The 70,403-nt window shown below is 37.7% G+C and overlaps 8 protein-coding genes across 15 annotated transcripts in view; 4 read left to right on the top strand and 4 right to left on the bottom strand.

The window, feature by feature from the left end:
• LOC131937455 (gamma-aminobutyric acid receptor subunit beta) overlaps positions 1-4,255 on the top strand; it is a 139,305-nt gene extending 135,050 nt beyond the window's left edge. The window contains exons 9-10 of the mRNA XM_059294908.1: positions 3,020-3,159; positions 3,754-4,255. Coding sequence (XP_059150891.1) covers positions 3,020-3,159; positions 3,754-4,003 — 390 coding nt within the window. The 3' untranslated portion in view covers positions 4,004-4,255. The remainder of the gene's footprint in view (positions 1-3,019; positions 3,160-3,753) is intronic.
• A 1,421-nt stretch (positions 4,256-5,676) lies between these two features.
• Positions 5,677-8,903, top strand: LOC131937617 (uncharacterized). Its single transcript, XM_059295176.1, has 2 exons — positions 5,677-6,074; positions 7,153-8,903. The coding sequence occupies exons 1-2, from the start codon at positions 5,906-5,908 to the stop codon at positions 7,701-7,703; spliced, it is 720 nt and encodes a 239-aa protein (XP_059151159.1). The 5' UTR covers positions 5,677-5,905; the 3' UTR covers positions 7,704-8,903.
• An 8,179-nt stretch (positions 8,904-17,082) lies between these two features.
• On the bottom strand, positions 17,083-23,910 carry LOC131937472 (alpha-N-acetylgalactosaminidase-like). Of its 2 annotated transcripts, none has more exons than XM_059294957.1 (8): positions 23,826-23,910; positions 21,573-21,727; positions 21,289-21,466; positions 20,983-21,157; positions 20,269-20,357; positions 19,371-19,532; positions 19,008-19,205; positions 17,083-18,682 (listed from the first exon to the last, which is right to left on the bottom strand). In XM_059294957.1, the coding sequence occupies exons 2-8, from the start codon at positions 21,725-21,727 to the stop codon at positions 18,422-18,424; spliced, it is 1,218 nt and encodes a 405-aa protein (XP_059150940.1). In that variant the 5' UTR covers positions 23,826-23,910; the 3' UTR covers positions 17,083-18,421. The 2 variants fall into 2 exon arrangements, with proteins under 2 accessions (XP_059150940.1, XP_059150931.1); XM_059294948.1 differs by having other exon boundaries at positions 23,849-23,907.
• A 1,615-nt stretch (positions 23,911-25,525) lies between these two features.
• LOC131937485 (alpha-N-acetylgalactosaminidase) lies at positions 25,526-31,669 on the bottom strand. The gene is made up of 8 exons (XM_059294970.1): positions 31,557-31,669; positions 30,211-30,371; positions 29,886-30,063; positions 28,001-28,175; positions 27,447-27,529; positions 26,902-27,063; positions 26,173-26,370; positions 25,526-26,014 (listed from the first exon to the last, which is right to left on the bottom strand). Exons 2-8 carry the CDS (start codon positions 30,369-30,371, stop codon positions 25,754-25,756), a joined length of 1,218 nt encoding a protein of 405 aa, XP_059150953.1. The 5' UTR covers positions 31,557-31,669; the 3' UTR covers positions 25,526-25,753.
• Positions 31,670-33,280: 1,611 nt separating this feature from the next.
• LOC131937575 (folate receptor gamma) lies at positions 33,281-49,854 on the bottom strand. 7 transcript variants are annotated; one of them, XM_059295163.1, is made up of 6 exons: positions 49,762-49,854; positions 44,893-44,939; positions 38,025-38,186; positions 35,456-35,644; positions 35,116-35,251; positions 33,281-34,813 (listed from the first exon to the last, which is right to left on the bottom strand). In XM_059295163.1, the coding sequence occupies exons 3-6, from the start codon at positions 38,175-38,177 to the stop codon at positions 34,521-34,523; spliced, it is 771 nt and encodes a 256-aa protein (XP_059151146.1). In that variant the 5' UTR covers positions 38,178-38,186; positions 44,893-44,939; positions 49,762-49,854; the 3' UTR covers positions 33,281-34,520. The 7 variants fall into 7 exon arrangements, with proteins under 7 accessions (XP_059151146.1, XP_059151116.1, XP_059151124.1 ...); XM_059295133.1 differs by lacking the exon at positions 49,762-49,854 and adding an exon at positions 47,406-47,433; XM_059295141.1 differs by lacking the exon at positions 49,762-49,854 and adding an exon at positions 47,374-47,389.
• Positions 49,855-50,155: 301 nt separating this feature from the next.
• On the top strand, positions 50,156-56,136 carry LOC131937252 (polyubiquitin-C-like). Its single transcript, XM_059294533.1, is given in 4 exon segments — positions 50,156-50,519; positions 52,564-55,481; positions 55,484-55,534; positions 55,536-56,136. Coding segments are annotated over 4 exon segments (3,423 nt in total). The 5' UTR covers positions 50,156-50,293; the 3' UTR covers positions 55,764-56,136.
• A 1,709-nt stretch (positions 56,137-57,845) lies between these two features.
• On the top strand, positions 57,846-65,455 carry LOC131937258 (sterol regulatory element-binding protein 1). The gene is made up of 19 exons (XM_059294545.1): positions 57,846-57,999; positions 58,988-59,406; positions 59,620-59,673; positions 59,768-59,998; positions 60,188-60,358; positions 60,639-60,806; positions 60,917-61,031; positions 61,125-61,286; positions 61,397-61,573; positions 61,755-61,939; positions 62,046-62,301; positions 62,394-62,560; positions 62,664-62,826; positions 62,973-63,164; positions 63,462-63,594; positions 63,698-63,869; positions 64,355-64,528; positions 64,682-64,802; positions 64,910-65,455. The coding sequence occupies exons 1-19, from the start codon at positions 57,891-57,893 to the stop codon at positions 65,158-65,160; spliced, it is 3,420 nt and encodes a 1,139-aa protein (XP_059150528.1). The 5' UTR covers positions 57,846-57,890; the 3' UTR covers positions 65,161-65,455.
• Positions 65,456-67,145: 1,690 nt separating this feature from the next.
• LOC131937625 (uncharacterized) lies at positions 67,146-69,614 on the bottom strand. Its single transcript, XM_059295189.1, has 3 exons — positions 69,534-69,614; positions 68,426-68,608; positions 67,146-67,851 (listed from the first exon to the last, which is right to left on the bottom strand). The coding sequence occupies exons 2-3, from the start codon at positions 68,595-68,597 to the stop codon at positions 67,328-67,330; spliced, it is 696 nt and encodes a 231-aa protein (XP_059151172.1). The 5' UTR covers positions 68,598-68,608; positions 69,534-69,614; the 3' UTR covers positions 67,146-67,327.
• Between the last annotated feature and the right edge of the window lie 789 nt (positions 69,615-70,403).

Below are 70,403 nucleotides of genomic sequence, written 5' to 3'. Positions count from 1 at the left end.
ACTTTAAATGGTACTCAAGTAATTGGCTTTCCAGAAACCGTAAAGTAGAGTTAGTACCACTTCCGGTTACCAGAAATAAATCGTATAAAATACCTACAAATGAAATTTCGTCAACATAACTGAAACGGTACCCAAGTTATCGTGTTTACAGACAAACAGACGGGCACATAGACATATAGACAAAATTGTAATGTATTTCCGATTCAGAGTGGGGATTTTTGTGCACGATTACAATACTTTCTCTATACCTCGTATACGAGAAAGTAAAAATGTAGAGTAGGTCTGTCGATATTTAAACAGCTAAAGTTTGAAACGTTTGAGCAGCGGTTAAAAATTTGACAACAGAGGTTTAAAATATGAAACTAACAGCAGTAAAGAAATGGTGACACCTTCAGTTAAAAATGTGACACCATCAGTACAAGGTGTGACACCTTCAGTTAAAAATGTGACAACAGAGGTTTAAAATATGAAACTAACAGCAGTAAAAAAAATGGTGACACCTTCAGTTAAAACTGTGACACCATCAGTTAAAAAAGTGACAACAGAGGTTTAAAATATGAAACTAACAGCAGTAAAAAAATTGTGACACGTTCAGTTAAAAATGTGACACCATCAGTACAAGGTGTGACACCTTCGGTTAAAAATGTGACAACAGAGGTTTAAAATATGAAACTAACAGCAGTAAAAAATGGTGACACCTTCAGTCAAAACTGTGACACCATCAGTTAAAAATGTGACAACAGAGGTTTAAAATATGAAACTAACAGCAGTAAAAAAATGGTGACACCTTCAGTTAAAACTGTGACACCATCAATTAAAAATAGGACAACAGAGGTTTAAAATATGAACTAACAGCAGTAAAAAAATGGTGACACCTTCAGTTAAAACTGTGACACCATCAGTACAAGGTGTGACACCTTCAGTTAAAAATGTGACAACATAGGTTTAAAATATGAAACTAACAGCAGTAAAAAAAATGGTGACACCTTCAGTTAAAACTGTGACACCATCAGTTAAAAATGTGACAACAGAGATTTAAAATATGAAACTAACAACAGTAAAAAAATTGTGACACGTTCAGTTAAAAATGTGACACCATCAGTACAAGGTGTGACACCTTCAGTTAAAAATGTGACAACAGAGGTTTAAAATATGAAAATAACAGCAGTAAAAAAAATGGTGACACCTTCAGTTAAAACTGTGACACCATCAGTTAAAAATGTGACAACAGAGGTTTAAAATATGAAACTAACAGCAGTAAAAAAATGGTGACACCTTCAGTTAAAACTGTGACACCATCAGTACAAGGTGTGACACCTTCGGTTAAAAATGTGACAACAGAGGTTTAAAATATGAAACTAACAGCAGTAAAAAATGGTGACACCTTCAGTCAAAACTGTGACACCATCAGTTAAAAATGTGACAACAGAGGTTTAAAATATGAAACTAACAGCAGTAAAAAAAATGGTGACACCTTCAGTTAAAACTGTGACACCATCAATTAAAAATAGGACAACAGAGGTTTAAAATATGAACTAACAGCAGTAAAAAAATGGTGACACCTTCAGTTAAAACTGTGACACCATCAGTACAAGGTGTGACACCTTCAGTTAAAAATGTGACAACATAGGTTTAAAATATGAAACTAACAGCAGTAAAAAAAATGGTGACACCTTCAGTTAAAACTGTGACACCATCAGTTAAAAATGTGACAACAGAGATTTAAAATATGAAACTAACAGCAGTAAAAAAATTGTGACACGTTCAGTTAAAAATGTGACACCATCAGTACAAGGTGTGACACCTTCAGTTAAAAATGTGACAACAGAGGTTTAAAATATGAAAATAACAGCAGTAAAAAAATGGTGACACCTTCAGTTAAAACTGTGACACCATCAGTTAAAAATGTGACAACAGAGGTTTAAAATATGAAACTAACAGCAGTAAAAAAATGGTGACACCTTCAGTTAAAACTGTGACACCATCAGTACAAGGTGTGACACCTTCGGTTAAAAATGTGACAACAGAGGTTTAAAATATGAAACTAACAGCAGTAAAAAATGGTGACACCTTCAGTCAAAACTGTGACACCATCAGTTAAAAATGTGACAACAGAGGTTTAAAATATGAAACTAACAGCAGTAAAAAAAATGGTGACACCTTCAGTTAAAACTGTGACACCATCAATTAAAAATAGGACAACAGAGGTTTAAAATATGAACTAACAGCAGTAAAAAAATGGTGACACCTTCAGTTAAAACTGTGACACCATCAGTACAAGGTGTGACACCTTCAGTTAAAAATGTGACAACATAGGTTTAAAATATAAAACTAACAGCAGTAAAAAAAATGGTGACACCTTCAGTTAAAACTGTGACACCATCAGTTAAAAATGTGACACTATCAGTAAAAAATGTGACACTATCAGTAAAAAATGTGACACCATCAGTAAACAATATGACACAGCTGTAAAAAAAATGTGACACCATCAGTTAAAAATATGACACTATCAGTTAAAAATGTGACACCACGAGTTAAAAATGTGACACCACGAGTTAAAAATGTGACACGAGTAGTTAAAAATGTGACACGAGTAGTTAAAAATGTGACACGAGTAGTTAAAAATGTGACACGACCAGTAAAAAATGTGACACCACGAGTTAAAAATGTGACACGACCAGTAAAAAATGTGACACGACCAGTAAAAAATGTGACACGACCAGTAAAAAATGTGACACCACGAGTTAAAAATGTGACACGACCAGTAAAAAATGTGACACGACCAGTAAAAAATGTGACACGACCAGTAAAAAATGTGACACGACCAGTAAAAAATGTGACACGACCAGTAAAAAATGTGACACCACGAGTTAAAAATGTGACACGACCAGTAAAAAATGTGACACGACCAGTAAAAAATGTGACACGACCAGTAAAAAATGTGACACCACGAGTTAAAAATGTGACACGACCAGTAAAAAATGTGACACGACCAGTAAAAAATGTGACTGTTCCCCAGAACAACACGACCATCGAGACGATGGAGCTGAAAGAGGTCCTCGGCCCCCTGGGTATCACCAACAGCCAGAGCTTCAGTCTGGAGCTGGACGACGGTCAGCAGGACCCCTCCGGCTTCAAGGTGGCGCCACCTGCCTCACGGTGAGCTCAATGACGACACTTTTGTCTCGCGCTCAAAGGTCAAGGTTGACAAAAATAGTAGTCTTTGATTTCTTGAAGTCTAGGTTTAGTCCTTGAATCGGATAGCTGACAATGAGATCTGTTATTTCAAGTAGTGTTGACTGATTTGGTTTTAGTTAAGGCTGGTGGTTCTGGGAGAGGTCAAAAAAAGTTGACCTATCGATAAAGGTCATGACCTCCACTTGAAGTTGGTTGAACCAACATTCAACATATACGTAAGTGTTCCAACTGTAGAGCGCATATTGCTGGTCTCGATTACGTAAGTTGTCCCTGAGCCAACCCAGCTGATATGCGTACCTGACCCCAGTTGGGACTGGGTGAGGAGTGGTTGAGAGTGTTGACCACACAGTTTCTTCAAATACACGTCACATAAGCAGGTGAACTCTACCTTATCTGACCTATAGCGTCAATAATTTGTTTCTCCCAACATGTTAAGGACCTATTTCTCCCACCATGTAAATGACCTATTTCTTCCAACATGTTAATGACCTATTTCTCCCAACATGTAAATTACCTATTTCTCCCAACAAGTAAATGACCTATTTCTCCCGGCAGGTCATTCGCACATTCGCACAGCACCTCCCACGGCTACATCCCCAGCACCGTCAGACGGCGCAGCAGTGCACACGTGCCACCGCGCAGGCGCAGACTGTTGTCTCACTTCCGGCAGAAGGCCAAGTCCATCAAGGTCAAGATCCCGCGCGTGCAGGACGTCAACACGATAGACAAGTACGCCAGACTGCTCTTCCCGCTCCTCTTCGTCATATTCAACGCCAGCTATTGGTCAGTCTACTTGATGACGTAAGAGGCGCGCGTGTTGCAAGTATGGCGGATGTGACGTCACTTAGCAACCACTTGCAAACAAACTATCCAATCATGTTATTGGCATGACAAGAGTGCTGCCCCTTATGTTATTGTTAAACAATGATACGTCTTGATGTATTCGTTGAGGCTATGAAATAACTTAAGCACAAATATTCTTGATATACATTAGTTTATGTGAGGTTTTTTATCTTGTTTTTGTTTTTTATTTTGTAACAAGGGAGTGAATGCCGAATGAACAAACATTGATTATTGATTGTGTTCTCGTCGACTTTATTATCTTTTTTTTTAAATTGTTGATAATCTGATTTCATCACAATTGTGGTGGGGTTTTTCATCGACCTATTCATGACATTTTTGTTTTGCCGCCAACGGCTCAGGGCAAAGTAAATCGTCTGCTCGGGTTGTTTGATTGTCTCAAGAATTTGTATTGTTTTAAACTGATCGAATTCTCTTAGTTCGATCATCATTAATCGATCATATCGATGTCGTATTTATAATCAGCTGCAAAAAAATATTACTTTTGTTTTACAAATGTTTTAAAAATTGATTTGAATATCATAAAATGTATAAACTTGTTTGGTGTTCTGTCAAGTAGACATATAATATGTTATTAGTTTCAACATATAAGTATCAATTTTACGATCTAAACAAATACACACCTACATTCACACAAACACACGAACGAAAGCAGAAAGACAACAATGCTGAAATGAGGCAATATATTTCCAAGTATTGACTATATTCATTATTTTTGGCAAGAAAATAAATTAAATAATTTAACATATAATCTTTGGAAATTAAATATAAAATCTTTTGGTTAATTAAAGTTTCAGAGTCAACTCCTTGTTGACGTATAGCTGTACAGAGATTGTTTAATGTACTTCTTAGCTCTCTGCTAGAATATAGCCCAAATTTTAAAATCTTTCGATAGCGGACATGCTCTAATTAAAATATCACGTGATCGGTTCGCAAATCATTAACCACAGTTTTAAAATAAAGTTTTGAAATCTTTAAAATAAAGTTGTTTTTTTAAGGTTTAAACTAATAAAGTGTTGTTTTTTTTTTTTATCGGTGGTTTTTTTTTTTAAAACGTTTTAAAAAATGTAAATAGTGTTTAAAAGAAAAATTTTAAAGAAAAAAATTCATTCCAATGACATGTTCTCCTGTGTCGTCACCATTAAAGTTCACTTTTCATAACTCACTTTATATTTGACTAATATGTGTTATAATCGAGTCACTTTCTTGTCATATGTGACAGATTACCATTGTTATAATTTACAACATTTTTGTCAGTTGATAACATCACCTCGCTGCTGGCACGTGTCACAAATTTTATAAGTCTTGTGTTTTTATACATAAATAGTTTTTGTCATTTTAATTACATCTTCTTCTCTTGATAAATTTAAGGAAAAGATGAATTATAAACGTGAACATTTATTAATCCCTACAAATCCTGTATTATATTATCAATGAAATATGTATTTTATTGTGAATACATTGTTTTTATTTCTCATGTTTCTAATTTTGCTCTACCGCTCTGTCTTATAATCGCAGAGCATTAAAAACAAAAATAAAATATACACCTACGTGTCGTTTGACATTCGTTGAGTCAGATGCACAGTTAAGTGAAAATATCGTTTGCATGCATTACTTAGGCTGCGTTTACACTACACGTCGGCAGACCGAATTTCTGTTTCTGGCAACAAGGCCGAACAACTGGAAAGCAAACAAAAAGTATAATCCAGTACTGTTGGTTACACTAGATCCGAACTCATCGTCCGAGTCTTCAGGCACCTGATGATGAACTTAAAATTTTGTTTCTGTTCTGACGGAAAACACATTCTGATGAAAATTTATCTGGCAGGGATAAACAAAAAAGAAAATGGAGGGCTTCAGTACAAATAACGTTGTTGTGGTACTTGACACGGAGAAGCTTATTTTACTAGTTCAAGAGAGAACGCCACTATGGGATACATCGAACCCATGCTACCAGAATAGAGACATCTCAAAAAAATTATGGTCTGAAATAGCTGATGAACTCGGATGTACAAGTTGAGTAACAAATTGAGTCATTGTTGTGATGTGATTCTATATTCTATATTCTATATTATACTTAACTGCTTAACTACTAGAATACTAGATCTAGATCTAGACCTAGATTCTAGACTCTAGCTTACTTTAGTCTAGACTCTAGCTTACTTTAGTTTAGACTTTTAGACTAGCTTTAGTTTAGACTTTAGCGGCTTAGCCCCACTTTTACTAGATTCTCTAGATCTAATCTAGATCTAGATCTACTAGTCTAGTACTAGTAGATCTACTAGATTTAGATCTAGATTTTAGATCTAGATCTAGAATCTAGTAGATCTAGAAGATCTAGTACTAAAAGATCTAGTCTAGATCTAGTGATTGATTCTTCTACTCAACTCAATTTTACCACTACTTTTGAATCTAAATCTAATATTTAATAGTTAATAATTAGTATTAGACTTTAGACTAGACTAATACTAGTAATACTAATTATAATATAGTAATTAAGTATTATTATTTACATTTAAACAAGGTAGTCTAGTAGAAAAGTCTTGATAGCTATCTATCTACTCTACTAACTTAACTGAACTTAATACTTAACTAAACTAACTAGATCTAAATGTAACTGATGTAACATGTTGCCTACTCTGTCATTGACTAATCAGTGATCACTAATGAATGATTATTTACTATTTAGTAGAGAAGAGACTAATTTACTTCAATTGATTTAATTAAATTACTAATAATCAAGTAGTAAATTACTAGTAAACTAGTAATAAGTAGTAGAATTAAAATTAAATTAAGTAGAATCTATCTATAGGTCTAGTAGGCCTAAATGTAGAATATAGATCTAGCTATTTATTAGTTAACTATTTAACTACTATAGTCTATAGTTGAACATTTTAATTTTTACTGATTAGCATAGCTACTAAATATTAAATATCAAAGATGACTGTTTTATTTAATTATTAAATTAGCCATTAGCTTATGTAAACATTTAATTATCAGCCTGTAGAAAGAATGGTGTCTGAATTCAGAAATAAATATATTAAATGGAAGTTAAAAGCATATAATCTAAATTGTTTTGTTTGTATATTTCAGTGTCACAAGCAAAAGCCAAATGGCAAAATTTACGAGACACCTTTAGGAAAGAGCACACAAAGAACATAAAAAAAGTAACTGGAAGTGCAGCAGCTAACACTAAAGTACCATGGAAATACATAAATCAATTAGCATTTTTAAATGATGTTTTTGTTTCTAGACCAATGCTAAGCAATTTTCCATCTACATCAAGTTCTGAATTTAGTGAAACTATTGTGGCTGAAATAAATTTCAACAATTCGGACTCACTGGACGAAGCTGCTGTGCGAGATCCAGAAATAGTTCTGCCAATTGAAAAACCAAAGCTACAATGCAAAAGAAAGGCAGACAAAGCTGACGCCATTAATCAGTTGATAACATTAGAGAAAAAGAAATTAGAACAAATTGAAAAGATTAATGACAAACAGGAGATCAAGAATGATGATAACTACCATTTCCTGCTGAGTTTATTACCATATTTTGAAGATATGCCTAAAAGAGTGAGCTTGTTAACAAGGATGAAGATACAACAAGTTATTTTTGACACAATTGATGATGCAGACTGTGAATGAGCAATGTGTAATGATTAAGAACTTTGTATGTTATCTGTTATTACATAGTCTTCTTTATTCTTGACTAATGTTAATTATTTGAAATTACAAACATGTTATTGGTTATTGAGTCTAATTATATAAAAGTATTTCAAGTATGCAATAATGCTACTAATTTTTTTTATTTCAACTGAATCATCAGTGTTGTTTCAAAACAGTACATTTGATCTTGTGATTTTGTTATACGGGTATTGCTAGAAACTGTATTATTTATTTTTATTCATTGACTTGTTTTTGCTATTATTTATCACTTTGAAATCATTACTTTCAAGTTTGTTTATGGTGAATTTGTGATTCTACTGATATCCAGTTTTTCACTACTAGCTTGTAGTAAGGCTGATGTTCTTTTAACTATTACTTGTAGCCTTAACCATGTAGTCAATGTAAATTATTATCTAATAGTAGTACCTGTAGACTACTAACTAATTAATAATTGCTATAGATTTAACTATGTTCTCATCATACTGTATTCTTAACTCTACTAATTTTTATGCTCATGGTAAAAATAATAGTTTCATTCAAAAGTAATAAATGTGTGGGTACATTTAATCCATCAGAAGTTTAAGACCCTATTTGTTATTTTGATAAATAATACGGGTCTGAAATCATGTATTGTTTCATTAATTATTAAAGCTTATTAAATTAATTACTTGATTTTTTGTTATGGCTGTATAAAAATTAAATGTGTTAATAAATTTCTTTTTATTTTATTTAAGACATCTTCAAATGCAGTCTTAAACTTATTTTCTTTTAATGGTAAATTGATGAATTGAAAGGTGTGTTGAAGGATGTTACCTAATAAGAATTCAATGCTAGCTAGAAGGTCTGACAAGCAAGAATATATATATATATATGGTAACTTGACCAATGGTCTCTATATTTTTATGTATGCCAAATATAAATAAAATATAAACAACAGTAGCATAACAACCAAAGAAGTTTATTTCAATTAAATACCAGTGGCATCAAAACTTAAAATTGTTTTATAATATCTTAGATAGTGTAAGTATTTAGTTTATCATATTGGAAGTGTACAGCTCCTTCAGCATTGAAATATGCTTTGAACTGATCTCTAATATTGTAAGCTTCTCTACCAGCTCTGTTATAGCGTTTTGATTTAACACACTCTGCTGCACTGGTAACAATCTCCAAATTTATATTATGCATCATAGTTTCATTAATTCCCTCTTTATCTATAATGATATTGTGCAACAAGCAAACAGCAGTGACTAGTTTGTCTATGTGTTTTGGATCAACTTGTAACTCTGTCTTTAGACATCTCCATTTAGCAACTAGTATTCCAAATGCACATTCTACTGTACGTCTGGCTCTACTATGCCTATAATTGTAAACTTCAACATCATGTGGAACTGTTGCTGGACCTGAGCTGTAGGGGCGCATTAGGTAATCCTTTAAAGGATATCCTTGATCTCCTAGTATAACATAAGGAAGATTAAAAGTGGTCCCAGGTAATTGTCTTGCTTGAGGGAAAGGAAACAAACCCATTTCTATCTGTTTATAGAGATTTGACTCTATAAAAACACCACTGTCACTTTGCCTTCCATATGCTCCAAAGTCTACACTTAAAAATTTATATCTAGCATCTACCAATCCTTGAAGGATGAGTGAGTGAAAAGTTTTATAATTAAAGTATTTTGAACCTGATAATTTAGGACATTTAATTCGAACATGCTTCCCATCAATGGAACCAACAGTTTGGGAAATTCCATAAATCTTCATAGTCCTTGGCACATTGCTCAAGCATTGCTGGTACTGGCATATGCTTTTCAGTGAAGCAGTTCCATATAGCATCACAGGTCTCATAAATAATCTTGGCAATAGTTGAGTGGGCGATTTGATATGAAAAGGCCAAAGATCTGAAGGCTAATCCAGTTGATAGGTATCTGGAAAAGAAATTAATCAAATTAAACACTAAAAGCAGGTAATGACTGTAATGATCTACTCCCCACTACTAGGACATTCCAACCTAATTTAAAGCTTAGTTATTGCTTTTTTAATGTATAGAACACATCTGTTAACTATGGTATTTAGTGTATTAACAGTACTACAGACACTTGCCTCAATGTCACCGCCAGGCGTTCCTCTGGAGAAATGCATTTCCTGAAGCTACTCTGTTTTTCTATGTACGGCCTAATATTGTTGAGTATGTACTCAAAAGTGTCCCTGTTCGGTAAACCTCCATTTCAGCGTATTTTATTCTCCGTTGCTTGTTTACCTCCAGTTGAGCGTATTTTATTCTAACAACCGAAACACACCAAAACATTAGGAAAACACGATTTACTTTTTGTATTGTATTTTTGTTTTAGCAAATGAATAAAAATGAATATTTAAAAAACACGACTTGTTTATTTGTATTGTATAAAAACAACAAAGAGACTGACTGAAGTGCTTTGTTTGTTGGTTACAAAAATAGAGATGCACATTTTGTACAATTAAGTGTTCCAATTTCAACTAAACTGAATAAAAGTATTAAAAGGCAAAATAATGCTGCTAAAAGTGGGCCGGGGGGGGGGGGGGTGGAATTTGGTGAGGGCTGGCTTGGAGTGTTAGAGAAAGTGTGACAACTCACGTTGTCATTTTAAAAAAAATAATGTTAGAGGTCTTCCATAAATGACGTCACACTCGTAGGGGGAGGGGGGGGTCAGATGGTGCTACATCATTTTGGGGGGGGGGTCTTGCTTTTTGTGACGACGCGTTTTTTTTTACGATTTTTACCTCCCCCCTCCCCTCCGTTACACGTCGTCACAAAAAGTCAGACCCCCCCTAAACTGACGTCACACCTCAGCCTACAACCCCCCCCCCCCCCCCCCCCCCTCAAAATTTCTGTTGAATTTTTCTTAAAACATCGATAATTTTTCCAAAATCTTGTCAGAACTCTGTCAACATAGAGTATTTTGATCAATTCATATTACAATTTATTAAAACCGTTTTCTAAAACGCGAAATAACGGCTAAAACTTGTTTTTCTAACATTGCTTTTTTATAATGCAAAAAAGGGACGTCACACCATCTGAAACCCCACCCCCTCCCCTCATCACACACCGTCACAAAATTGCTGACCCCCCTCTCCCTTACGAGTGTGACGTCATTTATGGACGACCCCACATCAATTTTTTTTAAAAGTCAGAAATTTACTCATACAAAAAAGGGAAGGATGGTAGATTTACTATGAATTTAAATAACATACAACTCTATAGTAAAAAAATTTTTTCAGTTTTAGCAAAACTGTCAAATTAAAAAAAAAAGAGTTTGTACATTTATTGCATAAATACAAAAATATAAAACAGAATGATTAACAGTGTATCAGTTTCACCATGAGACAAATGCCTTATTTTTTAAAAATACAATACAAATAAACAAGTCGTGTTTTTTTAAATATTCATTTTTATTCATTTGCTAAAACAAAAATACAATACAAAAAATAAATCGTGTTTTCCTAATGTTTTGGTGTGTTTCGGTTGTTAGAATAAAATACGCTCAACTGGAGGTAAACAAGCAACGGAGAATAAAATACGCTGAAATGGAGGTTTACCTCCCTGTTCATTCTAAAGTACTCGTAGAATTTCTGGGGCTGCTCCAGCAGTTTTGGAAACAAAGTGTGAAATTCGCCACATTTTTCTCTTTCAGCAAATATAGGATTAACCCATTCCTTTTCGTTTAGTAATAAAATCTTGAGAAGCATGTTTTCTGCTAAAAAATGAATCTTCATTTGGTCGTCCATTTTTGTTTTGAAAACAATGCCTGCCGGTAGTCAGACATACGTTCTGGCGGGCTACAGTGTAACCGCCGGGGCGCACCCCTCTTCGGCAGATTGGACAACACCTGACGTCGGATGAAAAAATTCGGTCTGCCGACGTATAGTGTATCCGCAGCCTAAGTCATACTTCACCGAATGACACTCATTTGATCACATTGCAGCTCAGTATTTTATACTGCTAGTCAGTAGTATAAAATCTTCCTTCAGTCTAGAAGAGGCCACAGTATAAGCCCTCACCGACAGTCCCCATTGAATGGAAGTCTAGCCAAACATACATTAACATAAATTCATTAACTAATTTGTGCATTGTTTTAATTACATCATGACAGTTACCATAAGGCTAAACATTTAGCTACTAAACATACATTAACATAAATTCATTATCTAAATATTGCAGTGTTTTAATTACATGATATTGTATTTCATAACTCTTTTGTCATCCATATTTTAATCAAGTTGGTTGAGTTGTCTTGATGTACATTTGTCTGTTGTCAAGGTGTTGAAAGTGTGTGTGTGGGGGGGTGGCTTTTACTGACAGTGTGTGGTACCTTTATTGACAGTGTGGGGGGGTGGTTTTATTGACAGTGTATGGGATGGCTTTTATTGACAGTCTGGGTACGCTTGTTAGGTTGTAAAACATTTATCAACAGTATGTGTGACGTTTTTTACGTAAGAAGGACTTACATGGACAGTGTGTGTGACGTTTTTATTGCACTAAAATTGTTAAATTAACTATATACCTTCACATGTTTCTCACTATACATGATTGTGTCCATTTATTTTGTTTAATTCTATACATTTGGTCATGAGATAAATTATGTAGCCTACTTTTATTAAAACATCTTGTGAGCGTTTGATTTGTAATATTTTTTTACCATAATGAGAATGATGCATGAATATTGTATAATTTTAGTCCATCAATAAATAATAGTATGTATGTCTACTTTTTAAAAAATAGATCTTTATTTGCCGACTTTTTTAAAGTTTGGGTTGTCTCAATCCTTGGTAGTGTTCCAAACTTTGGTGCTCCAACCTTGGTAGTGCTCCAACCTTGGTAGTGCTCCAACCTTGGTAGTGCTCCAAACTTGGTAGTGCTCCATCCTTGGTAGTGCCCCAACCCGGTGCTCCAACCTTGGTGCTCCAAACTTGGTAGTGCCCCAACCCGGTGCTCCGAACTTGGTAGTGCCCCAACCCGGTGCTCCAACCTTGGTGCTCCAACCTTGGTGCTCCAAACTTGGTAGTGCTCCAACCTTGGTAGTGCTCCAACCTTGGTAGTGCTCCAACCTTGGTAGTGATCCAACTTTGGTGCTCCAACCTTGGTAGTGCCCCAACCCGGTGCTCCAACCTTGGTGCTCCAACCTTGGTGCTCCAAACTTGGTAGTGCTCCAACCTTGGTAGTGCTCCAACCTTGGTAGTGCTCCAACCTTGGTAGTGCTCCAACCTTGGTAGTGATCCAACTTTGGTGCTCCAACCTTGGTAGTGCCCGAACCCGGTGCTCCAAACTTGGTAGTGCTCCAACCTTGGTAGTGCTCCAACCTTGGTAGTGCTCCAACCTTGGTAGTGCTCCAACCTTGGTAGTGCTCCAACCTTGGTAGTGCTCCAACCTTGGTAGTGCTCCAACCTTGGTAGTGCTCCAAACTTCGTAGTGCTCCAACCTTGGTGCTCCAACCTTGGTAGTGCTCCAACCTTGGTAGTGCTCCAACCTTGGTAGTGCTCCAACCTTGGTAGTGCTCCAACCTTGGTAGTGATCCAACTTTGGTGCTCCAACCTTGGTAGTGCTCCAACCTTGATAGTGATCCAACTTTGGTGCTCCAACCTTGGTAGTGCCCGAACCCGGTGCTCCAAACTTGGTAGTGCTCCAACCTTGGTAGTGCTCCAGCCTTGGTAGTGCTCCAACCTTGGTAGTGCCCCAACCCGGTGCTCCAAACTTGGTAGTGCTCCATCCTTGGTAGTGCCCCAACCCGGTGCTCCAAACTTGGTAGTGCTCCATCCTTGGTAGTGCCCCAACCCGGTGCTCCAAACTTGGTGCTCCAAACTTGGTGCTCCAAACTTGGTGCTCCAAACTTGGTGCTACAACCTTGGTGCTCCAAACTTGGTGCTACAACCTTGGTAGTGCTCCAACCTTGGTAGTGCTCCATCCTTGGTAGTGCCCCAACCTTGGTAGTGCCCCAACCCGGTGCTCCGAACTTGGTAGTGCCCCAACCCGGTGCTCCAACCTTGGTGCTCCAACCTTGGTGCTCCAAACTTGGTAGTGCTCCAACCTTGGTAGTGCTCCAACCTTGGTAGTGCTCCAACCTTGGTAGTGCTCCAACCTTGGTAGTGATCCAACTTTGGTGCTCCAACCTTGGTAGTGCCCCAACCCGGTGCTCCAACCTTGGTGCTCCAACCTTGGTGCTCCAAACTTGGTAGTGCTCCAACCTTGGTAGTGCTCCAACCTTGGTAGTGCTCCAACCTTGGTAGTGCTCCAACCTTGGTAGTGATCCAACTTTGGTGCTCCAACCTTGGTAGTGCCCGAACCCGGTGCTCCAAACTTGGTAGTGCTCCAACCTTGGTAGTGCTCCAACCTTGGTAGTGCTCCAACCTTGGTAGTGCTCCAACCTTGGTAGTGCTCCAACCTTGGTAGTGCTCCAACCTTGGTAGTGCTCCAACCTTGGTAGTGCTCCAAACTTCGTAGTGCTCCAACCTTGGTGCTCCAACCTTGGTAGTGCTCCAACCTTGGTAGTGCTCCAACCTTGGTAGTGCTCCAACCTTGGTAGTGCTCCAACCTTGGTAGTGATCCAACTTTGGTGCTCCAACCTTGGTAGTGCTCCAACCTTGATAGTGATCCAACTTTGGTGCTCCAACCTTGGTAGTGCCCGAACCCGGTGCTCCAAACTTGGTAGTGCTCCAACCTTGGTAGTGCTCCAGCCTTGGTAGTGCTCCAACCTTGGTAGTGCCCCAACCCGGTGCTCCAAACTTGGTAGTGCTCCATCCTTGGTAGTGCCCCAACCCGGTGCTCCAAACTTGGTAGTGCTCCATCCTTGGTAGTGCCCCAACCCGGTGCTCCAAACTTGGTGCTCCAAACTTGGTGCTCCAAACTTGGTGCTCCAAACTTGGTGCTACAACCTTGGTGCTCCAAACTTGGTGCTACAACCTTGGTAGTGCTCCAACCTTGGTAGTGCTCCATCCTTGGTAGTGCCCCAACCTTGGTAGTGCCCCAACCCGGTGCTCCAACCTTGGTAGTGATCCAACTTTGGTGCTCCAACCTTGGTAGTGCCCGAACCCGGTGCTCCAGCCTTGGTAGTGCTCCAACCTTGGTAGTGCTCCATCCTTGGTAGTGCCCCAACCTTGGTAGTGCCCCAACCCGGTGCTCCAACCTTGGTGCTCCAACCTTGGTAGTGCTCCAACCTTGGTAGTGCTCCAACCTTGGTAGTGCTCCAACCTTGGTAGTGCCGAGCCTAGCCTAATTATACTAGTGTTGGTGTCCTTAATGAACTAAAAAAAAATTAAGCATTTCAAAATGTTCAGCATGAGCACAGTTAAATATTATCTTCATTGAATTTTATAATTTTTTAAAAATTATTTTTAAAATGACGTTTAACAAAGCAGTAACTTGGGACAGTGAAAGTAAAAGGAAAATAGTGAGCGTCTGAAAGTAAAAAAAAAATGTTAACAAACAAATCCTATTGTCTTTTTTTTTTTTGTTCTCTATTCATTTTTGGTCGGTCGTTGACCTAAAGCCCCTTTTGACTCAGCTTTTTTATCTACCTGCCGCACAAAGGCAAAATAAAGATAATATAAGATCATCCTTAAAATAACTCTCTTTTATAATTTAGAGAAATCTAAAAATTAGTAAAATTTAATCAGGTAGTGTGACGTCACACTTTTGCATTTTAAAAAAAATAATGTTAGAAATAGAATTAGAAAATTGTTATTACGTTTTAGAAAGCTGTTTCAATAAACTGTTGTAGAAATTGATTGAAATACGCTAGGTCGACCGAAATCCGTCAATATATTAGGGAAAACGATGTTTAAAAAATATTTAAATGCAGTTTTGAGTGGAGGGGGGGGGGGTTGTTGGCTGTCTGACGTAACTGACGTAATTTTAGGGGGTGTGGCTTTTTGGTGACAATGTGTGGTGGAGGGGAAGGGGGTGGGGGGAGATAAAAATTGTTTTTAAAAGCTTGACGTCATTTCTGGATGACCCGAAAGCTGTAAGAAAATTATTTCTTTATTCCGGTCCTTTACTGGCGCAAATGTTCTTTAAAGAGCTGACCTTGCACAATTTCTGCCACAGGAGACAACTGAAACATCGACCTAAATAAATTATTATTTGACGAGAACTTTTTTAAACGACGCAATTCACCAGATATGCTCACTGGCGTGGTGAGCTCTGATTGGCTAGACCAGGACAAGCGGGAATTCCCTAAATAGTCATTTCATTATCTGCTGGGTGGATTACAGTCTTTTCGGCAGACACCGGCTGGAATTCTGACAATTCCAGATCTTGACGGCGACAAGGGACCACCAGAGATGTCACTATAGCTCGCCACCGGTCATCAGCCTAAATACGACCCCATAGATGTCACTGTACTCTAGCTCGACCCCATAGATGTCACTGTACTCTAGCTAGACTCCAGTCATGGCCTAAATACGAATTCAGATTTGGAAATGAAAGGGAATCCATCTGCAGTTGGTGGGGGGGGGGGGGGGGGCGCAGTGTTATCTCCCTTAGATCTGCAGTTAGGGAATTGTTATCTCACTTGGATCTCAGGGGAGGGGAGTGTATTAAACACGGTTATAATTATTGCACTTTTAGCAGAGGACAGCAATGTATTAAATGAGACGATAATTATTGCACTTTCAGCAGAAAGAATATATTGCAGAAATATATTCTTATTGCTTTAATTATCATATTTAAATACATTATAAAAAAATCAACTGGATTATTGCATCTTCCACTATATGACACAATCACATCCTCCACTAGATTATGACACAATCACATCCTCCACTAGATTATGACACAATCACATCCTCCACTAGATTATGACACAATCACATCCTCCACTAGATTATGACACAATCACATCCTCCACTAGATTATGACACAATCACATCCTCCACTAGATTATGACACAATCACATCCTCCACTAGATTATGACACAATCACATCCTCCACTAGATTATGATACAATCACATCCTCCACTAGATTATGACACATCCTCCACTAGATTATGACAGTTCTATTTGTATAAAGGTGGGGTTTTCGTGCCGGTTCTATTTGTATAAAGGTGGGGGGGTTTTCGGGACTGTTCTATTTGTGTGAAGTTGTTTCTGTAGGAGACTGATCTATCTATGTAAGGTGGTTTGTTACGGATTGTTCTAATTGTGTAAAGGTGGTTTTGTTGATGACTAATGAGTTTGGTAATGCCAGCTGCTTTTGTACAAGAATTTTGGATGTTTTTCAACTTAGTGTACCTACAGTGAACTGTTACCAGCTTTTGGAAAATATACACAAGGAAAATATACACAAGGAAAACATACACAAGGAAAATATACACAAGGAAAATATACACAAGGAAAAGAAAAAATATTTTTAATATCTTTCATTAAAACATCTCTGGAATGTGAAGTCAATTTGAGAAAACTTTTTAATCTTAAAAGTTCTAAGGGTAGTTAATTAAAGAAAGTTTATTTATGAGTGTTACTAGAAAGGTCAAGATCTTTTAACAGTTGTTGTTTAATAGTGTGGATAAGTAACAGACAAATTCTAGCAGTGATAAAGAAATGTTCAGATCTTGACTGAGAGCAGAGGAGATCAACCAGTTTCAAAAACCTGTGATTTCATTTTGAGAGTTTAGAGACACGGGGCAATTGACAACATTCGACAGAATCCATTTTAAAAAAACTATGAAGAATCAGCGAGAAGAATTTTAAAGAGTTCTGTTTTAAAATGTTCTAAAACCTGTTTACTATTTAAAAATTACATTGATATATTAATGGAATTAAATATTTACCACAAATAAAATAAAAAAACCATTGAAATATTTTAAGCAAAGACTGTCTTATATTAAAATTTCTTTTCATACGACAAATCTGAACAATTTTAAGCAAAGTGAAATTGATACAAAAGTAATACACCTACAAGTCCAAAAACAAAGTGATACTAATACATCAGTAATACACACAAGTCCAAGTTTTCATGCTTACACAAACTACTACATCAAATGTAAAATGTTAAAAAATCTGCAGCAGTTCTTCTGTTCTAGTTAACAAAACATGTTATCCCTGTATGTTGGTCACATTATGTAGATCTTTATATGTGATCATTGGTGTCAATCACATCTGACATGATTTGATCTTTTAAATATCACAATGTAAAAATACATTTTAACATTCTTTTGAGAAAACTCAATATCAGCTTTGAACAACATTAGATTAGCTGTATTACTATGCTGATTAAAGCAAAATGAAGACATAGTGTTAAAACTGACTAATGGACTGACATTTACCATCTCAACAACACACGACAGACACATTCTGGATGTATGAAACACATGAGCAGGGGTGGGCTGGCCTGATGTGGAAAGAATCCAGGTGAGTTCCCTGGAAAAAATTCCAGAGGGCCCCCAGGAACAGTGCTGAACTAGGCCTATTAGTGCTTGAATTTAAAAAAATAACAATTAGTCGCATGAATTTGCATCAAGCTGAGGATGATCATCAGGCTTTGATGGGAAAAAATGCACAAAGAAAATTGTAATCTGGGGTTGGGGGCCTATTGGACACAGCCAGTGCACCCCTGCCCGTGGGCTACAAAATTTTTTACATAGGTCATCCTGACATTGTTCTTAAAATGAAATTGTTAAAAAAACAGCCTGTTCATTACAACCAGATGGTGTATCTCCAACAGCCTGGTGATTAGGACAAGATGGTGTATTTACCAAAGAAGACACTGGACACGTCGACTTTTATAACGACTTCGTCCTTCAGGCCAAACTTTCCAATCAGATTCCCAGAGAAGACCTCCGTCAGGTTGTACACAGCATTCTCTGTGACCCCCAGGTCAGCAAGAGAGATGGACACGCGGGTGTGGGCACCCCCCTGGTACTCATTCAAGACGGCCACAGCATAGCTGCCCAAGGGGAGGACTGGACGGAGCCAAACTTGTATACCATTAATCTGTTGATATGTTAGAGAAATGTTTAGGAAAGAAATTTTATCACAGGGGAATAATACAGCCTTTTCTTTGATTACAGGTAAATTGAATAATGAGTGCTTTACACCTAGAGAAAAAAATGTGATAGCACATCATGCCTCTCTTTGTGGTAGATACACAGCCCTGCAACTTTCCCCCCCTCCCCCAAACTAACAAAAATATCCTAGCCATGTTATCACAACATGACTCTCCTTGTGGTATTTACAAAGCCCTGTACCTTCCCCCTTACAACAAAAAAGATTTAAATTTAAATGATTCCTCCCCAAAGCAAAGGGAAATAATCCCTACCTGCCAGATTCTCTTCCCTTGTATACCAAGCTTATCCTGGTTAATGGCTATTGCACCTTTATTCAGAATTAGACTTTTGGCCCGAGGTGTCACTGTACGTAGATCATTGGACAGGAACAAGGGTGCGGCCATCATAGCCCATAGGGCCATCTGAGCCTCTTCTTCAGACTCACTCAAGCCTTTGTTGCCAATAACAATCTGTTAGAAGAAAACAAAACTTACACAAAAAATTGCATTTTGTCTAGGTGTGTTAGACTTGTGAACATACGTGATGATTAAAGAAATATATCTGGTAATTTTTTAATATATTAAACCTCCATGTAATGTAGCAGTCAATGGAATAACAAACAAAATAATGAGTACCATATCGGGGTCGTTAAAGTTTCCTGGTCCAGCCACAGAGCTAAAGTTGCCATGGTCATCACCATAATACTTGATTATACTTTTAACACTGTCCCAAGCGTCATCAATATCATCAAAGTTTCGCCAGATGTTACAGTACTTGGCTATACGAGGATAGTCAGGCTGTAGAAAAAAATTCCTTGTCAGTTAATTTGTTTTAGTTACATGTTTTTTGTTAGTCTACTTGTCAGTTAATTTGTTTTAGTTACATTTTTGTTAGTCTACTTGTCAGTTAATTTGTTTAGTTATGTTTTTTGTTAGTCTACTTGTCAGTTAATTTGTTTTAGTTACATTTTTGTTAGTCTACTTGTCAGTTAATTTGTTTAGTTATGTTTTTTGTTAGTCTACTTGTCAGTTAATTTGTTTAGTTATGTTTTTTGTTAGTCTACTTGTCCGTTGATTTTGTTTTAGTTACATGTTTTTGGTTAGTCTACTTGTCAGTTAATTGTTTTATTTACATGTTTTTTGTTAGTATACTTGTCAGTTAAGTTGTTTTAGTTACATGTTTTTTGTTAGTCTACTTGTCAGTTAATTTGTTTTAGTTACATGTTTTTTGTTAGTCTACTTGTCAGTTAATTGTTTTATTTACATGTTTTTTGTTAGTCTACTTGTCAGTTGTTTTAGTTACAAGTTTTTTGTTAGTCTATGACAAGCTTTTATGCAATCAATGTTTAAATCTACTAATAAATCTTTACTGGAGTCCTCTGTAAGTGAAATGTTTTAATAAAACTTTTTCAAATCAAGTATAACAGATACAACATTAAATCATAAATAACACTAAAGAATGTGTCAAGCCAATATTAAAATTTAGGAGTACAATGGTTGACGAGCATAGACAGAGACCCAGTGAGGTACTTACAATTGTTGACTGTTCGTAAGCAGGCCAGCTACAGCTAAAAAGAATAGGCCGTCCAGTTTTATTCAAGTAGAACTCCATTATTGGGTATGCTATATGAAAATGCAATAATAAAGACGTTAGGATTAGTCTTTAATAAGGTGAAATTTAAAATGTCCAACATTGAAAAAATATATGGTTCAATACAAATTTTTAATCAATTTTTATAACTTTCCTGGTTGAGTAAGATTTAAATTCTTAAACTGATACTTCTGCTTAAAGGTTAACTCTTATGATACAATTTAAAAAGTTATAATATGAACACAATGTTTAAAGGAAATAAAAATATAGTGTTGAAATTTAAAAATTATCAACACACAAATGAATTTGGCTAATGTAGCAAAAAATGTTAATTTTATCACTCCTCATCAACAATCTTCAGAATTCAATAAATGTATTTTTTTAAGGTAGACATGATTTATTACTGTCTGAAACATGGTATTGGTCCATGCTACCATTTCTAGTCTATGTAAGAAAAAACAAAGGGAAATAACTACGTTTTTTTAAAAAATGGTTGTCCCTAAAATGTGCCAAAAAAAACAATATAAATTAATGATTTTTCTAACATTAAATTAAAAATTATTACATCCTACTTTATCTTACAATTTTTTATTTCAGTATCTTTGTGGATCAATAAGAAATTTAAGGGGCAGAGTTACATAAACTTGAAGCACATACCAACAGAAAAATCATCTGTTGTGGAATAGCATCCATCCATCTTGAAAGAGTCAATCCCCCATTCAGCAAAGGTGTTTGCATCAGTTTCCATGGTAAACTTGCTTCCAGGATAGCCACCACAGGTCAGTGTACCCATGTCACCATAGATACCAAGCTTTAGCCCCTTACTGTGGACCTAGAAACAGTGATGAAGACATAAGCTAAATCATTCCATATTCTTATTATTCAAATAGATCATTTGTATTAATGTTATCATAAGTTGCAGCAATTTCTTGAGTAAAATGAAAAAGGCAATAAATATCTTACATAATCAGCGAGAGCTTTCATCCCACTTGGAAATCGTTTGGGGTCAGGCAGCAATCTGTTGGTGACAGGGTCTCTCTGTTTAGCTGACCAGCAGTCGTCTATGTTGACATACACATAGCCAGCATCTCTGTAGCCATCTGCAGCTAGCCTGTCTGCCATGGCTTTGTACAAATCTTCACTACACAAGCACAAAAGTTGGGTATTCAATACTAATTTACTAAGGCATAATTAATTTACATTACTGCAGGAAGGGGGGGGGAGGACAAAATAAATTTCAAACCTACTTAACACATTCGTCTGGATAATTGTCGCAATCTATTTGGCAGCGAAACCTCTGCCAAGACAACCAGCCCATTGGCGGAGTCCTAGCAAGGCCATTGTCCAGCGCTGCCACTTGGCTTGCTAAAGCTATCACACAGTAGACTATATAGTGCATCATCTAGGGAAAAAGCGTATATCAGTTAGTCACACAAAAATGTAATTCCAATTCAATTTTTAAATAAACCCTTTTTTGGTTTTCAAGCAATAAATGAAAACACTGATATTGAGTTATTGGTCAGAATAAAATGCTGTTATCTTATAATGGTCTTAACTAGTGATAAGTAATGTATGAAATTGAAAATGAGGACATGACCTAGCCTCTAAATGTGTAGATAAATAAATTATGGTACAGTAGTTTTATGTAACTGAAACTCCAAGGCAAGACTTGAAATCATTATAGGACTATGGGAAAAGTATCTCTAATAACTGTAGCCTTAAATCTAAATTTAATAAGAAATAAAATCAGCTCTCAAATGTAGCCTTGAATATAATATTTTAACATAGGGCCTAAATCAATCTATTATTCAAAAACATTTGAAAGGTGTGTCAAGAAGTAGTCTGATCCTCCAAACTAACTAATGCCAAATGTTTGACTAATTAATGACTGGCAGTTTAAAAACTCTATCCAGATTAATTTAAGCTGATTACACTGAATTACGCTAAGAACTGAGTTTTAATTTTGTATTAGAAGATATGATTTATCTCAAATTTTTTCAATGCTTTTTAAATAGCCAATTATTAATAGGCTGACTAGATCTATCTCAAATTTGTCAAATGTTACTTTTATTATATACTAATTAACTTATTTACAATGGCATATTTTTTATTTATACAGATTGTACATTTCTGTAAAACTTTAGCACATGTCTTCCAGGTAGGCAGACCTCCCAGTTTGTAAACCACAGATATAAAAAATTGGGTAGATGTTTATTAGAATCCACACTTTGAATTTCTAGTGGAATGAGCCCCCAGCCAGGCTGCAACCAAACACTACACACACAACTGACAACCAACTTTCCCTTTAAGGAGCAAAAGCTTATGTGCAAAATACATTTTATGTACAAGGTACCTTAAATTTTATATACAAGTTTATCTATATTTTAAAGCTTAGGGCTTAGAGAGAACAGTGCTGACAATACTAAATAAACAGAATAAGAGCTTTCAGCTAGATATTAGTAAGGTCTACGTAAAAAATTAGTGCACCTCAGTTGTATTACTTACGATAGTAATTGTATATATTGGATAGACCTAATGATTTACTTATATCCTAACCTAAATTTATTCCTAACCTAAATTTATTCCTACAGGTAATCATTACTAGATCTAGTAATACTAGATCAAGTCCTCACTGTCTACTTCTACTCTAGTCAACTCTAGTAACAGTAAGTGAAGAGTCACTTAAGTAACTAATAGATTATCAAGTGGGAGTACACTATCAAATCAAATTAAATCAATGCAGTCAGTGAACTAGAGTGTCACAGAGTAAGTCACATAGTAATACTAATAGTAACCACAGTGATCAGTGAGTGGAGTCAGTTCTGAGTTCAGCTCCGACAGTATCAGTAGACTTAAGTAAGTAGTCAGTGTAGTTGTAGACTAGACTGAGCTACTTCCTCACTAGTTAGTTAAACTTTAAACTATTACTACTATTAGTTACTAAGTAGGCCTACTAAGTACACAGTATGAATAGTAATAGTATGATACAGTATTCATTCAGTATTCACTATATCAGCAGTGAGACAGTGACCATCAGTACTACTAATTATGCCTTCTATGCTAGTACTACTACTACTACGGACTACGGCTTGCTACGCCTACTACTACGGTAGTAGTAGTATTACTAGTACTACCAATGACACGACCCTACTCCCTACTAAGTTATTATTACTCAGTGAGTGAATCACTGAGATTTTAGGCCTACTAGACTCTAGATCTAGATCTAGATCTATTCCAATATTCCTGGAAGTGGTGAGTAGAAGAGTAAGACGTCACACTGTTGTATTGTAAGTCAAAACAGACTGAAAACAGAAGAGAGGGTCGTGTCATTCATAGTCATGCCATTGTTGTTTGTAAATTCAACCACAATAAAACAGTAGTATAGTATAGATCTAGGTCTAAAGAATAAAGAGACAAAACGTATTATACTACTTTTATACTAGCCTACATTAGTTAAATATAATAATATTTAATTAATATCCCCTTGGCTTACTACTTACTACTAGTAACTAGGTAAGCCTACCTTGTATACTATTTTTTGTTCGTTTTGTGTCATGTGACATGAGTCATGTGATTCAATCAAAAGTTCAAAATATTGTATTCGCTATGAAGAAACAAATTACGAAATATACATTTTTACTTTTAGGCCCTATCAGAGTTTCTTCCAGGCATCTCTTCGGGGGGGGGGGAAGGAGCTTTCTCCCCTCCCCCCGAAGAAAGTCTACCGCCCCCCCCCGAACAAAATGAAATTTATATAGAAAATATATACTTTTAACAGTGTCCGCCCCCCCCCGAACCGAAGAAATTCTAACCCCCCCCCCCCCCGAAAATTTCAAGGACTTTTGTAATCATGCAAGAAATCGAGATTGTGATAAATCTTAAAGCTTTACACCTTCCCGGGCCGGAAAATCATTTGCGATTTTTTTCCATCCATCTGCCTGTAACGGTAACTTGAGTACCATTTGAGTCAGTTTGACAAAATCTCGTGTAGGCTTCCCGTTTAAGTTAATACAAAAATTCATATTTAGCCTAGGTATCAAATTGTATGCGTAGGTTTCTGTAAACTTTTAAAAGATTTTCAATAAACAGAATGGGCAATTTATTTCTAGGAGAACTCGATCACTTGAGTAACATTTCAGTTGGTTAGACGAAATTTTATAAAGGTGCCTATTTTATACTTAGATTACTTTAAATGTTTGAGTGAGCTCAGATATTCGGAAGTGGTACTGTACTCTATTACCTTTTCAAAAAAAAAAACGATAACTTCAGCACTGTATTAAAAAGGTGGACAAAATGTCTTATATTCAGTGTTTCTTTCGGACTCTTTTCTCTTGGAGGGGGGCACTTGAAAAAAAATTTGGGGGGGGGGGGGGCGACACTGGTAAAAATATTTTTTCTTAATAAATTCTATAATTCTATTTCGTTGGGGAGGTGGGGGGTGGAGAGGTAGTTGGCGTTCTTGGGGATGCCTGAAAGAAACTGCTTATATTCACTGGTTTCTATCAAATTTTGATTGGTTTCCGGTGACCGGAAGTGGTATTGTAGTACACTGTTTCAGATTTCTCAAAAAAACTATCAGAATTATAATTTTAGTAATAGATCTATGTCCTATTAGCATTTTCTATACACTGATTGCATTGTTATATAAGAATATACAGTAAAGTTTAGGACCAATATTCCCCGGCTTTATTTTTCACGTGTGAATGAGGTGTGGTGTGAAGTTATCTTTGTGTGTGACTTTTGTGGGGTGAAGTTTTGTCATCTGACTGATTTTTTTTGTTTTAATGTGTGTGATTGATATTTGTGTGACTTGAATGTGTGTAAAGTTGTGTGTTTGTGACTAATGTATGATTTTTTCATCTGATCTATGAGTTGTGTGGTTTTTTTTAGAAGTTTGTATGTGTTGTGTCTGATTTTAAGCATTGCTGTGTCTGATGTGGAAGCTTTTGTCTGTGTCTGATGTGACTTGCAATGACATTTCCAGTCCTCTTAATTGTTAAAGAGGCTCAATAGATCTAACTGTAGATCTACTTTACTGGGACGTTAGTCTGTCAACAAGATCAAATTACTCAGAAGTTTCAATATGGCCATGCCAGCCAGTTTGTCTAACTATATGTACATTGGAACCAGGATTCAACCAATCAGTTCAGATCTCACCAAAGCAATTGTTTTGTTTCATGCACTTATAACATTCTGAATACTTTACGGTAGTTTTAAAAACATTTATTGTTTTAAAACATTAGCAAAACAAATGTTTAATAAATTATAATTAAATTATTAGAAATCAATTAGGCTACTATAAAATACATAAAATAAACAACAGGGAAGGAAATCAATATTTATAACCCAATAACTTTTATCAGACAAACATTTTTTTAAATTATCAGGCTAGTATATAAATATATAACATAGATTTATTTGATTGAAATTAACCGATTCTGGAATATTTTCCAAAAAATACACTGGACACATCAACTTTAATTACAACTTGATCATTTGTTGAGAAAAGTCCAATGAAGCCTCCAGTAAAGACTTCAGTGAAGTTATATCTGCCAATGTCAGTCACACCAAAAGTCGCCAGAGAAATAGTCACTGGGGTCGCTGAGCCTCCGTCATTCACATTTAAAACAGCAACTGCGTAACTTCCGATGGGTAAAACAGGACGTATCCAGCCTTGTATACCATTGGCCTGATTTTGGTGGTAATAAACCAGAAATAGATATTATTTATGGTAGAGATTTTATATAAAAAAAAATTTAAGTGGCTCAACACTTAGATACCATGGACTGGACGAATTGGACTATACTACAAACATATACATATAAAAGTTATATGTTCCATGTTTACCTGCCACGCCCTCTTGCCCATGATCCCTAGGGGGTCCTGGTTGATCGCAATGGCCCCTTTGTTTTGAATTAATCGGCGGGCTCTGTCAGACACGTTTCTGAGGTCGTTAGAGAGATAGAGTGGTGCAGCCATGATAGACCACAACGCCATTTGAACCTCTTCCTGGGAATCACTGAGACCTTTATCTCCAATTATTATCTAAGAATCACAGAAAGTTTTCAAATTTTAAAGGCTTCAAAGCTGAACAAGTTATGTTTCTAAGAGTGAAATTATGTCCTATTAGAGGAAAACTACCCATGTTTATATGGTACAACCATTTCAGAGTTTTTAAGTGGTGTTCAAAAATATGAGAAATGTTAAAATACCAGTACTACAATTTGATGGTAATTTCTTCAATGTATCCACTAAACCAGAAACACACACATATACACAAAACATGTTATAAAAAATAAGATAAAACCATCTTGGGCTGTGAAAAAATGTTTATAAAAAATAAGATGAAACTATCTGCAGCTGTGAAAAAATGTTTATAAAAAATAAGATGAAACTATCTGCAGCTGTGAAAAAATGTTTATAAAAATGTATATAAAAATAAGATAAAACTATCTGCAGCTGTGAAAAAATGTTTATAAAAAATAAGATGAAACTATCTGCAGCTGTGAAAAAATGTTTATAAAAATGTTTATAAAAATTAGATAAAACCATTAGCAGGTGTGAAAAAATGTTTACCATATCAGGATCATTAAAGTTGCCAGGGCCAGCAACTGCGCTGAAGTTGCCCTTGTTGTCCCCATAGAATTGAATTATATCTTTCACACTGTCCCATGAGTCATCGATGTCTGCGTAGTTTCTCCAAATGTTGCAGAACTCTGCTATCCTAGGATAGTCAGGCTGTTCAGATGATAAAAGTTATAATTTTTAACCAGACTGTTTAGTTGACAAAGTCACTTTTTTTTTTTTAATTTTTAGATTGTGTCTTTTATGCAAAAATTACCAAAGTAATAGCATTAATACTAATTTTGTATGTAGCCACATATTACTTTAAAGTAACGAGACAGCTTTCTTAAACAGTTTACAGTTGTTATTGTCGTAACATTTAGTCTTCTTATTAATTAACATTTTGGTCTATTATTTAAGTAACACTGTCAAAAACTCACCGTCTGCTTATTAATTAACATTTTGGTCAAATATTTAAGTAACACTGCCAAAAACTCACCGTCTGCTTATAATTAACATTTTGACCTAATCTCTAAGTAACGTTGTGAAAAACTCACAGTCTGCTGGTAAGCTGGCCAGCTACAGCTGTATAAGATTGGACGACCTGTTTTATTTAGGTAAAACTCCATGATTGGGTAAGCTGAAAAATAATTTCAACGTGTCACTTACTTGTGTGTGTGTTGAATTAACATAAATTGGCTAAAGCCTTTTTCTTAACACATTCCTTCAAGCAAAAATCAAATTCTCATAGGCCTACTTAATTAATTATCAAAAGCTAAAACATAAATTATTAATTTTTATTTCATTTTACAATTATCTCCCCTTATAATTTTTGTTAAAGCTTTAAAATATCACAAAGCAAAGGGAGAGCAAATCATTTATTATACTATATTAAATTTTAAAGCCTTCTTTAGATTAAATGTAAATTATTAGTTTTTCAGTATAAATCAACATTGTAAAAATAGACAATTTGTGAAGTCTGCCATCTTACCTACAATGAAGTCTGCCATCTTACCTACAGTGAAGTCTGCCATCTTACCTACAGTGAAGTCTGCCATCTTACCTACAGTGAAGTCTGCCATCTTACCTACAGTGAAGTCTGCCATCTTACCTACAGTGAAGTCTGTTGTTGTAGAGTAGCAACCATCCAACTTCAACGAGTCAATTCCCCATTCCGCAAATGTTGTAGCATCTGTCTCCAGGGTGAATTTGCTACCTGGGTAGCCTCCACAGGTAAATGTTCCCATATCACCATAGATACCAAGCTTCAGACCTTTGCTATGGACCTGAATAGAAAATTGTCAGTATGCATTAAATTTATTGCCTACTGCTTTGTGATTTTTTGTTGCATAATAAATGATGGTGAAAGAAATTACTAAACTATGGATTCAATACATTGTTATAATATTTAGGCCTACTTATTTACTAAAAATCAAAACATGACTAAAATAATGTAATTTAAATTTAAAAATGCACATAATCTGCTAGAGCCTACAAATGACCATAATGACGTACATAGTCTGCTACAAATTACCATAATGACTTACATAGTCTGCTAGAGCCTACAAATGACCATAATGACGTACATAGTCTGCTAGAGCCTACAAATGACCATAATGACGTACATAGTCTGCTAGAGCCTACAAATGACCATAATGACGTACATAGTCTGCTAGAGCCTACAAATGACCATAATGACGTACATAGTCTGCTAGAGCCTACAAATGACCATAATGACGTACATAGTCTGCTAGAGCCTACAAATGTCCATAATGACGTACATAGTCTTCTAGAGCCTACAAATGACCATAATGACGTACATAGTCTGCTAGAGCCTACAAATGACCATAATGACGTACATAGTCTGCTAGAGCCTACAAATGACCATAATGACGCACATAGTCTGCTAGTGCCTACAAATGACCATAATGACGTACGTAGTCTGCTAGAGCCTACAAATGACCATAATGACGTACGTAGTCTGCTAGAGCCTACAAATTACCATAATGACGTACATAGTATGCTAGAGTCTTAAATAAATTACCATAATGACGTACATAGTCTGCTAGAGCCTACAAATGACCATAATGACGTACATAGTCTGCTAGAGCCTACAAATGACCATAATGACGTACATAGTCTGCTAGAGCCTTAAACAAATGACCTTCTTCTTCTTCTTCTTCGTTCTTAATTATTAGTGTTAAAGGTGATCGAGATTTATCTGCCAGTGGGTTTGAACAAGAGACTTTGTTCGAATTTATCAACCATGAGCTTTTTGCCGACTCGACCACGCCTCCAACACAATTAAGCGGTACGTGTCAACTGGTTATGCGCCATTGAGGCCATTGACTCCGATTTCAGCCTGCTTTTCTTTTTGGATTTGCTTCCATAGCCTTTGTCCAACCAAGAACAAACTACAAGGCAGCAGTTGTTTTTATTTTTTGGAGTTGTCTCTCCTAGAAGAGTGGCTGTCCCCAGCTAACGAGCCTCATCTGCCCGAGGGTTCGAACTCGAGACTTTTCGGTTTAGCATCGGTTTAGCAACCATGAGCTTTACCAACTCGACCACGCCGACCCCAACAAATGACCATAATGACGTACATAGTCTGCTTGAGCCTACAAATGACCATAATGACGTACATAATCTGCTAGAGCCTACAAATGACCATAATGACATACATAGTCTGCTAGAGCCTTAAACAAATGACCATAATGACGTACATAGTCTGCTTGAGCCTACAAATGACCATAATGACGTACATAATCTGCTAGAGCCTACAAATGACCATAATGACATACATAGTCTGCTAGAGCCTTAAACAAATGACCATAATGACGTACATAGTCTGCTAGAGCCTACAAATAACCATAATGACGTACACAGTCTGCTAGAGCCTACAAATGACCATAAAGACGTACATCGTCTTTTAAAGCCTACAAATGACCATAATGACGTACATAGTCTGCTAGAGCCTACAAATGACCATAATGACGTACATAGTCTGCTAGAGCCTTGATGCCACTGGGGAATCGGTCAGGGTCTGGCACCAGCCGTAGCGTGACCGGGTCTCTCTGTTTGGCTGCCCAGCAGTCGTCAATGTTGACGTAGACATAGCCCGCATCCCTGTAGCCGTCTGCTGCAAGTCTGTCTGCCATGTCCTTGTACAGCCTTTCACTAGAGATAGACAGACAGTTGCGTTACTGACATACATTTGAATGAGCTGTTGTGTGATGGTCAGACAGTCGTGAGATGGGCTGTTGTGTGATCCAGCTGGATTATGGAATGGACTCACATTAGATTGGTTCATTCACACAGGCTTACCTGATACAGTTCAAGGGGTCATTGGCACAGTCCAAGTTGCAGCGAAACCTCTGCCAGGATAGCCAGCCCATGGGCGGGGTTCTGGCCAGCCCGTTGTCTACAGCCAGGGTGGGGCTGGCTAACATCAGGACCAGACACAGAAACTGGGGGGTGAGCGCCATCTGTCCAGCGAAAGGGTGGTACTAAGGTAGGTTCAGATTTTGGGGATTTTAATTAAATTTTAATTTAATACATTAAAAAATCGTGAATCCTCTGTTAACTCCACGACATAACAACAACACGCTTAATTTATAATAGCCCGGCTCAAGACTTGCTTTATTGCAATTGCCATCTCTTGGCTACCTGTGTTCGTTTTTTTTACTTCCGTGTTTTTATTTGTGTTTTTATTGATAGATGTACGAAAGACACGATCGAATTTTATTTCCTTGAGATTTTGAAAAATGTCCATGCGATCATTAATTTATTTTTACCGACCTTGAGTCAAGGTCAAATTTTGACCTATCAACGCCAAGCCGATAACGGATGATAAGATAAACAATCATACAAAAAACTAACGGCTAAGACAGGAGTGTTGAGGGTACTAGGTTAGAGCTACATCTAGACATGGCGTCTAGAATATAACTTAGCTCCCTCGTCGACAGAGTTTCTTCCAGGCATCCCGAAGAAAGTCTACCCCCCCCCCCCCCTCCGAAAATTTCAAGTGCCCCCTTCCCCCCCCCCCCCCCCCCCCCCCCCAAGAAAAAAGTGTGGAAGAAACACTGCTCGTCGACATGGGTACTAGGTTAGAGCTACATCTAGATATGGCGTCTAGAACAGAACTTTGCTCACTTGTCGACACCCTCCTGTGCTGATAAAATCAGCTTCTCCAACTTTAACAACTGGTTGTAGTCAGCTTCGCCGGCTAGGGAACCCACAAAAAATGTTAACCTGAGTTAGACCCTTGTTGGTTTGATAAATCCGGGCGCCAAAACACTAAAAAAATTATATGGTTTAGTGTGGGGGGGGGGAGACAACGATGCCGACAGAATTCCGATGAATTTGTTCGCACATATAAAAAATTATGTAAGTTTGTAGCAGACGATGTTTGAGCAGAAGGTAAATTCAAACACCCGGAAGTTAAAACTGCCGGATATTTTCTTAAAGATAGATGATTAACGCCCACTTGCAAATGGTGACGAGATAAGAAATTAATTAAGATGGTATTTTTTTTTAAAGGCTACATGGTTTAAAATGTAATAAGGCACACAATCTGAACATGTGTAATTATTAAGTGTGTATATTTAAAAAAAAAATTAAAATTGTTTAAAAAAAACAAAAAAACAAGTATACATGTTATGTCCACTTACAATTGAGTTGAAATTAGACCGCTAACAGCCGTGCAACATTCGAACAGTTTTCTAATCATAAACAATGTCATGTGACATGTCATGTGATTGGGTGATCTAGACCGGCCTTCGCCACTACAGATAAACTTGGTAAAAAACATGTCTTTGTTTAAAACATCTTGGGCTGGATAGATTAGCTAGATCAGCACCCAGATCAAAAGTAGAGCGAAAGGTGCATGCGACGCCCTAAAAACGTAACTTAAGTTATTGAAGAAAGAAAGTCAACTTTGATAACTGACAAACTGTTGTAAAAATAAAACAAGTATAAATATCTATATTAACAAAGCTTTTAAATACACTAAAAATATATAGGCCTAATGTAATTTGCTTTCTTTAATACAACATAATTTATCAATTTATTTTTTGGGGGTATTTAAAATCATTTTATTAAGGTTTTTATATTTATTTTCTACATTTTAGTAATTCGTTTTTTAGGGAGACGACACCACGTACAATCAGTAGCTCGCGATCTCCTCGACACCCGTTGTTTACGGACGTGAAAGCAACCATCCGTGACCAACAGCAAGTTGATCAAGCGATCACTAGTATTGATTCTTGTTACCTCCCCCTCAATTTATCTTTGAATTAAATTTCAAAATACTAGCACTAAATCAAAACGGAGTCACAAACCGACGTTGTGATCTATTTTCTAAGATCTCTCCCCTCCCCAAAGTCGTGGATACAGTCAGACAATTTCAACGGTAAAGAGACCAGGAAACCATTGTATTCAAAAATAAATTTATTACAAATCTGTTGATCCAAAGTGCATCCATCATTCACCAAAATGTTACAGAATAGATATAACCAATCACATCAACAATTTAAATAAACATTGCCTGAGTAATCTTTGTATCAAACCTACAATCAGACATTATCAGAAGAGATCAACTATCCCTGACTAATCCAGACAAAATTTCATCAAGACATAATGGTTCTACCAAAATGAAGTGTTCTTATAACTTCACTTCTGTAGCTGGACGTTTTGTCTCAACTCTTTAGATCAGGGGTCTCCAAACTTTTCAGTCCGAGGGCCGCATTAACTATCTAATTTCAGTTCGGGGGTCAGGTTCTTTAAGGCATGTCTTTGATTTTTCTGGGCAAAGTTCCTCAGCCATCACCAACAAACGACTTTTCCGTGGACAAAAAGACCTCCACGGGCCAGATGAAAGGACATCGCGGGCCGCATTCGGCCCGCGGGCCGTAATTTGGAGACCTCTGCTTTAGATAATCAGCTTTAATGTTAAATTTTAACTCACCCCACCCTGCAATCACAGGTAGGGAGACAATTTCAAAACAGGAAAATTTTAACAGGAAGACGAGATTTTTATATCATTATGCAAATAGATTTTGTAAAGCAAAAACGTGAAAAAGAAAATCATGTAAAATATCCCACAGCAGTCAGACTGCTGTAAAGAACAACTGGTGAACACAAGGAACAGTGCAGGCCCTGAGGCAGGTCTAGGAACAATTTCTTACAGTTGTACACACCTATATCACATCTATCAATGGAATCTGATGTTCTGGTTCTGGAATACTTGCATCTGTTTGGCTGTAGTTTGTATGGTACTAGAATGTAAACAGTAAGTTGATGTCAAGGTGATTAGTGGATGATACATGTACAACTAAAAAATTATACAAACACGCAGTAACCATACTAGGTAAACAATAGCAATAAACCTAATACATATTTTTAATTAACTTATTTAAATACCACACAGTGTAACCTATTATGACAAGCAAAGTTCATACATTACAGGAAAGTAGACAAGTGCTAAATGTATTTGTCAAAATGAACATTGTGAGTAAAAGTTCAGTTTAAAAGGGCAGAAGGCAATGTTTAAACTGTCATCCTTATAAGTCTTAAATAGCTAAAGTGGGAATCACTGTTAAGTTGGACTTAACAAGAGCTTTGACAAAAATGCAGGACACTATAAATTGATATCTTTTGATTATGTAACAGTTAAACGTCAACATGCTACAGCAGGGCTTAATCAAATACTGTTAATTAATGTAATTAAATACTGCACCTGCTCAAACTTCAGTTTAAAAACTGAAAACTGTTCCCAAAAATAAAGAATGAGGTGACAGTGAAGAAATTGTTAGTGCTCACCCCAGTACATTTGCAATAGGTTATGTCCCCTGAACGATATATATATATAGAGAGAGATCCTGTTCATAATAAGCCTGCTTTTAAATCTAGTATATTATAGTATTGAAAGGCTATAAATAGCTATTGAGGTACAGAAAAAATGCCAACATGAGCAAAAAATTCTGAAACAAGCTGCTAGTAAAACAAATTTAACATGGTAAAACGTATCCAGGAAGCAAATTGGACAAGTTCAACATTTAAAGCTATGAAAACTTCAAAACACCAAATTGTCAATCTGATACTATCAGCAGGCAAACTTCCATCAACAGCCGATTTTCCCATCCTTGTTACACTTTTCATGTAAATATATATAGAAGAGATTCATCTCAAAACTAATTAGAATGTAAAGTCTATCAAAACCTGTCCGTGGAAAGTACAATGTCCTCAAACTGAGATCATTGAGACTCCCTGATCAATATAATGCACGTGCTAAATATATTTAAAATTTAAACAGTAACCAGTAAATACTTGGTTAATTACCTTAATGACAATCAGAAAAGAAATCTACACAACCTAGTGTTATTAAACTTCCACAAAATCAATGAAATTCTGAAGTGCTATGAAATGACAGAATTCTATGATATTCTGTAAATAGTGCTAATAAATTACAAATTCTGTTTAAAGATGGTCATGGACACTAAAATGACACCAAATAACATCTAGCCACGAACATATAATGAACAAGGAAACAAAAAGTAGTGATATGCTCAATATCAACAATGTAAAATAACAGCCCAAAGTTTAAAAAAAAAAACATTTCAACAAACAAGTCAAAGTCAACAAAAGATCACTGCACCCAAGATCAGAAACACAAAACTTTGCCAGGAAACTGCATTCACTTCTGATGAATTTTCTGAATATCCAATGCCAAGTAGTTGGGCTGCCTTTTTTCTCGCCACTGGTTCATTGGGGTTGGGTTCATTGGGGCTGAACCAGGTATAGAAGCAGTCTTCAGTTTCAGGAACTACTTTAAATGAGTTTCCCATCACCGTCTCACAGAAGTTGTTGGCACCAGAATAAACCTGGTGGAATGGACGGCATTTGTTTCCTTCTGGACATGTATTGATGCCTGCAGAAAAAAGTTAAGCTCTATCAGCTTTTTTTTTTAAAGACTAGTTTTCAAATCCCCGACAGAACATGCAAACAAGTACAAAGTTGGCAATATTAATTCTAGTAAGAAATAGTAATCCGTCAAATGATAAAGTTAGGTGTATCATTTTAGATCGTAGGTCTATATTATTTTAGATCGTAGGTCTATATCACTTTACATGTTATAATGATTGCAGGATTCACAAAATAGATCAAAGGCAGGTACTTCTGGTGACCAATTATAGCCAAACAAAATGAATTACAAAATATGCAACTAATTACCTGTGGACCAATTAAACCCAGCTGCCCAGTTGTCTGTGCAGGTGAAGTCGTTGTTGCAGGCGTCCCACCACCTGTCACACACTGGCTGGCACAGAGGAACATCACGAAATCTTTCTTTACGAATCTTTCTAGTATCCTAGATAACCAAATTTAGACAGGAACATCACAACATATTTCTTTACAAATCTGTCTAGTATCCTAGATAACAATCAAATTTAGACACTTTAATAAATTTAACTCCACTGTCTACTAATTTAACTTTAGCTAGAGAGCACACATCCAGATGATACATTAAATCTACCAGGCCATTTATTGAAACACCAAATCAGAAATGCCTTGCCTGCTGCAGCCATGGGCCCACATTAGGGGAACACTCGTAGAAACACAGGTCCATGAGGAACTGCTCTCTACACTGGGGGCTCAGCTGCTGACAGTGATCCCAGTTAAAGTTCAACCAGCTGCTGCTTGTATCAATGTCCTTGACAACTTTGGAGGAACAGCAAGATCTCTTGGCCCAGGGCTTACAGTACTAGAAGGTCAGAAAGTTGGACTCTTTACTCATAGAAATCAATAAAAGTGTTTAAAATTAGTTTTCAAAAATGTCACTTGGTTAATATTTAAAGCAGTACTAGATCATACATTGTAAAGCAGTACTAGATCATACATTGTAAAGCAGTACTAGATCATACATTGTAAAGCAGTACTAGATCATACATTGTAAAGCAGTACTAGATCATACATAGTAAAGCAGTACTAGATCATACATTGTAAAGCAGTACTAGATCATACATTGTAAAGCAGTACTAGATCACACATTGTAAAGCAGTACTAGATCACACATTGTAAAGCAGTACTAGATCACACATTGTAAAGCAGTACTAGATCACACAGTGTAAAGCACTACTAGATCACACAGTGTAAAGCACTACTAGATCACACAGTGTAAAGCACTACTAGATCACACAGTGTAAAGCACTACTAGATCACACAGTGTAAAGCACTACTAGATCACACAGTGTAAAGCACTACTAGATCACACAGTGTAAAGCACTACTAGATCACACAGTGTAAAGCACTACTAGATCACACAGTGTAAAGCACTACTAGATCACACAGTGTAAAGCACTACTAGATCACACAGTGTAAAGCACTACTAGATCACACAGTGTAAAGCACTACTAGATCACACAGTGTAAAGCACTACTAGATCACACAGTGTAAAGCACTACTAGATCACACAGTGTAAAGCACTACTAGATCACACAGTGTAAAGCACTACTAGATCACACAGTGTAAAGCACTACTAGATCACACAGTGTAAAGCACTACTAGATCACACAGTGTAAAGCACTACTAGATCACACAGTGTAAAGCACTACTAGATCACACAGTGTAAAGCACTACTAGATCACACAGTGTAAAGCACTACTAGATCACACAGTGTAAAGCACTACTAGATCACACAGTGTAAAGCACTACTAGATCACACAGTGTAAAGCACTACTAGATCACACAGTGTAAAGCACTACTAGATCACACAGTGTAAAGCACTACTAGATCACACAGTGTAAAGCACTACTAGATCACACAGTGTAAAGCACTACTAGATCACACAGTGTAAAGCACTACTAGATCACACAGTGTAAAGCACTACTAGATCACACAGTGTAAAGCACTACTAGATCACACAGTGTAAAGCACTACTAGATCACACAGTGTAAAGCACTACTAGATCACACAGTGTAAAGCACTACTAGATCACACAGTGTAAAGCACTACTAGATCACACAGTGTAAAGCACTACTAGATCACACAGTGTAAAGCACTACTAGATCACACAGTGTAAAGCACTACTAGATCACACAGTGTAAAGCACTACTAGATCACACAGTGTAAAGCACTACTAGATCACACAGTGTAAAGCACTACTAGATCACTCAGTGTAAAGCACTACTAGATCACACAGTGTAAAGCACTACTAGATCACACAGTGTAAAGCACTACTAGATCACACAGTGTAAAGCACTACTAGATCACAGTGTAAAGCACTACTAGATCACACAGTGTAAAGCACTACTAGATCACACAGTGTAAAGCACTACTAGATCACACAGTGTAAAGCACTACTAGATCACACAGTGTAAAGCACTACTAGATCACACAGTGTAAAGCACTACTAGATCACACAGTGTAAAGCACTACTAGATCACACAGTGTAAAGCACTACTAGATCACACAGTATAAAGCACTACTAGATCACACAGTGTAAAGCACTACTAGATCACACAGTGTAAAGCACTACTAGATCACACAGTGTAAAGCACTACTAGATCACACAGTGTAAAGCACTACTAGATCACACAGTGTAAAGCACTACTAGATCACACAGTGTAAAGCACTACTAGATCACACAGTGTAAAGCACTACTAGATCACACAGTGTAAAGCACTACTAGATCACACAGTGTAAAGCACTACTAGATCACACAGTGTAAAGCACTACTAGATCACACAGTGTAAAGCACTACTAGATCACACAGTGTAAAGCACTACTAGATCACACAGTGTAAAGCACTACTAGATCACACAGTGTAAAGCACTACTAGATCACACAGTGTAAAGCACTACTAGATCACACAGTGTAAAGCACTACTAGATCACACAGTGTAAAGCACTACTAGATCACACAGTGTAAAGCAATACTAGATCACACAGTGTACAGTAGTACTAGATCACAGAGTGTACAGTAGTACTAGATCAGAAAGTGTACAGTAGTACTAGATCAGAAAGTGTACAGTAGTACTAGATCAGAAAGTGTACAGTAGTACTAGATCAGAAAGTGTACAGTAGTACTAGATATACCTGAACCCAATAAAGAGTTGTATGTTAAAACCTTAGTCCAATATTTACCTGTGTGAGCAGCTCATTCTCCGGCCCAGGTGCAGACTTGTGATTCCTGCCGTCCAGACAGATGTTCAGATAGTCGTCCACAGTCTTCAGAGAGTCGAGCCGTGCAGACGTCAGGGGCAGGAGGGTCACCAGGGCAATCATCAGCTCCAACATTTTCAAAGGCTGAAAGACAAGTTTAGACTGCTAGTTTAGTTCCACTTACGCTAAAGTCTGCTCAAAGCAAATGCTGAACATGCACACAAAGCCTCACGAAAGTTTTTTTTTTTTTAAACTGTCTGATACTAACTAACTATCACACAAACGTCCATCCAAATTTTTAAGCCATAAATATTTGCCTTTTCGAATACTATTAGGTCTACAATTAAAACTTTAAATACTCCGGCGAAACTAAATATAGATCTAGAAAAGATCTGTCCCTTTTGCTATATTTTCCAAAACATGAAGCACAGACCATGTTGAATAACCAGCGTTATTGCCTTAAGCCAACGGCCGAATGTATATTAATATGAGGCACGACAAACTATGTACGAGAACAAGTTCGTTTCCTTAGGGTAGCTGATAAACCATTTCCTTAGGGTAGCTGATAAACTAACTAACCAACACGTTCGTTTTCTTAGGGTAGCTGATAAACTAACCGTTTCCTTAGGGTAGCTGATAAACTAACCGTTTCCTTAGGGTAGCTGATAAACCAACTAACCAGCACGTTCATTTCCTTAGGGTAGCTGATAAACTAACCAGAGTTTAGTGATAAGTCCAATCCACAGTTGCACGTCAGAAAGTCCAGAGAGAAATGACAGCCGACACAACAACTTATTCGCGGTGCTGTACTGTAGGGGTGACTGTCCTCGCCTGGCCGAATGGGAGGTGGGGGGGGGGGGAGACAATCCTCGACTATTCGAGCAGTGTTCACACGGTCCGGCCAACTAAACCAATCATAACATCGTGTTTGTGGTGTAGACAACAGAACCAATCATAACATCGTGTCGTGTAGACTGTAGACAAAACACAAATCATGGAGAAATCACAGTGCGAGTAAATTACTGACGACGTTAGTACCGTTGGGGGGGGGGGGGGGGGATCATTTAAAAAAAACTGGTTTATTTTAATGTGACGCATCAGTGATTAGTTTTAAAAAGTAGACCCTAGGCGAACTGCACAAAGAACTGAAAGCTTTTTTTTTTTTTGCTCGTATGAACAACCTCACGCTCTGCTGCCATCCAAATGTAGGATGCCGACAAACTTTACATAGCTAGCGACTGGGTAGACAGGACCTGATTTGAACGGACCCCCGTCCTACCATCAAGAAATATTTGATTCCCTTCCCTCGTTATATTGTATCAGTCGTCATACCAAGTCCCGTCCATCATATCAATTATGTTTTTCTGTTTGTCTAGCACACGTGGGAATAAATGTAGATGTATTTAATGTTAGTCTTTTGGTGATACGGCGTTAAAATATGTAACTTTCTAAGACTTTCTAGCTATAGGGTTAGGCTACAGCCCGTTTATTTTTTAAAGTACGCCTAACGTGACGGGACACTCGTCAAACCTGGTGATGACAGAATCATTAACCTCGGGCTGAGCAAAACATGAGTTAGGCCTATTACAGGCCTGTGTATTCGTGTATCACACACAATTACATGAGTTATTACAGGCATGTGTATTACACACACAATTACATGAGTTATTACAGGCATGTGTATTACACACACAATTACATGAGTTATTACACTTTACAGGCCTGTGTATTCGTGTATCACACACAATTACATGAGTTATTACAGGCATGTGTATTACACACACAATTACATGAGTTATTACACTTAGCAGGCCTATGTATTCATGTAACACACACAATTACATGAGTTATTACAGGCCTGTGTATTCGTGTATCACACACAATAACATGAGTTATTACAAGCAAATATATTGTTTAAATCCTGAATCTTACATCCACCAGTTATTATAGACCTAGCTTAAACATTCTACACCATTTATCAATGGCCCATGACAAAATTGCATCAGTTTTCACCAGTTCGTGTGAACTTAAAGTTGAATATTCTTTGGAGTGGAGCCAGCTGTTGTCTGCTGGTTGGGATGGGGGGTGGGGGGGGGGGTGTGGCAATTCAGTAATTGTAGAAATTGTTAGCTTGAAGCTTGAGCATAAACCTTTGTGACCTAGGGTTAGACTCTTATAAAACGGGTGAATTCTCTATTCATGATGTGGAGACTTTAAATAGCTAACTATGCCAGCAATCTTAAGCAACATGAGTGGTCCAATACATGGTTGCACCTGGTGGTCTAATACAGGTTGTACCTGGTGGTGGTCCAATACAGGTTGTACCTAGTGGTGGTCCAATACAGGTTGTACCTGGTGGTCCAATACAGGTTGTACCTGGTGGTCCAATACAGGTTGTACCTGGTGGTCCAATACAGGTTGTACCTGGTGGTGGTCCAATACAGGTTGTACCTAGTGGTCCAATACAGGTTGTACCTGGTGGTCCAATACAGGTTGTACCTGGTGGTACATTACAGGTTGTACCTGGTGGTGGTCCAATACAGGTTGTACCTGGTGGTACATTACAGGTTGTACCTGGTGGTGGTCCAATACAGGTTGTACCTGGTGGTCCAATACAGGTTGTACCTGGTGGTCCAATACAGGTTGTACCTAGTGGTCCAATACAGGTTGTACCTGGTGGTGGTCCAATACAGGTTGTACCTGGTGGTGGTCCAATACAGGTTGTACCTGGTGGTCCAATACAGGTTGTACCTGGTGGTCCAATACAGGTTGTACATGGTGGTGGTCCAATACAGGTTGTACCTGGTGGTCCAATACAGGTTGTACCTGGTGGTCCAATACAGGTTGTACCTAGTGGTCCAATACAGGTTGTACCTGGTGGTGGTACATTACAGGTTGTACCTGGTGGTGGTACATTACAGGTTGTACCTGGTGGTGGTACATTACAGGTTGTACCTGGTGGTGGTCCAATACAGGTTGTACCTGGTTGTGGTCCAATACAGGTTGTACCTGGTGGTGGTCCAATACAGGTTGTACCTAGTGGTCCAATACAGGTTGTACCTGGTGGTCCAATACAGATTGTACCTGGCGGTGGTCCAATACAGGTTGTACCTGGTGGTGGTCCAATACAGGTTGTACCTAGTGGTGGTCCAATACAGGTTGTACCTGGTGGTCCAATACAGGTTGTACCTGGTGGTCCAATACAGGTTGTACCTAGTGGTCCAATACAGGTTTTACCTGGTGGTGGTCCAATACAGGTTGTACCTGGTGGTGGTCCAATACAGGTTGTACATGGTGGTGGTCCAATACAGGTTGTACCTGGTGGTGGTCCAATACAGGTTGTACCTGGTGGTACATTACAGGTTGTACCTGGTGGTCCAATACAGGTTGTACCTGGTGGTACATTACAGGTTGTACCTGGTGGTGGTCCAATACAGGTTGTACCTGGTGGTGGTCCAATACAGGTTGTACCTGGTGGTCCAATACAGGTTGTACCTGGTGGTACATTACAGGTTGTACCTGGTGGTGGTCCAATACAGGTTGTACCTGGTGGTGGTCCAATACAGGTTGTACCTGGTGGTCCAATACAGGTTGTACCTGGTGGTGGTCCAATACAGGTTGTACCTAGTGGTCCAATACATGTTGTACATGGTGGTACAATACAGGTTGTACCTAGTGGTCCAATACAGGTTGTACCTGGTGGTACATTACAGGTTGTACCTGGTGGTGGTCCAATACAGGTTGTACCTGGTGGTGGTCCAATACAGGTTGTACCTAGTGGTCCAATACAGGTTGTACCTGGTGGTGGTCCAATACAGGTTGTACCTGGTGGTCCAATACAGGTTGTACCTGGTGGTGGTCCAATACAGGTTGTACCTGGTGGTGGTCCAATACAGGTTGTACCTGGTGGTGGTACATTACAGGTTGTACCTAGTGGTGGTCCAATACAGGTTGTACCTGGTGGTGGTCCAATACAGGTTGTACCTGGTGGTGGTCCAATACAGGTTGTACCTGGTGGTGGTCCAATACAGGTTGTACCTGGTGGTGGTCCAATACAGGTTGTACCTAGTGGTGGTCCAATACAGGTTGTACCTAGTGGTCCAATACAGGTTGTACCTGGTGGTACATTACAGGTTGTACCTGGTGGTGGTCCAATACAGGTTGTACCTGGTGGTGGTCCAATACAGGTTGTACCTGGTGGTGGTCCAATACAGGTTGTACCTGGTGGTGGTCCAATACAGGTTGTACCTAGTGGTGGTCCAATACAGGTTGTACCAGGTGGTCCAATACAGTTTATTCAGGTTGTAACTAGTGGTCCAATACAGGTTGTACCTGGTGGTACATTACAGGTTGTACCTGGTGGTGGTCCAATACAGGTTGTACCTGGTTGTGGTCCAATACAGGTTGTACCTGGTGGTCCAATACAGGTTGTACCTGGTGGTCCAATACAGGTTGTACCTAGTGGTGGTCCAATGCAGGTTGTACCTGGTGGTGGTTTAATACAGGTTGTACCTGGTGGTCCAATACAGGTTGTACCTGGTGGTCCAATACAGGTTGTACCTGGTGGTCCAATACAGGTTGTACTTGGTGGTCCAATACATGGTTGTACCTGGTGGTCCAATACAGGTTGTACCTAGTGGTGGTCCAATACAGGTTGTACCTGGTGGTGGTTCAATACAGGTTGTACCTGGTGGTCCAATACAGGTTGTACCTGGTGGTACATTACAGGTTGTACCTGGTGGTGGTCCAATACAGGTTGTACCTGGTGGTGGTCCAATACAGGTTGTACCTGGTGGTGGTCCAATACAGGTTGTACCTGGTGGTGGTCCAATACAGGTTGTACCTGGTGGTGGTCCAATACAGGTTGTACCTGGTGGTCCAATACAGGTTGTACCTGGTGGTGGTCCAATACAGGTTGTACCAGGTGGTCCAATACAGTTTATACAGGTTGTACCTAGTGTTCCAATACAGGTTGTACCTGGTGGTACATTACAGGTTGTACCTGGTGGTGGTCCAATACAGGTTGTACCTGGTTGTGGTCCAATACAGGTTGTACCTGGTGGTCCAATACAGGTTGTACCTGGTGGTCCAATACAAGTTGTACCTAGTGGTCCAATACATGTTGTACATGGTGGTGGTCCAATACTGGTTGTACCTGGTGGTCCAATCCATGTTGTAACTGGCGGTGGTCCAATGCAGGTTGTACCTGGTGGTGGTCCAATACAGGTTGTACCAGGTGGTCCAATACAGTTTATACAGGTTGTACCTAGTGTTCCAATACAGGTTGTACCTGGTGGTACATTACAGGTTGTACCTGGTGGTGGTCCAATACAGGTTGTACCTGGTTGTGGTCCAATACAGGTTGTACCTGGTGGTCCAATACAGGTTGTACCTGGTGGTCCAATACAAGTTGTACCTAGTGGTCCAATACATGTTGTACATGGTGGTGGTCCAATACTGGTTGTACCTGGTGGTCCAATCCATGTTGTAACTGGCGGTGGTCCAATGCAGGTTGTACCTGGTGGTGGTTTAATACAGGTTGTACCTGGTGGTGGTCCAATACAGGTTGTACCTGGTGGTCCAATACAGGTTGTACCTGGTGGTCCAATACAGGTTGTACCTGGTGGTCCAATACAGGTTGTACCTGGTGGTCCAATCCATGTTGTAACTGGCGGTGGTCCAATGCAGGTTGTACCTAGTGGTGGTTTAATACAGGTTGTACCTGGTGGTCCAATACAGGTTGTACCTGGTGGTCCAATACAGGTTGTACCTGGTGGTCCAATACAGGTTGTACCTGGTGGTCCAATACAGGTTGTACCTGGTGGTCCAATACATGGTTGTACCTGGTGGTCCAATACAGGTTGTACCTAGTGGTGGTCCAATACAGGTTGTACCTGGTGGTGGTCCAATACAGATTGTACCTGGTGGTCCAATACAGGTTGTGCCTGGTGGTGGTCCAATACATGTTGTACCTGGTGGTGGTCCAATACAGGTTGTACCTGGTGGTGGTCCAATACAGGTTGTACCTGGTTGTGGTCCAATACAGGTTGTACCTGGTGTTCCAATACAGGTTGTACCTAGTGGTGGTCCAATACAGGTTGTACCTGGTTGTGGTCCAATACAGGTTGTACCTGGTGGTGGTCCAATACAGGTTGTACCTGGTGGTGGTCCAATACAGGTTGTACCTGGTGGTGGTCCAATACAGGTTGTACCTGGTGGTCCAATACAGGTTGTACCTGGTGGTCCAATACCTATTGATCCTATGCTAAAACATACACCCATGTCAAACACTGTCTATTCTCCTAAGCATAAATCTACACAAACACTGCACCTAGTACTTTAATAACAGTAACTTACTACTCCTATGATAACTTCAGCAAATTTGAAAAAAGCCCATGAAGGCAAGTCAAGTGTGGCCAGGACAATGGCAAGTGGCATTCCTGTCTCCTTCATTAGATTAGCTACATTACCCATCATGTGGCAGTTGTACAGACAAAATAACAAGTGCTGCTTCACAATCACAATACAAGTTTGTGTATTAAAAACATTATCGAGGTCAATGACCATGAATGTTATCTGATCAGATTTTTAGCAACAAAAAAAAGCTAGTCTGTTGACTTCTTTAACTACACAGTTCATTTTAAATTGAAAATGTGGGAGGAAAAGGTTGGTTAGAAACAAGTCAACTCTTCTTCACCTGTCGTATTTACGGCTAACTGTTTTTTTCCCATCATTTAATCTCTTCTTTTTCTCATAGACAATTAAAATAAACATACTACATAAGTGTTGTGTACATGCACATAGATCACCTGATTAGCCTACATGCACAAAGATCACCTGATTTGCCTACCTGATACTTGACTAGTTGGTTTTCATTAACTTTTTCATCTGCCAATCCTTAAAGAAAATAGTCAACTGTTTAGTAAAAGATAAAATTATTAGAATTTTTCTTTTTAATTATGCAGATTGAATTTCTTAATCTTAGTAAGATAACTGATACTAGCATGACTAAAAAATGAGATAAGTAAGCAATTAAATCACAATTGACTTCACAAATAAATCATTACGTAAAGAATAATACAAATATAGGACCTAGATCTATATATTTTTTAAAAACTTTGTAACAATGAGCTTTTAAATGCTTTAAAAAAATTTAAAATAACAGAATAAACTTGCAAGTGAGCTATGCTTTTAATAAAGAAAGCAAGCATGTGGTCAACTTATTGTCATGAAACCAACCAGCTGTGAACAGCAGTTCACCACTTTTGGCTAGCTGCTTGAAGGATGGCTAATAATTAATCTTGTTATCTCCCTTTTATTAATTCAGTAATCTTTTAATGTATAGCCTACTTAATGACTAATCTAATGTATAATTAGACTAAAAAAATAGATATTCTTGCAATGTCATTCGAGACAAGTGTTTCTGGAAAGTTTTAATGAACTCACTGCTTCAGAAGTATGAGCTCAATAAATAAATATTATTGTTCTTGCTTTTTGTTTTATAATTATAATTTTAACTTAAAAGACAGGCTTATACAGTATTTTGAATTGTAAAATTATTTTTTTTTTCATTCAAAAATTTGAACCAGTTAATATGAAGTGACATGATAACACTGTTACCAATAGCAACAACTCCCTGAATATGCCACTTCTAGAGCCTATGGTATTATAAGATCCATTAATTTAATAATTTGGATATTGCCTTAAAAAATAGTCATATAAGATATAGGTTTATCTAGCCTAAAAAGTTAATCACCCTGGCTGTAACAAAAAAAAACTAAACATAAAAATACTAGTATAAAGTATAGATTTATTTAAATCTAGTAGGCCTACTTGACTTTATTAAATAAAAATTCTTAATTCACCTTAATATAATATTTTCGAAACAAGACTAAAGCTTAATTGGATCTTGGATTACACTTTTACTTATTTTAATTAGACTGATAATGGTTAACCAACTGCATTGTAGGTCTTATTACTATTTTGCCAGATTTCATTCCAAATATTTCTAGACTACCTGGCCTGGAAAGTGTCAATTATAGTATTATTATATAGTAAAAAATATATAGCTATATTACTAATCAGGCTACAAATTAACTAAGGCCTAGTTGTATAATGATCCCTAATTCATTAACTGATAAGGTCTGAGACTTATAGTACTAGTAGCCTAATTATTTAATTGTTACTAATAAATCATATTAGTACCTAGATCTAATAATTTTACTAAGTAGTAAAACAATAGGCCTTCAATGATATAAATTGTAATAAATCATTAATTGTTAATAAAGGCCTCAGGGGCTTAAAATAACACCTAATTACAGGCAATTAGTTGAACTAGTTAGGCCCTATATTTTTTTTAGGACGCCAAATTAATTCATAATTGAAATTAATTAGCCTATTACAAATCAATAGTAATATACAATATACTATATATAGTATATAGGCCTGTTTTTAATAGGTCTTATATTAGTCTATAGGCCTATTATTTATTATTATTTCTATAGGCCTAATTATTATTTAATATCAATGTTAGAAAGTTTTCATATTTCATAGTTCATAGCCCTCTCTAAACTCTAATAATTGGATTAATTGGCCTAATTAATTAAATTAGCCTATAAAAATAATAATAAATAATAGGCCTATCCTACAGACTAAAAACTATTATAAGGGGCCTAATTAATTTCAATTAATTTGGCGTAGACCTACTAAAAAAATTAGGTAATCTATCGTTTTAGGTAGGCCCTACGTAAAATCGCCCGCGACGTAATGTGAAAAACAAGTGACTCCTTAATAAATTTTAATTATTTCACATTTTGAGGGGGATAAAGATTTATCGCTAGTCTTCATTTATTACTGAAAAGTTTTAATTCAATTGTTTGAAAACAGGTAGAATCTAGATCTACATTAATAATTAAATGAAACAAGGAAACATTTTTGAACTTTTTAAAACATAGATTCTAAATCCTCATCAACATGTGAAATAATTATTAAAATTTAAGGAGTCACCTGTTTTTCACATTACAAGTCGCGGGCGATTTTACGTACCCAAAACGATAGATTACCGATTAATTATTAACTAATTATAATTATAGATATTGTCAGATATCTAAATCTACTAATTATTAATTAATATAGAAATCTAGATCTAGATCTAGTAAATCTAGATACAGTAGATAGATCTAACTACTACTAGATCTACTACTAGACTCTAGATCTAGTACTTACTAACTATTAACTAACTAGACGTCTAAAACCTTATTACAAATATTGAAAATATAAATAAAATATTCTAGACTTATAGATTATAGATCTAGATCATTATATAAATTACACATTAGACTAGACATTTTACGCGCGACACACGTGGGTTATAGATAGATCTATTATTACTCCTGTTCCATTAAATGTAACACACTATAAGAGGCCTTGCCCTATGACCTTTAACCTATGCATTGCATATCGGCAGGCTGCTATAAAACTTGACAACTCGTGAAATGGAAATCTAGATCTACCACTCTTATGCCAGTGAAGGTTTACACATTTTGGCCATCGATGATTTTAACAAAAAAAATAAATGTTTTATTTTCTAAATAGTTTTTATATAGTAGTTAGTAGGTATATATTAAGCCCCATATAGTCTAGACCCAGATCTAGGCTATTTGTTTTATTTTTAAAATTTGTTTTAGTTTTAGAGTCTAGTAACCAAGCTAAAATGTTGAAGAGAGTTATTTTGTATGCATTGACTACCACACTTTACCATAGGCAAACAAAATCCTACATTTGATTTACTGTCCTACACGTTTAGGTTAGACTCTCAAAAAGCGTTCGTACATCAATAAAATTCGATAATGGCCGACATTTAGGGCCTACGCATCAACAGGAAAATGGGTTTCTTTCAGACTGTATCCGGGGTGAGAGGGGGGGGGGGGGGGACTGGCATATTAATATATTATGTTGTATATAATGTACGGCCTTAATTTTTTTTTCGTCTGTGAGGGGGGGGGGGGGGGTAGATGTGCTCCTGTGAGGACTGCCCCTCCCCTTTCCTCCGGAGGAATGCATTAAAAAGAAACACTGTAAGATGTACACAATATTACAAGACTGGCCTTTCATATCATTGAATGCACCATCTAATATAAAACAAAGGCTTACACGTACACCATCTAATACAGAAACAAAGAGCCTATGCAACCATACTCTAATGTGGAAACAAATTTAAGAGCCTCTATGTGCACCCTTTAGCCTAGAAATCCTCAACAAATATCGTATAACTAGGGCTATAAGCATGTAAATCAACCGGCGAATATCTCCTTTGTGTGAGTGATATATCACTATTGCTAGAGTTAACATCTCCTTTGTGTGAGTGATATATCACTATTGCTAGAGTTAACATCTCCTTTGTGTGAGTGATATATTACGAATGCTAGGGTTAACATCTCCTTTGTGAGAGTAATATATCACTATTGCTAGAGTTAACATCTCCTTTGTGTGAGTGATATATTACGAATGCTAGGGTTAACATCTCCTTTGTGAGAGTGATATATTACGAATGCTAGGGTTAACATCTTTGTGTGAGTGATATATTACGATCGCTAGAGTTAACATCTCTTTTGTGAGAGTTGAAAGTTTCGAAGGTCTTCGTCAGCGCACAACAATATGGTTAAAGACTATACTATAAGACAAAAAGACAAGCAGTAACATTGGACATTGAAAGCAGAGTCTTTTTTTCAAAATGCCACGATATCCAAATGGCTTATTTATGTGGTTTATTAATAAACATACTGACTCATATTAAAAATGAGGTTGGTTGTTTTTTTGTTTTTTTTTAGAGCTGATGTAAGTCATTGTGCGTACGTCAGTTTTTAAGCTAAGCAGAATGCGTAATCGACCTCCCAAATGTTTATTATTGTACTCCTGTGGCCTGATCAGAGGCGTAGCTAGGGGAGGGTGTGTGGGGTGGCTGCCCGGGTGCTTAACCTAAGGGGGCGCCAAACAGGGCAGAAAATAAAAGAACATTCTGAGCTTCATTGCTGAATTATACACAGTTAAAATAAATAAAAACTACTGCTTGACTTTCAAGACTGATTTAACTGTTTTCTACATAAATAGTGTTTTAAATGGGATGGGGGCAAAAATTGATCGTTCGCCCCTGGGCTCAAGAATGGGTCGCTACGCCTCTGGCTGGATGACCTTGTCAGGTTCGAAGAGTATCAGTGAATGAATTTAAACAAATTAAAAAATAAGAATACCTCTTGACACTTATAAGGCCAGAGTTTCTTCCAGACATCTCTTCGGGGGGGGGGGGGGGGAGGGAGGCGACCCCCCCCCCCCCGAAAATTTCTAATTCCCCCCCCCCCCGGAGAAAAAAAGTCTAAAAGAAACACTGCCCAAGGCCCAAATCAGCCGTCCACAAAAGATCCACACTCAGCCGTACACCACTTGACCCACATTCAGCCGTAAACATCCCACATCCATCCGTACACAACACAATATCAGGTGTACACAAATACATGCATTTTAGGTCTGGGAAAACAATAAGACTACAACTACTATTCTCTAAATCTAGACTAACTACCAAAGTACGTAGATCTAGTTAAAAATACATAAATTATACTAATTGGTTTTCACCAAGCCTATGTAAATTCAAGCAACAATTAAAAGGCTCAATTAAGTGGATGTATGAGATCATAGGTGTTTGACGCATCTGCCTTATAGATACCGCAATTCCTAGACCTAGATTGATAGACAGTCTCTACTGTGTTTGTAGCGATTGAAAATATTACAGCCCATCCTACCAACCAGTACCAAGCTGTTGCTAAGTTGGGCTAGGCTATCTCCGTAGTTGGCTGCTTGCGTAAGCTGTTTTTTTGGTGATGTTAGTCCGCAAAGAAAAAAAGTTCTCCTAAATATTGTGAAATGCGTGAAGAAATAGTGATATAACTATTGACATATACAATAATCGTAAAGGTAAATACTTAACGCCTACTTTAACTTCTAATAAGGTATCAATATGTATTTTTAAACCTCATTTATTAATAAGTATGACGTAATAATATTTATATTCCTATTTGACCAATCATTGCTTGTTTAGGCCTACATTTCATGTGACGTATCTAGGCTCATTTATAAAAACGCATTTCACCACCTTGAACTACGTTATTGATTACAAACTTATCCTGCCAGAATTAAACTGCGAGCGACATTTTGTCCAACGTCTTCTTTATCCTAGCATATAATATTACAGCACCAATATGCAGATCTTCGTTAAAACACTGACTGGTAAAACAATCACGCTTGAAGTAGAACCATCAGACACCATTGAAAATGTCAAAGCTAAAATACAAGACAAAGAAGGAATCCCTCCTGATCAACAAAGGTTGATTTTTGCCGGAAAGCAGCTTGAAGATGGACGAACTTTATCGGACTACAATATACAGAAGGAATCAACCCTTCATCTTGTTCTCAGACTCAGAGGGGGTAAGCTTGCCCTAGTATTTAACTCTAGATAATAAATACTGCATAGGACTATAGAGATTCTAGATTCTAGGCCTAAAAACTCAACAGGCCAAATTCAGGTCTAGGGAATCTAGTTCTAGAGTCTAGAATTAAATCTACTTATTACTAGATCTACTTATTGTACTTAATCTAGAGTCTAGGACTCTAGATCTAGAAAATCTAGATAGATCTATCTAGATTATTCTCGATCTAGAATTTAGAATGTCTAGATATAGTGAAATCTAGTCATTTCTAGAATATTCTAGATTCTAGAGGAGTTTACACTTTTCGGACACACACCAAAAATTACGTAGGACCGAACACTTCGTCGGTTTTTGGCTCATAGAAACTTTAATTAGCATGTCTCACGCGAAACCACGGCGCCTGCACGTAAACTGTTCATTTATGAACACTTCCGTGTCAAGTACTTCCGTTTCCTTTCTCAAGAATTATTTTTAGAAATTTTTTAACGTTGCATGGTACGCACATTTCTATTTTTACACCAGCCCGATGAAGTGACCTAGGGTTGGACTTAGGGGCAAAACTTGAACCAATCAATGCTTAGCTAAAAGGTTACACTATAAATAGCTTCTTTATATGTATGGAACATCGTAAATGTCAAGGTTAATGGGTTTTTTTGTGCTTGAACAATAAAAAAGGGGTGTTCGCTAACTTATTTGGCCTTACATGGGAGCGGACAGCAACACAAAAATATTACTAAATAAGAATTTAGAGCATAAAAGGGGCTGGTTATTGAAGGGAAAGGGTCAAAATAAGGTCAAGAAGGCAGTGGAATGCGAAAGAGGAGGGGGAATCATGTGACCTGGCTGGCTTAGCAGCGTACTGCGCGAGCCGCAATGGCTGAATGGGATGAACTTTGGGAGTGTGGGAAAAAGGTTTTATACTATTAACATTACCTCACAAACAATCAATAACACAATATACATGCATATAATATATGTTTTTATTCATTAAATTGACTTTAAATTATTCTAAATGAACAAAAAGTGCTATGTCCGATGACGGGTAAAGGTGTCCGAACACATGTAAAACTGTATTACATGTGTTCGAACACACGTTAAGACCCCCCAGTCACTATAACAAGAATAGCTTAAGTTCTATGCGTATGAATACAAAATGACACACACATTATTAAAGTAGAATGGTTGCGGATAGATATGATACTTTTTTTTGTTTTCTATGTTAAGCGGTTACTGAATGAGACCGCATGGAATTTTTACGTTGCGTTTTTTCGCTATGTGTGTCCGAAAAGTGTAAGCTCCTCTAGGTCTAGTCCGATCTATCTAGATTCTAGAATCTAGATATCTAGACTCTAGTTCTAAATCTAGATTAGATTTGAATTAGATCTAGATCTAGAGTATCTAGAGTAGAATAATCTAGATCTAGAGACCTAGGATTCTAGAGCTAGATTCTAGATCTAGACCTTTCTACAGATAGCAGAGGCCTAATTGTTTAATTATTAAGCCTTCCTTGACAAGGCATTTTATACTTTTTAACTATACTTTTTAACTATGGCCTATTACAAAGTATTAAATTGAAATAAACATTGTAAAATCCACTTCAATTTTAACGAGCATTACTTAAAGTGTTGATTCAGTAAGGCTCATGCTTTTCTGTAGAAGTCAGTAATGTAATCACAACCAGTGGTTTGTGACTTAAAAATTAATTATAATTAATATCAATGTACAGCCTATGGACTAGAGTAGAGGGCACATTTCTAGCGCTCTGGACCTAGTGTTTTGTAGTAGATCTAGTAAATGTAATCATTTTGAGTATCATCTACAAATTTAGGTGATGAGTGATTAGACAATCATAACATAGGTTAATTTTTTCCCAAATTTTACTACTAATTTTTATCAAGACTGATAGTATGTAGAAAAACAGTTATCATTCCTCTTCTTAAGTGAAACATCATTAAAGCTTGAAATGCAACATGCACATATACTATGTAAAATATTACCTAAACATATGATGTAAAGTAATGTGTATTCCTTTTTTGTCACAGGCATGCAAATCTTTGTGAAGACCCTCACTGGCAAAACCATCACCCTTGAGGTTGAACCATCAGACACCATTGAAAATGTCAAGGCCAAAATCCAAGACAAAGAAGGCATTCCCCCAGATCAACAGCGTCTGATCTTTGCTGGCAAACAGCTTGAGGATGGTCGCACTCTGTCAGATTACAACATTCAGAAAGAATCAACCCTTCATCTGGTGCTTCGTCTGAGAGGTGGTATGCAAATCTTCGTGAAGACCCTCACTGGCAAAACCATCACCCTTGAGGTTGAACCATCAGACACCATTGAAAATGTCAAGGCCAAAATCCAAGACAAAGAAGGCATTCCCCCAGATCAACAGCGTCTGATCTTTGCTGGCAAACAGCTTGAAGATGGTCGCACTCTGTCAGATTACAACATTCAGAAAGAATCAACCCTTCATCTGGTGCTTCGTCTGAGAGGTGGTATGCAAATCTTCGTGAAGACCCTCACTGGCAAAACCATCACCCTTGAGGTTGAACCATCAGACACCATTGAAAATGTCAAGGCCAAAATCCAAGACAAAGAAGGCATTCCCCCAGATCAACAGCGTCTGATCTTTGCTGGCAAACAGCTTGAGGATGGTCGCACTCTGTCAGATTACAACATTCAGAAAGAATCAACCCTTCATCTGGTGCTTCGTCTGAGAGGTGGTATGCAAATCTTCGTGAAGACCCTCACTGGCAAAACCATCACCCTTGAGGTTGAACCATCAGACACCATTGAAAATGTCAAGGCCAAAATCCAAGACAAAGAAGGCATTCCCCCAGATCAACAGCGTCTGATCTTTGCTGGCAAACAGCTTGAGGATGGTCGCACTCTGTCAGATTACAACATTCAGAAAGAATCAACCCTTCATCTGGTGCTTCGTCTGAGAGGTGGTATGCAAATCTTCGTGAAGACCCTCACTGGCAAAACCATCACCCTTGAGGTTGAACCATCAGACACCATTGAAAATGTCAAGGCCAAAATCCAAGACAAAGAAGGCATTCCCCCAGATCAACAGCGTCTGATCTTTGCTGGCAAACAGCTTGAAGATGGTCGCACTCTGTCAGATTACAACATTCAGAAAGAATCAACCCTTCATCTGGTGCTTCGTCTGAGAGGTGGTATGCAAATCTTCGTGAAGACCCTCACTGGCAAAACCATCACCCTTGAGGTTGAACCATCAGACACCATTGAAAATGTCAAGGCCAAAATCCAAGACAAAGAAGGCATTCCCCCAGATCAACAGCGTCTGATCTTTGCTGGCAAACAGCTTGAGGATGGTCGCACTCTGTCAGATTACAACATTCAGAAAGAATCAACCCTTCATCTGGTGCTTCGTCTGAGAGGTGGTATGCAAATCTTCGTGAAGACCCTCACTGGCAAAACCATCACCCTTGAGGTTGAACCATCAGACACCATTGAAAATGTCAAGGCCAAAATCCAAGACAAAGAAGGCATTCCCCCAGATCAACAGCGTCTGATCTTTGCTGGCAAACAGCTTGAGGATGGTCGCACTCTGTCAGATTACAACATTCAGAAAGAATCAACCCTTCATCTGGTGCTTCGTCTGAGAGGTGGTATGCAAATCTTCGTGAAGACCCTCACTGGCAAAACCATCACCCTTGAGGTTGAACCATCAGACACCATTGAAAATGTCAAGGCCAAAATCCAAGACAAAGAAGGCATTCCCCCAGATCAACAGCGTCTGATCTTTGCTGGCAAACAGCTTGAAGATGGTCGCACTCTGTCAGATTACAACATTCAGAAAGAATCAACCCTTCATCTGGTGCTTCGTCTGAGAGGTGGTATGCAAATCTTCGTGAAGACCCTCACTGGCAAAACCATCACCCTTGAGGTTGAACCATCAGACACCATTGAAAATGTCAAGGCCAAAATCCAAGACAAAGAAGGCATTCCCCCAGATCAACAGCGTCTGATCTTTGCTGGCAAACAGCTTGAAGATGGTCGCACTCTGTCAGATTACAACATTCAGAAAGAATCAACCCTTCATCTGGTGCTTCGTCTGAGAGGTGGTATGCAAATCTTCGTGAAGACCCTCACTGGCAAAACCATCACCCTTGAGGTTGAACCATCAGACACCATTGAAAATGTCAAGGCCAAAATCCAAGACAAAGAAGGCATTCCCCCAGATCAACAGCGTCTGATCTTTGCTGGCAAACAGCTTGAAGATGGTCGCACTCTGTCAGATTACAACATTCAGAAAGAATCAACCCTTCATCTGGTGCTTCGTCTGAGAGGTGGTATGCAAATCTTCGTGAAGACCCTCACTGGCAAAACCATCACCCTTGAGGTTGAACCATCAGACACCATTGAAAATGTCAAGGCCAAAATCCAAGACAAAGAAGGCATTCCCCCAGATCAACAGCGTCTGATCTTTGCTGGCAAACAGCTTGAAGATGGTCGCACTCTGTCAGATTACAACATTCAGAAAGAATCAACCCTTCATCTGGTGCTTCGTCTGAGAGGTGGTATGCAAATCTTCGTGAAGACCCTCACTGGCAAAACCATCACCCTTGAGGTTGAACCATCAGACACCATTGAAAATGTCAAGGCCAAAATCCAAGACAAAGAAGGCATTCCCCCAGATCAACAGCGTCTGATCTTTGCTGGCAAACAGCTTGAAGATGGTCGCACTCTGTCAGATTACAACATTCAGAAAGAATCAACCCTTCATCTGGTGCTTCGTCTGAGAGGTGGTATGCAAATCTTCGTGAAGACCCTCACTGGCAAAACCATCACCCTTGAGGTTGAACCATCAGACACCATTGAAAATGTCAAGGCCAAAATCCAAGACAAAGAAGGCATTCCCCCAGATCAACAGCGTCTGATCTTTGCTGGCAAACAGCTTGAAGATGGTCGCACTCTGTCAGATTACAACATTCAGAAAGAATCAACCCTTCATCTGGTGCTTCGTCTGAGAGGTGGTATGCAAATCTTCGTGAAGACCCTCACTGGCAAAACCATCACCCTTGAGGTTGAACCATCAGACACCATTGAAAATGTCAAGGCCAAAATCCAAGACAAAGAAGGCATTCCCCCAGATCAACAGCGTCTGATCTTTGCTGGCAAACAGCTAGAGGATGGTCGCACTCTGTCAGATTACAACATTCAGAAAGAGTCAACCCTTCATCTGGTGCTTCGTCTGAGAGGTGGCAATTAGATCTGCCTTTGATTAAAGAACCCAAGCTCAGTTCTGTTTAATAGCAAATTCCATCTGCTTTGTATTCAAGTGGTGAAAAGGTTGGGCTGAGGTGAAACTATAGGCCCAAAAAGTTTTTACAAAACAGTAGATCTAGTTCTTATACAACTTTGTATGATTTTTATTAAACTTGTTTTTATTTTACAGTCTTAATTAAATAGAATACTAATTTAAACTTCTTACCCAGTACATTTCAATAATTCCTAGATTAATACTTTTGAGCTATAATTTCCTGCAGTTAAACTAATAAAACCTTTTAATTATAACAAAATTATGAATGGAAAATTTTTTAACTTGTAAATTCTGCATTTTGATTAAAATTCTTGCAATGGCACATTTTTGTTTGATTTGTCTGTTGTGTTGCTGTCATGGTGATAAGGACATGTATTTTTTTCACTCATAAATATGAGCGGTTGTAGTTGTAGTCTTTGTCAATTTCGCAACAACCATGAAAATATGTAACCTATGTGAAAGAAAGCTATGAAAAACCTAGCCCATAAAATGTAAAACAAATTAGAGCGTAACAAGTTGCTGATGGTGCAGATAATACTAGCTTGTGTCATTAACTCTAGCTGGATGAGGATAAGAATTGAAGCTATCCAGCTTTCTAAATGTAACCAATTTAGATGACGTTTATGCAAGATGTTTCTGTAAACTTACGTTTAAATTATTAGCAAATATTCTAAAAGTATGTTTCCACTTTCAAGAAACAAAATTAGAGTTAAAAACAAACGATATTTTTTTTTAAAAGTATCTTCTTTAATCAAACATTCAGAACTATGTAAGGAGTCGCTAATTTCCCTTACTTCTGATAGCCGCTCCTACTAAAAATTCTGCGTATGTATGAGGGCCATTCTGTCTTGATAACCACGGGCCCCTGGCTGATCTGTTTCGTTACTGACAGACACAGAACCTAGGCCTGTATGATCATGTACCATACATCAATGTATAACATTTTAGAACGGTACATGTGTTACTGCTGTGAAGAACGCGTGTCGTATGGAATGTCTTTTTGTTTTCCTCTGGAATAGATTCCCGTTAGCCAGGTATTTTGGGCGAGCTAACAAATGTGTCACCCCATGTTTTCAGTCTCTCAAATCTCGTCTGGTGCAGTATGACCATTGAATCAACAAGCTACCCTGACGCCCAATCAGTGGCGTAGCGAGGGGGGTGCGGACCGCAATTGGTGACACCATTTAGGGGGGTAACACAAAGGCAAAAAATAGCAAAATAGAGAAAAATGATAATTCATCTTAATTAATTCGAGTGTTAAATAGTCTTTTAAGACGTGGAAATCGAAAGTTTGGGGGGGGGGGGGTGCAAATCGAAAATTGAAAGTTTGTCCCCGGGAAGGGTCGCTACGCCTCTGGGGGGGGGGGGGTGACACCCGACCCATTTCCAAACAACTTGTAGTGTATTATTACCTACCAACCATAGTGTTCTAACGGAGGTCATCTGACGTCAGTCCGGGTCATAGGTCATTCTGTACACCGTGATGCAAATGTTTGGATGTAGTTGTGTGCAATATTAATCTATCTTGAGTATGAGTCATGAAATGTTTCTCAGGAATCTCAGCTACTTCAGACCGATATCTTCTCATTTAAATACCAGTCTGCGTTTTACAAGTTAAAAGTAAAAATATGAAAATGTTATGCTATTTATTTCTTGTTTCTCCAAGTATACTATAAGTGTTTAATTGTGACCTTTGCTACACAAACATTATTCCAAGGGCGGGTATTTAAAAGGCTGAAAAAAGAGGGGTAAAATTGGTTATTTCCCTTGATATTTAGATCTAAGTTTAGAACTCATTTTAGAATTTACTTTATATAATCATTTTTTAAAAATCCCAAATGCACATTCTCCTCTTCATTGTTTTTACAAAAGTAAACGTCGATTAATCTAGATGTAGGATCTAGTTCTTGACTAAATAGATGCACTTCTGATTTATTTTAAGATACATTTTATTTTTAGGGAACTACCGTGTTTTCTAATTTTGTGCCAGGCCCCGTCTAACGAATGACGAAAAATCACCCCATACAGGACTGGATCCTGATTGGATAAAGTTTATGGTGTTACTTCTTTCTAAAGATGGCCGATCAACAGCAGTGGTCGGCTGAAGCCGACGGTTTTCCAGTGCTAGAAAATGATTTCTTGTCTTCAAATCAGTTTGAAAATTTAACTTATGATGGAATCGATGGTAAGGAACATAGACTAATTAAAAACCTTTTACAATCTGCATATTTTCTTACTGTTTAGCCATCCAACTACCTAACTCGCGCGACTGTCATAGTGAGTAACTCTGTGAAGTGACTCACGCCAGTGTTGTCTCAAGACTTAAGTTGTGTGTGCTGGTCAAGACCTAGACTCTAGATCTAGATCTAGAATCTAAATCAAGAAATCTAGTCTAGATCTAAATCTATATCTTAATAGAATAGATAGGTTTATACTATAGGCTAGATCTAGTCTATTCAACTCCTGGCCTAATTTTACCTACGGATATGACTGGGAGTGAGTGGGAGGTCAAATATTTTTTCAAATAACAAATGAGAAGTAGTTTTCTTAGTGATATCCCACCTCACTCAACTGCAAACGTAGAAACTTTAGAATAAGATTTAAAATTTAGATATCTAAATTAGATCTATGATTGTCTAGATCTAGAAATCACACGCAGGGTAACCTAATCAGAGTAATTGTTGCTGTGAGTAATCAGACCTTAGGCTTAGGGCCCTAGCCTTCATCAGCAGTGTATTGCTCAGACCTTTTCTCTTGAGAGGAGGGGGAGGCGTGGAAGGCAGGACACTGGTTTCTATTATGTGGATAGTTAAATAGTAGATGCCTAAGCCTATAATTAATTTTGGGCACTAACAGACACAAACTACACCAAGCCTCTAGGTCAAATGTAAATGATGATGCAATAAGCCTGAATAAGGGATGTAGACCTAGATCTAGATCTTATAATTATAATATATTATCAGACTGACTAAACTTTGTGATTTTAGGCTTATGCTACTAGCCAAAGTAACTAATTAAGAATAAAATTGTAAGTCGTCCTATACTGTCTGGACAAAATATTATTTATTTTTAATCAGATACTTTTTGATCTTATTTGCCTAAATTTGTTCCAAGCAACCACTATTCTGTACTGCCCTTGCATTACATAACAATGTTTCATATATCATTTTAAGATCTAGATATTATCCAGTACATCAATGGAGATATACAGAATGATGCTGAACTCTTCAGCGCACAAACTTACGATCTCAACATCGACAATACGTTGGAAATGGATCCACTTGAGCATCAGCTTGGTCTTGATACCACCTTTACAGATGATACAGATCTTGAGCTTAAGATGACAGTGGTTAATCCTAAAGTGGAAATAAAGCAGGAGCCTAGTCCAGTGATTCCATATCAGTTTGAATTCCAAACTACACCAAGTGAGCTGCCAAGCTTACTAAAACAGGATGCCAAACCACCAGCCATTCAAAGGGCTGCAGTCTCTACCACAAATGTGAACTCAGGCAATGGACAGTTGTCCCAAACAGTTGCTTTGAAAGCACTGTTGGAGCTACAGAATGTTGCTCAAGGAAAAATAAAGCAAGAGGTAATTTTTATTTTAATCAAAGCTTCATATTAGCAAACTTTAGCTTTCGAAGTTATTTTTTTAACTATGTATCCTAATAGTAGAGCTTTTTTAAGTTTAAATTATTGCTAAAACAAAATAGCTGAACTTGTATTTAGTTTTAGTAATAGTTTTGTACAGTTATGTTTATTTTAATACATACAGTTTTGTCATTCCTATTATTTTTATTAACAGCAAACACAGCAGCAGTTAAGGCAGTTAATTTCCTCACAACAGTCTTTAAACCAAGTAAGATATTTGTTGTAATCAAGTTAAAGAAGTTATCTGTACTAAAAGATGTTTAAATAGATTTTGTAATATTTTTGAAATTCTACTTATTTAGAGGTCTGTTGGTGGAACTATTCAACCTAAGTTGACCAGCCAACAACAGTTAAAGCTGATTCTCCAGCAGCCTTTAATCAATACCAATACTACCACTACTACAGCTACAATTCGCCCACAACCAGCACAAGTTCAGGCAGTTGCTCCACAAGTACAGCTTATTCAACAAGTTCAGCAGCAATCAACTCCTGTACAGAATATTAATCAAATTAATTTTCAACAATTGCAGCAGGTTTGTAATGTCTGCTTGTATATCTTTGTGCCTATCAGATCTTTTTCCTCTAATATTCTGATGGTCTTTTGCTACCAATATACCAATTGTTGCCATTGATTTATTTATTGCATCTGTCTAAACAGTATTTCCATTTATTTCAATTTTGATTTACTTAAAATTCTCACTGACATCTTTTGCTTCATGCAGCTGCTCCAGCAAGTGGCTAAGGCCAATCAGCCATCTGAACTTCAAAGTACAAGCTCAAATGTCATTACACTGAGTACAACTCCCACTATTGGTACTGTCACCACTGCCCCATTTCAGACTTTGGTAACTGACGGTGGAAATACCATTGTTACAACAAGCATCCCAGTACAGGTATGATGTATACTGACATAAACTAGCTGGTACAATACATGTATGGATGGGACCAGTTCCAAATGTTTTCCCCTCTAATAATTGGTCCATTTATTGATATACACATATTGTAATGTGATGTGAGAATTTAAGGTGTATTATTTTAGTATCTCCCTTCAGCTTAACATGGATCACTATAACTTGCTAGACATATCTAAACCAACTTCTTGTGTTGTAATTCATGTCCTGTAAGAAATACTAGATATGGTGATAATAATTGAGTTTTGATTTAAAATTGTAGGTGCTTGATGGGGATAAAATGCCCATTAACAGGCTAACAAGTGCACCCAAGATGAAATGTAAAGGAGAGAAGAGGACAGCTCATAATGCTATTGAGAAACGTTATCGCCTCAGTATAAACGACAAGATTGTGGAACTGAAAGATCTAGTTGCAGGTGTTGAAGCTAAGGTTTGTAATCAATTATTAACTACCTGCATTTACCTTTACATGTATATGCTTAAAGTATGACTTTTAAAAACATTTTTATTGTATTAAACTTTTTTAAATTTGTATTGAAGTTGAACAAATCAGCAATTCTTCGAAAAGCCATTGATATGATACGACATTTACAAAGGGATAATGGCAGACTAAGGCAAGAAAATCTGAACCTTAAGATGATATTAAAGAAACAAAGTAAGTGTTTAGTTTCTGAGGTTCAACTTAAGTCATTCCATGTAATTAGAACAGATTCCCATTTCACAGTTTGAATTCTCTGTTTTCCTTCAGATCCACAAGAGTTATTGCTCCTGACTGAGAGCGCAGTACTTGATACTGACACATCTGCCATGACACCTCCTTACTCTGATAATTCATCAGGAGCTAATAGCCCTAATATTTCTGATAATGACTGTTCCAACCCTAACAGTCCAAGCAGTGATGATATGTTGAGTAAGAAGTGTATTTTTAGTAACTATTGCAGTAGCTGAACAGTCATTAATTTGTTTTAGAATCTTGATACATACCATAATACATTTTTTTTCACTGTTTTTTTTTTCCAGCTGATGATATGATTTATAGCAGTCAATCTGGCATGCTGGACAGATCTAGAATATTCCTGTGTATGTTCATGTTCAGCATACTGATATTCAATCCATTTAACTATTTCTTTAACACTGCCCAGTCTGCTCCAGACTCATCAAGATTACCCTCAAGAACAATACTATCTGATGATCCTAGTACGTTTCTTTGAATCATTTTTTAAAATAGTGTAATAGAAATTATTTTAAAAAAGGAAGGTTGATATTAAATAGAAAACAATTTTTATTACAATAATTAGCCATTTAAATTTTTTAGGAAATTTAAGCAAAAATAAATTTGCTTAAGTTCCATGCTTCTTATTTGTTTTTCTTTTTATAGTGACAGAACAAAGTTGGTATTCTCGAATTTACCCATCATTGTTCCTTTGGTTACTAAATGGTTTGCTAGTGAGTTTTGTTCTGGCTAAACTGTTGATCTTTGGGGAACCTGTTACCAAAAAGAACAGTAATGCCTCTGTTGCTTTTTGGAGACACAGAAAACAAACTGATCTCGATATGTCTCGTGTAAGTTGTTTCATTAATTATACTTTATTTGTATTTTATATCATATACACTATCTATTGGTAGCTATGTTATTGATTTTTCAATTGAAAATTGATTTGAATTTCAGGCTGACTATTCTTCTGCATACCATCAGCTTCATCAGTGTCTGTTAGCTCTTGGTCGTCCATTGCCCACATCAAATGTTGATCTCTTATCTGGTGTGTGTTGGCAGATATTACGACAATGTCTGAACAGAATTTATTTGGGCAGATGGTTAACCAGCAGGGCAGGAAGTCTGACTGGAACAAACAGCATTGATGTCAAAGAATCTGCTAGAGATGCTTCTGAAGTATACCATGTGCTCAACCAGCTCCATTTAAGTGGTAAGATTTGTTGTATTAAAGCATATACCATTTTGAACTGTTACATTTACATTTTTTCATATTTTCACTTGAACATGACATTGTGTGTTTAGGTCACATAAAAGGCAATCGTCTTTGGGGTTTGAACCTTGCCTTGAGTGCTGTAAACTTGGGAGAGACAGCCAAAGATACTATGTTCAGATTTGACCTTGCTAGAATCTATGCAACAGCCGCTCTTCAAATCAAAGCTTCTCTCCCTGAAGGTTTCCAGTTTGTTGCTGTAAGTATATTTAATCATAAAAGTTAAAAATTTTCATTGATAGGTGCATTCTGTTTCAATTTAACTATCTAAAGTTTTTTTATTATTTTAAAAACAATTTTAGAGGTACTTTTTGAGCCGTGCACGTTACATCTGCAAAAAAAGTGGTGATCAGGTGCCAGCAAATATTCAGTGGCTTTGCCACCCAGAAGGGCATCGTTTTTTTGTAGACAGTGTCAAGTTTGAAGGAACAGAAGATTCAATATTTTCATCAAGAGGAACAGAAGGTAAAAATAAGCTTAGTACATATTTAAATAAAAAGTTATTTGCTTTTTCTAAAATTGGTTGTTAGTTATTCACAAATTTCAACCTCTATGCTTTGTCAATTCCTGACTCAACTTTTATGGAAAAAAAAAATATTAAATTTTGACAGTTGATCCCCTTGCTAAAGTGACACAAGCATTCAGAGAACATCTACTTGAGCAAGCCATGTTTTCTTTGGTTTCCCCAAATGAGCCATTTAAGAAATCCAAGCAGAATGAACCTCTCTTGTATGCACAGCTACTCTCTGAATGTTCTTGCTTGAGTTCTGTTACTCAGTCAGCTGGAATAGCTAAAGTTGAAGGTTTGTTGTTTTAATGCTTTTTTGTTTATACTCCATTTAGAGTGATCCTGTATTGGTGAGTGGGGGGAGAAGGAGAAATTATGTCTAATAACACACAGAATTTTATTAGTTTTAAGTTTGTACTGTGAGTTTGCTTAGAATTAGTGTCCCATATGTAGCAATAGCTCACTTAGTGTTGGCTTAAAAAATAACAGATAGTATTATTTACAAAGTATTTATGTTTACTCTATTGTTTATCAGTACTGAGAAAAATCCTTTGCTGATTTTCAAATGATTGATTGATATTTTGCTCCTCAGAATTGGATGAAGTGGCAATGTGGTGGTCAAACATTGTATCTGTAGCTCACTACTGGTTGATTGGAGATGAGGAAAATGCTTCAAGGAACTACTCTGTTTTAGATGTTTTTCCTAAAAAATTGCATGGGGTTGAGTAAGTTGATTTTTATCCTTGAATTAATTATCATTAGTAATGTGTATTGTTTTCTTATTGTTAATAATGAGTGAAATATTAATTTGAAAATCTTTGTTCTCAGTGACCCACTTCCTAGAGCTGTATACCTGGCATACAAAGCTAAGAAAACAGTTTTTGTGCAACCAGATTCTCAACATTTTAAAGCAGCTATCAGACAGTGTGATAGGTCAGGTCGTCTCTTAAGAGAAAGTTTAAAGTTATCATACACAGCTGAAAATATAACCATTGTCAAGGTGAGGAAATACTTCACTTTTGTTTACTCTACTTTTATCTTGTTTTATATTTCTAAACTTGCTCTTAATAGCCACTTTGTCAAATAGGTCTTCAATATGTTTTGTGTGAGCCGATAGCTACAGCTGAAAATAGGGTGTTCGTGGTGCATTGTAGTTGCATTGCGTTGTCTAAATCTGCAATGCATCTGCAGTGCAATCACGAATGCATCTACTGCCATCACAGTTTTCCTGCTTCAGTGAAAGATTTGTTTTACCTGTTGTGTGATTTAAAATGAGAATTTTAGTCAACTATGGCATTTTTTAAAAAATTAAGATATTAAATTTTAAGTCTTTTTTTTTTTGTTCTTCTAAATTTATACTAAAGCTTTATCAGGGATAGTAAAAAAAATTTCTCTAAAATTTGGCAATTAATAAATTTTTGGCAAATCATTTTATGTTAGCCTTTGAAAAATAGTTTTGTATGATTTTATTATTCCATTGTTCAGTGTGTTCAACTCCTTTTGTGTGACTGGTTGCTAACTACCAGAACAGACATTTGGGAATTGACTCAGGAAGATTCCAATAGCAGGACTGCCTCGCAGACTGAATTAATTGCCTTCCAGCAAGATTTGGCCAGCTTGAGAAAGCTGTCTATCAACATGAAAGTTGCATTACCAAAGGTGAATATATAGGGCTTTACAGCGTACATCCTACACCGCATTAATTTTCTTGTAACTTTTTGGTTAGCAGCTAGTGTAGTACACGTTTTGTTGAGGATTGTGTACATTGAAATGTTGTATTCATCACTGTTAAATGCAATGGTCTGTGTGCAGGTATTTTTACATGAAGCAACATCAAGAATAATGGCTGGGGCAAGTCCTGGTCGCACACAACAGTTGCTAGACAGAAGCATAAGACAGAGAGCTAAAGTCTGCTTGTTACCAGGGGAAAAAGGTGAGTTACACCTACTCTAAAGATTTGATGTTAATTTTGTTTTTTATATGTCAATTTTGTAAAAAATTAATGAGCAAGTTTTAATTAACATTTTAAATTGAATATAGTTACAGAGGACATTGAAAGTGGGCCTGCTGAATATCCAGAAAGAGAGAGGGCCACTGCTCTCTTAATGGCCGGACGTCATTTGCCATCCTCCATGACAGGCGGAATTAGTGAGAGAATAAATTTAATCAAAGAGGCAAGTCGCTTGTACGAGTCTCTGGGTGACAAGAAATCTGTCCAGCTGTGTAGGAAAGTTCTCTTGGAAGTCAATGAGTTGAAACAAAATACAGAAGTCCCTGTTGTTGGCTGTTAGTTTATTCTCTGTCCATTTTTTAGTTGTGATGAATTTATTATATTTTTTTTTTTTTCAATATAATTTACCGTTTATACTTTGTAAAAACGTTTACGTATGGAAACCACATTAGTCTGGTATTAAAATTTACTTTTATGCTTCCAGGAATTCTTTTTTATATTGCCAGGAATTCATCTCAGAAATGTGTGTTCTTGTGGTTTCATGTACAAATTTACCTATGTATTGATAATTTATGCCCTTTATATCATATAAAATGTCCAAAAAAATTACAAGAAAATAAAAGATTTTGCACATATCTTTTTTTTGTGTGTGTGAATAATTGTTAAGTGTGTTAAAAAAATTGGATGTTGGTTATTTTACTTCTAGGTCATATTTATTAGCATCCACGTTGTTTGCTGACAGTTTTTAATGAGTTCTAAAACCACAGTGACTTGTGATTGGGACTGGAAAAATGAAATGTATGGGGGCACACGAGTATGTAATAATCATATGTATTATACATGTTGAATTTACCTTATTAGTAGGAAATGTTAAGTTAGGCTATATTTATGGAGCATTGGAAATGAAAAACTAAGTGCTATGCAGATAAACGATAGTATCATAAACAATGTTGCTTCTTTTTCAAAATCTGCTACTTCCAGTCCACTTTGTATTTTCCCCTTATATTTTGGGCTTATCTCCCTTCAACATACAGACCTTTTTGGTGAACTCACTGGTTAGATAGGATGACTAACATTTCGCTCTAGAACTAGAACTCACGTGCCTATACTTTTGTAACAGGAGAATCAACGTAGCCATAAAAATGTTGGTTTTGTTACATCCAGTACAGGGGGGGGGGGCTGACAACCTAGTGACGCAATCGAGTGGCTGTGTCGACACATAGATCCGCGTATGTATGTGACTGTCGACACATATAGATCCGCGTATGTGTGGGCGTGGCGACACTAAAGAAACACGTCACCACTGACGTTTTTTCCGTGTGTGATTGACGCGATTTGTTAATGTACACACGTCTAGTAGCGCCATAGTTATGTCAGGAATGTTGGCAATGGAACTTGTGTGTGTACGCTAGTGGACATTACTGGCCGCTAATGAACTTGTGGGTGCGCTAGTGGACATGAATGGTAATGTAGGATCAAATAAAGAATCTGTTGTAGGGTAGGATCAGATGTAAACAGTGCTTCTTCCAGACTTTTTTCTCCGGGGGGGGGGGGGGGGGAGACCCCCCACCCCACCCCCGAAAAGATGTCTGGAAGAAACTCTGGATGTAAAGAGGAGTGACACGGAAAATGTGCACTGTAAACAGAAAGTTGTGCACACAGATACATGCGCATACAAATAACCCTTCACACTAGTTTTTGTAGTGCTTTTACAAACATTTTGACGAAACTGCATGTGTTGGTGACAGTAATATCTCGAGCACTCAGCTACAGCTTGTGTAGATTTAATAAGGGCTCGCCCATAAACAAAGCATCCCTTTGTTAACGCTTTTACCTCACACACCGACACCCCTAAAATTAAGTCACTCCTTAACCTACCCCCCCCCCCCCCCCCCCATCCACTCTAAATTGCAACGTTAGATTTTTGAAACGGCTATTTCTGTCTCAAATATTACTTGAGCTGGGTCAACTTTGTTAATAACAGTGTTTAAATCTACTACAATTTACAACATGAGTTTAAATCTACTACAATTTAAATTTACAAAAAATATTTAAAAATGATAAAATAACGACAAAAATGTATTTTCCTACGTTACTATTTAAGATGCTAGAGTGTGTGGTCATACTTTTCGAACCTCTCTCTTCCCCACACATAGTTACAAAAGTCTCCCCCCCCCCCCACACACACACACTGTAGGCTACCATCAAATGGTGTTACTGTATAATTTATTATAACTGAGCCTACTGTCACGTGCTGTGGTCTCAATTTTCTATATCTATAGGCAACATTTTCTCAGAACATTGTCAGCCTGAATTTATTTAAGCATTTATTTATACTTTTCAGTTGGTAAACAAGCGAGAAGCAGCAAATAAGATTGCAATAAAGTATAAACTATCTGGTTTTGGGGAAAAAAAAATGCGAGACCAATTCCATTCTGGTCAAAGTATATCAACTAGTCAAAAGTTGTGGCATAAATTGCCGGACAAGTTGCTGGAACTCCCGGGAGTCAAAAACTGGTCTTCTGCTCATCCTGTGTGGGCGAGACCTCCACCTCAACCTCGTCTGCTGCTAGCCTGCTGGGCGTGGTTAGATCTACATCCGGGGACATCTCCAGAGATTCGTCCTCGATGTAAACCGGATTGATGTGGTCGGTGCCTATGGAATGGGAATTCGGAAAGTGGACATTGTTAGTCGTCTGCCGGACTGCCGGCTTATCGTGTTTGGCCTGATATTGGTCATAGTTGTAGCAAAACATCGCCATCACAAGCGCCACGATACCGCCTGATATGAGCCCAGTTTTTAAGTTGCCAGAATATTTGTCCCACATGTCGCCAAAATAAGGACCGTCCACGTTGATCCCCAGCTTAACGATTCTTTGAACAGATTTTTGCTCGCCCAGCATGACAAGACAAAAGTAAAAACCGAAATCTTCTTTATCGATGTTTTTCACCAGCAGAATGGAGCCATTGTTCCAGAGTTCATAGCGATCATCGTTCATGTCATCGATCGTGTTGACATCGATCAGGTGATCTGTGGAAAATACAAACGTGATTTATTATACAAGCCCGCGATACAGATGAACGATAGATTGTTATATGTAATTTTCTGTAATCTCTAAGTCCTACGGTCACCCCGGGTCAATGACCTCTATTTCTGTTTGATTCATCTTCTCTTAACGTAGAGGTAACCTCCTAGTTTTATAAGTGTAGACTACCTAGGTATCGTGATTCGATTACCCGATAAGTTTAGTTTTTTTAAAATTTTAAATCTGATGGCTAAATTTTGTCTGCTGGTTAAATGTTTAGTTTGTTGCAGGATAAAAGTGCTGGGAGATTAGAGGGGACCTTCAGGAAACCAGCACCACCCGACAGGTCCTCACATGGAACCCACGGGGGACAGAGGGAGGGGGGGGTCTGCACAGATTACCTGCAGACGGGAATAGGAGACAGATCAAGAAGATGGGCCGCAACAGGGGACAGTTTGAGAAGTTACACGATCAAGATTCGGGGTGAAGCTTTATTGGTGGCGTATGCTCTGGGTAAGGCGACATGTATGCAAGTAAGTTACTATAGGCCTATGTGTACAGACAGATGTAAGAACTCACTGCTGGGCAGCATCCATTGGTAGCGTTCAGTCACGTGATGCGACGGTCTAAAGTCGTGGCTCCGGCACGTCAGGTTGGCCGTGGAGCCGTACAGTAGCTGCTGGTACGGCGAGTGGCTGGCCGTGGGGAGGACGGAGACACCCAGCAGGACAGTCAGCAAACGGAGCATCATCCAGCTGTGGGCTGGGGAACAAGGTAAACAAAAAACTGAGACAGTCAGCAAACGGAGCATCATCCAGCTGTGGGCTGGGGAACAAGGTAAACAAAAAACTGAGACAGTCAGCAAACGGAGCATCATCCAGCTGTGGGCTGGGGAACAAGGTAAACAAAAAACTGAGACAGTCAGCAAACGGAGCATCATCTAGCCGTGGGCTGGGGAACAAGGTAAACAAAAAACTGATACAGTCAGCAAACGGAGCATCATCCAGCCGTGGGCTGGGGAACAAGGTAAACAAAAAACTGATACAGTCAGCAAACGGGGCATCATCTAGCCGTGGGCTGGGGAACAAGGTAAACAAAAAACTGATACAGTCAGCAAACGGAGCATCATCCAGCCGTGGGCTGGGGAACAAGGTAAACAAAAAACTGATACAGTCAGCAAACGGGGCATCATCCAGCCGTGGGCTGGGGAACAAGGTAAACAAAAAACTCATCATGTTGGGAAGCTGGTCCAAGTGAGACTTTGACAGGATTAATGGGATCAGTGTTTCTTTCAGGCATCTCCCCGGAGTACGCCCCGCCCCCGGAGATAAGTGTCTGAAAGAAACCTTTATTTGATTCCTTTAAGGCCACACTGAGTTAGTTTCTTGCAACTGGCTTACACGGCGATAATTAATTAATTAAAACAGCGTGCAATCAAAATTAACAAGTCAATTAAAATAGTTCTAGAAAAAAAGTGACATTATAATACTTATGATCCTTTTAATAAAGTATTTCCTCAACTGAGATTCTAATCATGCTAACACAACCACAAGAGGGACCCGTATAGTTTACACACATATTTTTTCTTCAGACTGAAGATACAACTTTCAGCGATAAGAAGCAACAACCATTACGATCACCTAAGTTGTATACTCACCCAACTACGGAAACCAAGTAGAATACTTACCCAACAACAAAATCAAAGAAGTGTTATATCATATGCACTTCAAGCAGATATCAGAATCCAAATGCGCACATGAGACCCTAACGCTAATCCGTGACCTTTCATTAATCTGAAACTTATATTCCGCAACATGAAAACATAATGGCGCGATTTGTAACGCTGGTCCTTACATTTTTATCTTGATACTATATGGTACTAGCCGTCCCGCCCTGCCTTGGCCTCTGTGAAAAACCTATCTGTAAAGGACCATGACTTGTGTGTTTAGTAATCAGCATATACCCGGCATTGCCCACCCTAACCACAACCAACCAAAACCAAAAAAAAAAAAACTCACCGCAAACATAACACAAACGAAAACACAAATGCAAAAACAAACTCAACCACAAACAAAACAAACGAAAAAGCAATCGAAAACAAACCCAAATGCAAACGCAACCACAAACCCAAACAGAAAAACACAAACATAAACGCAAAGTACTCACAGTCTAGTCCGCGGCGCCAAATCGCACCATGCTAGGGCGCCGGCGAAACCGCCCAATTGAACTAAGTAAACGACTATAGTACCCCAACTTCTTCATAGTCTTTTACACTTACTTAAACGAACTTCGGGTGCCGATGGACGCCCGGATTCGATTCAGTTACCTTTCTTATCCATAGTCTATCGCACTGTTTAAAACGAAGTTATGCACCATAGAGCTCACAATATAGCCCAGGGCGTCAAATTCAGGGCGCCTGATTCAATTTAGTGAACGACTACAATACCTCAAGCTTATCCGCAAACGGAAGGATAGAAGTAAACAGAGGACATTTCGGTGCGGCTTGTAAACTTTAATTAATTTGAAATAATATTTAGTAAACAGTTCGTTCAGTGTA

Source organism: Physella acuta, unplaced genomic scaffold, assembly GCF_028476545.2.
Source record: "Physella acuta isolate Inbredline_101_S28 unplaced genomic scaffold, ASM2847654v3 ptg000017l, whole genome shotgun sequence".
Classification (NCBI taxonomy): Eukaryota; Metazoa; Mollusca; class Gastropoda; family Physidae; genus Physella; species Physella acuta.
The sequence above is the reverse complement of the archived record's forward strand: the minus strand, read 5'-3'. Positions and strand labels throughout refer to the sequence as shown.

What these genes read in the sequence shown, in the direction of transcription:
- LOC131937617 (XM_059295176.1), top strand. Translation starts at nt 5,906, where the DNA reads ATGGAGGGCTTCAGTACAAATAACGTTGTTGTGGTACTTGACACGGAG. An exon ending in TGATGAACTCGGATGTACAA is followed by an intron (nt 6,075 to 7,152) that starts GTTGAGTAACAA and finishes TGTATATTTCAG; the next exon opens with TGTCACAAGCAAAAGCCAAA.
- LOC131937472 (XM_059294948.1), bottom strand. Translation starts at nt 23,881, where the DNA reads ATGACACAAAACGAACAAAAAATAGTATACAAG. An exon ending in TGAAAGCTCTCGCTGATTAT is followed by an intron (nt 21,158 to 21,288) that starts GTAAGATATTTA and finishes CACTGTTTCTAG; the next exon opens with GTCCACAGTAAGGGGCTAAA. An exon ending in AACAGATGATTTTTCTGTTG is followed by an intron (nt 20,358 to 20,982) that starts GTATGTGCTTCA and finishes ATTTTCATATAG; the next exon opens with CATACCCAATAATGGAGTTC.
- LOC131937485 (XM_059294970.1), bottom strand. Translation starts at nt 30,371, where the DNA reads ATGGCGCTCACCCCCCAGTTTCTGTGTCTGGTCCTGATGTTAGCCAGC. An exon ending in GACCCCTTGAACTGTATCAG is followed by an intron (nt 30,064 to 30,210) that starts GTAAGCCTGTGT and finishes GTCTATCTCTAG; the next exon opens with TGAAAGGCTGTACAAGGACA. An exon ending in AACAACAGACTTCACTGTAG is followed by an intron (nt 27,530 to 28,000) that starts GTAAGATGGCAG and finishes ATTATTTTTCAG; the next exon opens with CTTACCCAATCATGGAGTTT.
- LOC131937575 (XM_059295114.1), bottom strand. An exon ending in AGAATGAGCTGCTCACACAG is followed by an intron (nt 35,645 to 38,024) that starts GTAAATATTGGA and finishes CTGACCTTCTAG; the next exon opens with TACTGTAAGCCCTGGGCCAA. An exon ending in TGGGTTTAATTGGTCCACAG is followed by an intron (nt 34,814 to 35,115) that starts GTAATTAGTTGC and finishes TTTTTTCTGCAG; the next exon opens with GCATCAATACATGTCCAGAA.
- LOC131937258 (XM_059294545.1), top strand. Translation starts at nt 57,891, where the DNA reads ATGGCCGATCAACAGCAGTGGTCGGCTGAAGCCGACGGTTTTCCAGTG. An exon ending in CACAACAGTCTTTAAACCAA is followed by an intron (nt 59,674 to 59,767) that starts GTAAGATATTTG and finishes CTACTTATTTAG; the next exon opens with AGGTCTGTTGGTGGAACTAT. An exon ending in CTTGTTACCAGGGGAAAAAG is followed by an intron (nt 64,803 to 64,909) that starts GTGAGTTACACC and finishes AATTGAATATAG; the next exon opens with TTACAGAGGACATTGAAAGT.
- LOC131937625 (XM_059295189.1), bottom strand. Translation starts at nt 68,597, where the DNA reads ATGATGCTCCGTTTGCTGACTGTCCTGCTGGGTGTCTCCGTCCTCCCC. An exon ending in CCAATGGATGCTGCCCAGCA is followed by an intron (nt 67,852 to 68,425) that starts GTGAGTTCTTAC and finishes TATTTTCCACAG; the next exon opens with ATCACCTGATCGATGTCAAC.